At 43.0% G+C, this 72089-nt stretch overlaps 2 protein-coding genes and 3 long non-coding RNA genes across 9 annotated transcripts in view; 2 read left to right on the forward strand and 3 right to left on the reverse strand.

Annotated features, from left to right (window-relative positions):
* Nucleotides 1–26961: 26961 nt before the first annotated feature.
* LOC135372849 (uncharacterized) lies at nucleotides 26962–29210 on the reverse strand. Its single transcript, XR_010416133.1, has 3 exons — nucleotides 29195–29210; nucleotides 27203–27218; nucleotides 26962–27080 (listed from the first exon to the last, which is right to left on the reverse strand). It is a non-coding gene; the product is annotated as an uncharacterized LOC135372849 (long non-coding RNA).
* Nucleotides 29211–33360: 4150 nt separating this feature from the next.
* LOC135372802 (uncharacterized) lies at nucleotides 33361–44254 on the reverse strand. 5 transcript variants are annotated; one of them, XM_064606267.1, is made up of 10 exons: nucleotides 43211–44254; nucleotides 38476–38673; nucleotides 37888–37944; nucleotides 36457–36600; nucleotides 36242–36316; nucleotides 36049–36168; nucleotides 35892–35987; nucleotides 35037–35248; nucleotides 34088–34247; nucleotides 33361–33667 (listed from the first exon to the last, which is right to left on the reverse strand). In XM_064606267.1, the coding sequence occupies exons 1-10, from the start codon at nucleotides 43230–43232 to the stop codon at nucleotides 33525–33527; spliced, it is 1227 nt and encodes a 408-aa protein (XP_064462337.1). In that variant the 5' UTR covers nucleotides 43233–44254; the 3' UTR covers nucleotides 33361–33524. The 5 variants fall into 5 exon arrangements, with proteins under 5 accessions (XP_064462337.1, XP_064462336.1, XP_064462338.1 ...); XM_064606266.1 differs by lacking the exon at nucleotides 43211–44254 and adding an exon at nucleotides 38734–38840; XM_064606268.1 differs by lacking the exons at nucleotides 37888–37944; nucleotides 38476–38673.
* Nucleotides 44255–48679: 4425 nt separating this feature from the next.
* On the reverse strand, nucleotides 48680–52975 carry LOC135372810 (uncharacterized). Its single transcript, XM_064606275.1, has 2 exons — nucleotides 52720–52975; nucleotides 48680–52650 (listed from the first exon to the last, which is right to left on the reverse strand). The coding sequence occupies exon 2, from the start codon at nucleotides 52197–52199 to the stop codon at nucleotides 48717–48719; it is 3483 nt and encodes a 1160-aa protein (XP_064462345.1). The 5' UTR covers nucleotides 52200–52650; nucleotides 52720–52975; the 3' UTR covers nucleotides 48680–48716.
* Nucleotides 52976–59527: 6552 nt separating this feature from the next.
* LOC135372817 (uncharacterized) lies at nucleotides 59528–59870 on the forward strand. The gene is made up of 3 exons (XR_010416126.1): nucleotides 59528–59549; nucleotides 59637–59745; nucleotides 59828–59870. It is a non-coding gene; the product is annotated as an uncharacterized LOC135372817 (long non-coding RNA).
* An 11824-nt stretch (nucleotides 59871–71694) lies between these two features.
* The window catches only part of LOC135372789 (uncharacterized), a 626-nt gene continuing 231 nt past the window's right edge, over nucleotides 71695–72089 (forward strand). Inside the window, exons 1-2 of the long non-coding RNA XR_010416113.1 lie at nucleotides 71695–71817; nucleotides 71998–72089. The exon at nucleotides 71998–72089 is cut by the window's right edge and continues 7 nt beyond it. This is a non-coding gene — a long non-coding RNA (uncharacterized LOC135372789). The remainder of the gene's footprint in view (nucleotides 71818–71997) is intronic.

Genomic DNA, 72089 nt, shown 5'->3' on the forward strand with positions numbered 1-72089 from the left:
AAAGTACAAAGTGCCGATTTATACCTCCAACCATGCACAAGGGTATAAAAGAGGTATGAAGCAGGTTTAACGTGACATATTTATACCTCATTATCACGTGTTTATACCTCGTGTGTAACATACAACCGAGGCTATACTTCCTAAGGTATAACTTCAGGCTGTTTATACCTTCATACCTTTACTTGCACCACGTGTTGAATCACATAATTTTCTCTTGTTGAAGCGGCGTCATTTAAGATAAACAGTAATTTGTTTAAGAAACACAGACTTCGTTAGAGTACCATGTACAATCTATAAATTGAGTTTATGTCTGCGTTATATGTGTACCAGAAATAATTAAATCTTGCCGTTCTCACCCGTATGGTTGTCCGCCAGGCGAAGGATGCTCTCCAGTTTGCCAAGTCGCCAGACGTATAGCCATTGGTATAGCCACTTCGGAGCAGGCTGACCGCACCTTCCCCACATACCCCACCCCCCCACCCCCCGTATATCAGTATTCGTTGTCCTTTAGATGTCGATATCTGGGTTTGATCGATCCAAACTGCCAAACTCGCGGAACGGGTATTCCTGTTTGTACCATTTCTCTTTATATATTATTTTATTCTATATTTCTTTGTATATGGGGAACTTGTGTGGCGTACTCGAGAGTTACTCTAAAATAGTGTGCATGTGTGAGTGTGGTGAAAAAGAAAAACAAAAAAGCTTTTCTTCTCATCAAATGTTATTTCAACTCCCTCTCCTAAAATTTTGTCGCAAACTGGGTTAGAATATACCTCTGCAGAGGTACAGTTTATGTGAAGAAAATGTATAAATTCCTTTAGGTTCTGAAGAGGTTATGCAAGGGTTCTGAGATTGCAAATAGGCTGGCGTATAAGAGAACTAAAGTGACAGACGTTGTAACAAACGTTACAGGAAAGCAGTTTCCAAAGCCCGTGTGAATCCCTCCGCAGAGAAAAATTTTCGGTGATAATCGATTAGTCTACAGACACATCCATGCACAAGCACCTGTGCACTGTCACACGCGTTTGCGACAAAGATGAAATTAAAGACTCATTTTTCGCACTCGTAAGGATTGAGGGCTCCTCGGCTGCAGGAATATACAGGGTGTTTTTTTTTGTTTTTTTTATACAGATTTTTCATTAATCCATTCGTTGCCATACTTCCAAAATTGGAGCACTTTCTAATTAATTAATAACAGAGAGAAGCGCCAAAGTAATCATTCGGAATTTCGTCGTGATCCAAGTAGGGAGATTGCGGAACACGGCTGAACACTCAGAATTTGCGTATGAAAGCCAGGAAGTGCCATGCCATCGACACAAGCTGCGTGTTTTTCGTCGTCGTCACATGTGCGGACAAGGCAGTGTGGAAAGGAGCTACGAAACCAAATGTAAGTATTACTGCCAGTTATTCCTAAGGAACCATAGCGATGTCTCGGGGTAGCACAAATTCACTTCATTACTTTGCTCACAAGAAATTTAGCGGAAAACTACTGTGTTCCAAAAATGGAACAATGGCGCGGAATGCAATTACAATTTCCACTTTCTTCGCAGGGCATGGCTGAATTTTCTGCAAGTAATTTACGCGTGGTCGTCATCACGAACATATAAAAAGCTTGCACTAGCAGTAGAAGACGTGGCCGGTTCACATGTACCCCGGAACGACATTGTGATTCTGCCTCCTGATGATGTCGACATGAACACTGACAGTGAAGACGGTGACTCAGATGCAGAGAGTAGCGCCAAATGATGTTTATTTATTTTATTTTTTTATTAATACTGTAACCACGGTCCCTCAATACTCTTTCTGGTCAGGAAACTCCCGCGAAAAGTTCGCTTAGGGCGCCCCGACGACACGTGGCGGCGCATCGTCGCTCGGGAGGAGACTTTCGTGTCCGCCGCTGCCAGGGCGTATCGATTGCATGTGTTTCGGGGTGTTTGGAAGTGAGAAGTTTTTCTTTTTTGGTGCTTGCGTTTTACGTGCGTAAACAGAGGTTCATTTTTTTTTAATATCCTTGAAATTTACTGCAATCTTTGCACTCTGTTCGTGTGTAAGAATGATCTACACAGATGAAGGAGACTGATACGAGCACGCAGCATTTTGGAATGACTGTATTCCTCGGAGCCTTAACTTTAGGAGAAGTGAATGAAAGTATTTTTTTTTCTTTGTCTACAAAACAGCGATGACTTGGTATACGGGAATAAATACAAACCATTCGCTAATAGCCTTATTGGAGGTGTACTGCGATGAGCGTGATTTGTGGAGCATCAAACACTATAAGAACCGTAAAATTTTCAAAATGATAGGCTTTCAACATGATGTCAATACAATAACATTTCTTATGGTACAACTTGCGAGGAAAGATGCAGCAGTAAACGAAGTTAGCTAATACCCGTTTACGCACCCGTTTACATACCGGCTTATATATTCGTTTTTGCTGAATCGGAAGCGGGGACAGGGAGGGATGATGTTTTCACTTTTTACCTTTTCATTTTTCTTTTTCCTTTCCGATCTGCAATACGTGAAATTTTACTGCGGCCTATACACTACAGACTCCAGAGCTCGTTCATGGCCGTGTATAGTGCTACAAAATATCGTTTCCTTGGCTTCATCATTACTTTCAAGCGAAAGACTGACTCATTAAATTTCTGCATTTCTCCTTACTTATCCCTTTCCGGTTATTATATTTATTTGGCACCAGATACCGCAACGTTTTTCTTGTAAATGTAGTTCTTGGCCAGTCCTAAAATTTATTTCCGAGCTATGAGAACAGTGGCCGCTCCCACATAAAACTTCATTCTGTAGCAGTACACGCCGCTACAATTTTATCATTTTAAATAGTTTGTTCATTGGAACGTCCTGGAACTGATCTGACTGATACGCCGAGGCTATCTCCAACGCGATGAATTTGACACCTGAATCTCGTCAGCCAATTTCTATAGCTGAAAAGTGCTATTAGGGCCACACTTCAGTAAGCGGAAACTCTATCCTGTTAATTTAGTAACCCGGCTTAAAGCATGTTGGAATCTCCTTATTACAACTGGTTGGTCAGTCAGTCCAAGCCGCAAAAATAGTAGGAATACTTTAAGGGTTCTTCAGAAATATTATCATGGGATGATCATGTGCATTGTGTTTAAAGGGAACGCATGAGAGCCATTGCTATCTTAAGTCGATACATCTTCCCAAAGTGTGTAAAGATATCTACAATACGTTATTGTCAACCACATCGAAAAACAACATAAGTTTATTTCTTCACCGAAAACGATCGAGTCATGCGATTTATAGCATGTGTATCCCCCGTCTCTCATACCACCAGAGACGACTTTCAGATCATCATGATTACAACGCAGGATTTCTATAAGTACTTCTTCTGAAGTCTTATGCCTTCTCTGAAATAGAATCACCTCGTAATTTTATCTCTGCTCAGATTGCAACAAACTGCATGCTACGAGGAAACCACGCGTTTGGAAAGTTTCGCCCTCACGAAATAACTACCGAAAGCGGCATTACTTTATAACACACCACTATAGTGTGTGTGATTGTGTAACAGAACGAATTAATATGTTTCTCAACCTTCATTGAGAGATATGAGTGAGAGCAAAATCAACATTTTCCGTGCCAAAAAGACAGCAACGAAAGTTGCAATCTACGCGGAAAATCTGCAGATTTACGCTAACTGAACTAAAATGTGCGGGCTGAACTCATGAACCTATTCGAGAATTATTTCTGCTCTAAACCCGAAATGAACTTTAAAAAGTAGCTGATCAAATCTTCCCTAAAAACACGCAGCGCTATGGAAACGTCGTCTGCTCCACGAGGGTATCTCCTCCCAAACGACGCGATCGCCCCATGCGGGAGCAATTGTCCCTAAGTGACCTTGTCTATTGTATTCGAGCGGAGTTTCCAGACCAGAAAGAGTATTGAGGGACCGTGCTGTAACCCAATATGTGGGCCGAACAGGAGTGGCATACATGCTTGACACAATACTCAACAATGGACAACTAAACAGAGCTCAGTAAATTGACCCATCAAAACACGATCATACACTATCAACTTTTTATCAACACCGCAAGGTATTCTATTAAGAACAAAAATAGAATTGCTCCACGTTACTTATAAAATTACCTGACTCGAAAACACTTCCGGGCAATGAATTCCAATCTTCTATCGTTCGAGGAAAGAAACTATATTTAAATGCATTAGTTCTTGCAAAAATTGGTGCTAGCATTTGTTACCGCTGACTGTGACGTGCTCTTCTCAACAAGGACGGTTTCACAGAATTTGGTAAATTTAATGCGACATTTCCCATCAGACCCTTACGAAGAAATAATATTCGACTAATTTTTCGGCGCAGTTCAAGTGTCTGAATGTTGTTTAGCTGCATCAGCTTACTAGGTGAGCGACTTTCTTCTGTATTTCCCAAAAATGAATCTTATCGCTCTTCTCTGTACCCTCTCCAGCAGTGTAGTATCCCTTTTCTGATACGGGTCCCAAACTACTGCTGCATATTCAAGTTTTGATCTAACAAATGTGTTATATGCGAGTAGCTTTGTTTGTGCCGGTGCATATTTAAGTTTCCTTTGTATAAATCCTAATTTCTTCAGGGCTAATGCACAGATGTCAGAAATGTGATCAGACCACGTTAGTCTATTATTGATTGTCACCCCCAAGTATTTATACTTCTGTATTTGGGATATTTCTTGACTCCCGAGCAAATATGGGAACACACTCGGTAACTTTTTTCTTGTAAGTCGCATCAGTACTGTCTTATCCAAATTAATCTTCATTCCCCATTGGCTACACCATTCTAAAACTGCTACCATAGAATACTGTAATAATAAATTATCAGCATGGCTCGTAACCTCCTTAAAAATCACACAATCATCTGCAAATAGCCTTATTGAAACACCTTCTGGAATCACAATAACAATATCATTGATATAAATTAAGAACAACAACGCTTCCCTGAGGAACACCGGAACAAACAGCACACATGCCTGAAGGACAATTACTAATTTCTAGAAACTGTTGCCTATCATTGAGGTATGTTTGGATCCATCTCACAACAAATGCAGGGAGCCCTAAGCTTTCCAAACGATATAACAACTTTCCATGTGGGGCTTTGTCGAAGGCATTGCAAAAATCCAAGAACAACACATCTAATTGACCACATTTGTCTAATACACTGGAAAATTCATGTACAACATCCACAAGCTGAGTGACAGTCGACATATTTTTTTCTAAAGCCATGCTGATATTTGGACAAAACATTGTGGTCACTTAAGAACTTTTGTATGTAGACAACAAGAACGTGTTCAAGTAATTTGCAACTAGTACTAGTAATTGACACCGGCCGGTAATTGCTGACAAGTAACTGATCACGTTTTTTGGGAATAGGGACTACACGTGCCTTAAGCCAATCACCAGGTAAAACACCTGTATATAACGACAAGTTAAAAATGTGTGTTAAAAAAACAGATATCTGTTCTGCGTAGCGCCTCAGGAATACATTTCGGACCCCATCAGGCCCTGTTGATTTTTTGGGGTTCGCATTGAGCAGCCTCTCAAGGACAACTCTCTACTTAGAAAAAGGTCACAACCAGAATTAGCAAGTTGATTCCGTAATTGGCAGTAATCCTGTTCCAAGTAGACACTTTGAAAATAGTTGTTAAATTCGTCAGCAATTAAATCCGCTTCAGTTAGAGGTACATCATCTACGCTTATTTTTGTTACCTCTTTTTGTGGTTGTTTCAGATAACGCCAAAATCTCTGCGGGTCGTTCTTAATAAGTCCTTCAACCCTATGCTTAAAAGAGTTTGTTCTAGCTTGTTTAACTTTCGTCACCAAGGAACGTTTTAAGGATATGTATTCTGGCAAGTAAGTTCTAAATTTTTTACGTAGACGCTTAATTTTACGTTTCATGTGAATAATTTCACGGCTAATCCAAGGGTTTACTGCGCTTTAGGACACTTCTTATGGGAACAAAATTGTCAATACAATACCCGACAGTGACACGAAACTGTCTCCACAGGGTCTCAATGTCAGTTGAAAGAGTGTCAAGGTTAAATTCAAGGTAGTTAATTATCCCAATATCATCTGCTTTACTAAAATCCTTCGTCTTGGGAACATCAGAAGCACTCAAGGAATGCTCTTCGCGAAATGTATAGTTATAATTTATTAAGTCATGATCTGAAATATCCTCTTCCACCTTAACTGTACCCTGAACAATCCTTCACTGACAAAGAGACGATCCAAAATTGAATTTCCCCGTGTGGGTTCTCTTACCAACTGAGATAAATTCATCGAAAACATTATATCCAAGATCATATCAATAGCTGATGTTTTACCGTAAGTGCAGTTATTCCAGTTAACAGAGGGCAAATTAAAGTCTCCTGTTACAATGACATTTTTGTCACGTAGTTTTAGCAAGTAATCATAAAGTTTACAGAGGAATATATCATCCGCATCTGGTGGTCAATAAACCGCACAAACCGAAAAATATCTTACCCCATATAGACACTTTTAGTAACAAACTTTCATGGTCACTGATCTGTTCCATAACAATAACATCAACTGTACTTTTTGTAATAACCGCTACTCCACCACCACGTGAACCCCTATCACGTCTGTACAAATGATAACCTGGCGGGACAATCTCATCGACGCTAATATTTACATGCAACCATGTTTCTGTGATAACACAAATATGTGGGTCGCGCAACAACAAAAGTGCTTCAAGCTTATCTAATTTGTTGACAATGCTTCTCGCATTTAGCGAGAGTAACCGGAGTTGGTGCGATTTGACCGCTAGCTTTGAGTATTTGCCAATATCCCTCTTCCTGTTATCCGCTGATGTGACACATCGTCCCATACATACAGCTTATCATCTATGCGAAGTTTGCCGTGCACCAGTGTAAACTTTTTTCCATGCTCTCTATCCCACTTCGCACTTTCCCAAAGTAACTTACTCTTACGCAGGGTATCTGCACAGTAATCATTCTGAATATATATTCTAGTTCCCTTCAACTTCTTTGCATTCTGTAAAACTTCCTCTTTTCTCTGTAGTCTTGAAAGTAAACTATAACAGGCCTATTTGTAGCAGGTCTCTCTAGTCTATGTATCCTCGCAACAGATGAACAACGTACACCCAATTTATCTCGAAATACATCACCGATAACCCTGTCGCGTAAGACCTGTCCCGTTTCCTTATCATTGTCTAAAATACCGTATACAATCAAGTTTAACCCTCGACTGCGATTCTCTAAGTCAACAAGCTTGTCATGCTGTTTTTTCAGTTCATCTGGTTGAACTTAAAGAGTCTACTCCACTGGTCCTCACTTTGATTTCCCGTAAGTTGGTTTCAAGGACATTTAAGCGAGTATCAATGCCAGCCATTACAGCCTCAGTATTTTCCAATCGACATTTCAAGCTAGCAATATCAGCCCTAATATCCTGCTGGCCAGACAAAATGATCTGAAACATCTCCTCCACCGTTGGACCAGGGTTTGATTCAATATCGCCATACAGAAGCAACTGACATGAACAAAAACAGTCATAGGCAATTCTGAAGCACGTACTTGGGCACGGCAACACAACTATGAACCTATCATCGCTACGTACAGAGTAACTGTAACCAACCTGTGCGAAGAAGAAGAGGCGCACGTTAAGAGGGGATATCACCCGTCGCGGCCGCATGTATTTTCTATGGGACAAACTTTTCCATTTTTCTCGATAAATACTCGTCCGATCTTCACAATATCGGTCTCATTTGACAGCTTTTAACAATTATGAGAAAATGGAGTTTTCAAATTTTCAATTTTCGCTTGGATTTTTTGTTGAGACGTTGTAGAACGTGTGGAAAATAACCAAAAATTGACCTTGGACTTCTGAAGCGAATAGCAGAAAAAGAAATATCCTAGGCGACATTTGCTCAATCCATTTTCTTCTAAAATGTGTCCTGAACGTTTTGGTACCACTATCTCGCGTGTAAAGTCAGCCGTTCAAGAGATAAATGAAAATACCTGAGGGTATGTACAGCGCTTCCTCGGGACAACTTTTTCTGCCGCCCGGTGCTGCCACGACGTGGGCTTTACGTCCAGAAGGTATTTATCCGCCAAGTGTGACCCTTATTTCAGCATACCATCCGAGTTTCCCTTTCCCAGGAAAAAAAGGGGAAGGACGCTAAGCTCCACTACAGCGGGGCTATTATTTTTCCTGCTGTGTGGCTTACCGTGCCGGCCTCTGAGAAGCGGGCACAAGTGGGCATGTAATGACTCTGCATGCTATTCTCGGTATTGGGCTCGTCCTTGCAGTTCGGACAGTCCCGTCGATTCGCTTGGTTCCTGTGTGCGTGTTTCTTCCGAACATCTGGAAGCGTCGAAAGATACGTTCGGCGCAGGGACAAGCGGCGATGATAGCTGAGCAACTGAAAATTCGGCACCCGCCAAAATAATGTTGATAATAAATACTAATGAGATAAGCACAACATCCCATTGTCTTGCGGCCTCCCAATAGAACAAACGGCGTCTAGTCATAACGGTCTAGTCATAACGGTCTAGTCATAATTCTTTATTTATTTATTTATTTATTTATGCTGTTTTATGAGCCGTTCCAGTTGCGCTGGTTGCGTATTCTGTGTTCTGCGTCTTCAATTGATAAGCGAAGCTCTATGTTCTTAGTAATTTTGTTATAATGTGCTCCGTGTACAGTATCGTTATAGCCCTATTTATTAAAGTCAGTTAAATGGTTATCTGAAACCCAATCCATTCTCTTTCCCATAATATGCAGGTGAAAGTTCACCAGGTATTTATAAAGCAAATACCATTTCAATGCTATCACTGGGGGTGTGATAGATCAGATTCATATGTTATAGTGAAAAGAGTAGACAGAGCGACGAAAAAAAGTCGGACAGCTTGGTTTCGGCAAATAAGGCAGCGAAAAGCTACCGGTGAGTCAGTTGCATAAAGCTCATAACTGAGAAGCTAATAAAAATTAATGGCTTAATCTCTTCAAGTGAAGGCTCTCTATCCATTTATCACCCATGGTTGTCGATAGATAGTTTGGTCAGAATTAATTATCATCTATCACTCTCGTCACTTGGGTTATGTTATTGAGGGGAGCGGACAATTGCTCACCGGACATTTGCTCAATATTTTTTTTAATTTTTGAACTTTTGAGAAGCGAATGCGTCGTTCGACAGCTGCTAAAAAGCCAGCCTCAGTCTTCCCTTTGTGAGGGGGGGGGGATACGTTTATTACGAAAAAGAGAGGAAAGGTCAATCAGACGGAGGCCCGCTTGCTATTCCAAAAAAAAAAAAGGAGAAATGGGGAAGACAAGTAAAGGAAAAGAAAAAGAACGAAACTCGGGGCATAAGGTTTTCAGGAAACGACCACAGGGCTAATCCAGCATTATCACAGCCAGTCATCTCCCCCCAGCCACAAGAGCCACAAGAGCATGTTCTCCTGTAACAAACATTTTATACTGTGCCACCCAAAACGACACATAACTTGCGAAAACAATAGGCACGTAAAAAACTTGGTGAGCATTTGTCCCCCTTGAGCTTCCGGGCGGTGAGCAAATGTTCTGGATCCGTTATTGAGACCTCTCCTCCATTTCGGAAAAAGTTCTCCTCCATTTCGGAAAAGGGTTCCGGAAAAAGTTGTTTCTGGTTGCGTGGGCGGAAATATGGTCCCGCGGGGTACTCAAATTTGAGCTCCTCGACTTCTGCATGACTTCCTCTGTGCGCGCATCATTTAAGAACTGTTCGTACGAAGTAAAAGTTACGGTTTCACCAAGTGGAGAGGTACTCAATGCGACGTGCGAATGTCCCAAAGGCAACGGCAAATGCAGCCACATGGGAGCTACAATGTTGTACGCCGCAATCAGCGGCGTCTCGAAAACAGACTGCCTCAGCAATGGCTACGGCATCCTAAAAGCATGCCACATGGGATGTCAACCTCAAGTAAGCTTGTCGCATGTCCTATGACATAGTTACAATAGTATTCTTAAGCTGGTGTTGCGCAACGCGGTTATCATAAATTCATTACTCTAGGTGATGCATACCCCGAGACACACGGCGACTACAGAGCGACGGCCGGCGAAGTCACGCAAGCAGACTTGGACGATTTCAATCACGGTTTGGTGGAATGCGCGATGAAATGGATACTATCCAGGCCAGTCTCTGACGACGGGATCGAGAAATTTGCGATCCGCAACATGCTGCTTGATGGTAAATTATCGGTTATGCTATTGTTTACAAAACATTTTCACTATTCGTTTGTCGTCTTCAGGGCGAGATACCATTGATATCAGCCATGACACAAAAGATTTAATCCATGCCGCAACAGTTGGTCAACGGGAGAACCCAAACTGGGGTTTGCTGAGGTCCTACAGGCTGACAGCAAGCAACTTTGGTTTAGTGCTCAAATGCTGCAGGAGAGGGTCCTTTCCTCCTTCACTTTCCAAGCAATTGCTGGGTAATGCAAAGTTCGTCTTGTGTTCTTAGTTGAAGGTGAATGAGATATATTGTAAAGCAAGTTTCCGAATTTAGGGTAGTTAATTATGGAAATTTATGTCCTGAAGCTGGAACACAGAGAAAGAACAACACAAGTCTCATGTGCCTAAGAAGAATGAAAGAAGGAAGTCACTGAAAAGGTTAGCCAGCTGGCTAACCTTTTCAGCGACTTCCTTCTTTCATTTTAGGGTTGTTACATAATTTCAATCGTATCTGTACATATTCTCTTTGTGACGTCTGCTGCACAAACGAAAAAAAGGAAGTTATTAGCATGTAAGAAAAATTCATTGTAACGCTGAAAAGGAGTAAGAATGAACTGGTGGTCTCTAATAACATAAACGAACGTCCAACATTTTGACGTAAGCATCGTCGTTTCTACCTCAAAGTTTGTTCAAGGGTAGTTCGATTGCCCAAAAGGTTAATTTCTCTGTGCTCCCTAGTTTTATGCCTGGTGTTGTACCATAGCTTTTAATAAACCACGCTCAACGTCATTGCATCAGAAGTGCTGTAATTTCATGCTCAGACTTGTGCTGTTATGTTTGAGTTGTATGCTTTATTTCCTAGGAGAATATAACCTCACCACTCAATCCGCCATTATATGGGGACAAAGCAATGAGGCTATCGCCATAGAAGAATACAAGAAAAAAAGTGGCAATAGTGTAATACCATCTGAACTGTGGCTACATCAAAGTGGATTGCTCGGTGGTAGCCCTGATGGCCTCGTGAACAATGATGGGCTGCTTGAAGTAAAATGCCCATGGTCCATCCGGTTTCAGAAGGTGGAAACCATATTTGGTGTGGAACAGGGTTGCTTAACAGAACAGGGGCTTTTAAACCAGGACCACGTCTACTATCACCAAGTTCAGGGCTGCCTTGCTTTTTCGGGACGCCAGTACTGCGACTTCTGTGTGTGGACCTCAGTGGACTTTTACTGCACACGGGTGTACCCAGAACAAGAATGGCAAGACCTGAAAATCCCGGAACTGTTGGACTTCTACAAAAACAGAATGATGCCATTGGTGAAACAAAAGCTGAACATTTAATTACAATTCCACTGCTGCAACAAAATGAGAAAACCAATGTACAGAACACATGGCTTGAAGTAAATTGATGATATCTACATAGATATACACAAATGCAAATGTACACTGTAGTCACAAGTACAAAGAAGGTAAAAGCAGGTGGACAGCATCTTAAATTATAAGTCATTTATAGGTCGCTGCAGGTTTGCAAGACAGCTGCACACTCTTACGATCTTCGGCACCAGTCGCGGTGTACCCTGTTACCCACTCTTAATAATAAAACTTTTGAAATCCACGCTAAGAAATCCACCCTTCAAATTCCAATCCTTTCAAATTCAAACTGTCAAAATAAATCACAATGGGTCTATGCAGTCCAGTGTTAAGCATGGTTTTACGTGAGAAAATCAGTATTTAAGAAGGTCACACTCCAGAATAACGAGTCTTTATGCAATTCTGTGTGGTATTCAGCATGTATCTCTCAATTATTCATTAATTTAATTAAGTTAGAGGCGTAAATAACTACGCGTATGAATACTAGGAAAACAACGCTTCAGAGGTTCGGCCGTTCGGCTACTATTGGGGACGAGGCTATTAGAGAAAATGGAGTAACGACGGAGCTGTATGGTGTTGCGTGATGTGCTGCATGAAAAGGATAATCACTGCAAGCTCTAATAAAGCATATGTTTCTTCTGCCGATTTCGTCAGGTATTTTTCAGACGTGTAACGACTTGGTGTGCTAACACGCGCGTGTAACTTATGAAGGAATTCATTGGTGAAGTGACATTGATGCAGTCGTAGCTGTTTTGGACAGGCAATCTGGTAGCGAAAAATGCCACGATAGGCAACATATAAAACGTACCGCAAAACTGCTGTGTCGACCATTTGTCACGACGGTAATCACGTACATCACGGTAAACATCATGGAAACGTCTCTTGCTTTCCTCGGCCTCGGCCTACGAAGAACCGCTAATGTTATGTTTGATAAGCGCCGCGAAAAGTGGTTTAGCAAGGTAAAACTGTGCCGGGAACGCCGTCACATGAGGGATGTGTTTAATTAAATCACAGTGAAGATAGCAAAGGAATGTTACTGGTCATATCGAAAGCAGATCTCGTTCACCAACATATCAATGGATTGTTTAAATAGTGTTCCTGTCAATGGACAACTGACGTTTTCGTCCCGTCTATACTGAGAAATGTTGGCCCAGAGCTTGGTTTCTGGATGCCACAAAACACTTCTCGCCAATGTGGTGCACTGTGACTCAATGGGGCATTTACAGCTCAGTGTCATTACCACATGAGGCAAGTTGGCTCTCTCAGGTGCTGTCACTGCAGTGCTGTAGAAGATCCAGAGTATATTCTTTGTCATTGCCCACACTACTGAGCTTTCCAAACTGCCATTTTGAATCTCAATAATCTGAACTCCTGCCCCTCTCTCTAAAATTTCTTGGCCTATAGCTAAATCGAGCCCACGAATGCCTGCTCTCGAAGCTCTTTTGGCAATTTTGGACTCCATGGGACATTATTTCCTTCCTCACACCACAAGCAGCTATGGGGTAGAGTACCGCCCCAGGCAATGAAACTCTCTGTCCATCTCAAAATAAAGTTGATGAACAGCATCTGCAACTTCTGTGAGGTGGTTTAAACCACTCTTATAACTACATGATACAGACAAAATACAGAAACCGACACTTCCTCAGGTAGGACCTAAGGAAGCGTGGACCTCCATGCGAAACCTTGTACAAATTAAACTTAAACAAAAATCTTCAGTGTCGGTTTCTGTATTTTGTTTATGCGATCTACAGGACTTGACTCCCCTCTTCGTATATCAACCACATGGTATGTGTAACCTAGGAATGCTGGTATGTGGGTGGAGTGACTAGTTTGCCACAGTACCACAATAGGAACACAAATGGCTGATAAATCTGCTACAGAATCTGGGCCAAGACGATGAGCACTTGGAATCATCACAGTTTTCAATACCATGCAGAGGAAGAGAGTAGAGTACCCTCAAATTTTGTACTACTTTTTCTGAATTACTTGTAATTATGCAGCAGCTACATAGGCAGCAGTTAAAATGCTACTCAGAATTGCCAAAACTTCATGCTAGCACTCAATTCTTTTTCAAACTTTGGTTTGTGATGTGATGAATGTTTCGGTGACTTCCATAGGCCCGGTTTCACCAACTCTGGTTAACTGAACCAATATCAAGGGTTGCCAATCCTCGAACAGACACTTAACAGACACTTCTTTTTTTCCATCGGTGATGTGGTGAAGCAGATAGTTTAATGACCGTTCATCTTAGTTCAGATGCTGAAAAGGTGGTGAAACTGGGTCATTAATGAGCATTTTGTGTTCGGGGCTGTGCTATGGGTTTTTCGAGGGATTCAAACTACAAAAAAAGGGTAGTAATAAAAATAATTCTTGCATACCTACCTATCCTACATATATGTCCTGGACAGCATGTAAGAAGATTCAACAGAATATAAATGTCATCATGACATTGGTAGACAGACTGATGCCCGAAACAAATCGGAAGGGGGAGGCTGGTTCCACGAAGGCCACTTGTTCACTGCCTCCGTCTTGGAGAAGAAAAGGAGGACCGAAAGGTCGCGAGTGCTCTTAAAGACCACCATAATTCCCTCAAGACCGTGCCTTTTTGATGCGAACTCGGCCCCCCTAGCGGTTGAGCATAGCTCAACTGTAACCAAATTGGTGGCAGTGTTGAACAGTATGATGTCATTTGTTTTATGATGGACAGTGTGATGTCATTTGTACCGTTTCTAAGGCACTTTGTACAAGGGTTTTGTATGCCAGCAGTGTACTGTCTGCGAAAGGTAGTTTCCGTGTCCACTTCAAGAAGAAATATTTTTTAAGAGGCCTTAGAGGATGGTCGTAACTAATGTGTGATTCCCACTAAATATCAGAAGAGAGGTGCACACTTAAATACCTGGAACCCTCAACTGAATTAATTGTAGGGTCAAAATTACGTGGGGGAATATATTGAGGTTTGTCTCGTTCACAAAAAGACATCATTGCACACTCTGGCAAAGTGCATCGGTAGTTGCCATGGCTACATCAATCATAGGATACTGCAGACCCACTTATTGAGCATAGTCAGTCCGGCGGTGCACAAAGGTGGAAAAGCGTCATTGTCCATGTGTGAACATGGCCATGCAACAGTGCTTGCGGCTTCGCATTTCTCACTAGTTTCTTTCATCACTTTGTTAGGAGATGACTAACGGCTTTGCCAATTCAAGCACTTGGAACTTTGGAAACAACTTTGCAAGCATATGTACTCGTATGCACTTTCTTTAATCGCTTCAGGAGTATTTTCTTCCGTAACATATCTCAGCAAAGCATTATGTCATGTAGGTAAACACAATTTTGGCACAGTATTTGCTTGATATGTCCAACAAGCAGAGATATCAATCTTTGTGCAAAATGGTGTGCCACGTGTCCGTGTACAGACGAGTCGCTTAGATGGAATAGGTACAGCATCTTGATGTTGAATGCAAGAAGTTAATGTTTGACAACATATATGTCATGGGTTAAATAGAGCAGTATACTTATCATACACATCAGAAGAATGCCAACACTTCAGTGCTTATTACCTTTACCTGTATCCTAATATTTACTCTCCCTTCTATTGGAATTATGTATTTCAGATCATTTTTGTATTACTGAATTTTAATTTTGGCAAATCCTTTCACATGTCTTGTGATAGACAGTTAGCAAATGTAAGCAGATGTTTTATTTTCCTCTCACAACCCTGCATCTGTATGCAAAAAGTACTCCAAAAGCCGGGAGACGACATAACTAGACAAAAAAGTAGAGAACTCCATCTTAACATAACAAAATTACAAGGTTACTCGAGACGTTTCATCCGTGATGCGACGGAGATCCATCAGTGGCCTAACTGAATGAGGCGATTGCAGCAACCTTCATTATTTAAGGAGATGGGAGTATTGTTCGGGGAAGGGCCACGGTTTTTCTTAAACAACCGAGGGGTCACTGCGTATGTTTCGAGACTCTAGGAAGCTTCCAGTGTCCCCATCTTTGTTTCTCCTTCTTGTTATGTTAAGTTGGAGTTCTCTACTTTTTTGTCTGCATTTTATGTCTGAGGGGTGCTTTTGTGACAAGAGGCAAGGGTGGCCGGCAACATGGCCACATGTTCAAAAAAAGCAGAACCAAGAGGAGAGACACACACACAAAAAAAAAAGTATAGCATAACACAGTCCCAATCATTTTGTCGTGTCCGTTTTGAGTGTGTCGTCTGTTCTTTGTTCTATTGTTTCTTTGTTCTTTCTTCGGTCTACAGTTTTTTTTTGTTTTGTTTTTGGTGGTAGTTTCTGGATTTTAAGCCCAGAGCATTTGCTGGCAGAGGATGCTGAGAACATGTGAAGCGTACATTTTCTCAGTCTCACATATGCTGTAAGCAGTGTGAAGATACAACCCAAAAGGAATTTAATGAGAGACAACTTGTCATCAAGATCAGTGTGGGAACTTGCAAAGGAAAAATAATTCTGAACCATAATGAAGTTCTATCCTATTTAATGGTACAGTATCAGATGAAAGTAATCCAAATAATATTAAAGAAGGTAACCGTGCAAATTATGAGTCAAACAGTGAAGCTGGCTGCAGTACAACTACAAATGTGTCACATGTTACAATATCAAGTGTTTTCCAAAACTGGACACATAAACCTTAGGGAGGCCGCAATAGTCAGAAGCAGGGTTACACCATTGGTGAAAAGAAAAAGCAGATGAAATGAACGCAATATGCGACAAAACCAAGGAAACTATCACGCTACAACTGCAATATATTGAAGTTGTTTTTTAAAAATAGAAGTTAGTTCAGCGCACAGATATCTGCTGTCGAACACACAGCCATCCCGAAAACTATGCCCATCTTCGTTGATGCACCCACGAATCCACAGGAAGACCGCCGAGGCTTTCCCACTCGGATTAAGTATCTGTACCTTGAACTGTGAACAGTTTGGTGTACACTCCAGAAAACGAGAACAGCTGATTGCCGATTTCATGGGCGCGGCCATGCGAGCCGACAAGGACAGTTCAACAGAGGAGCAATTTGAACGCGAATGTGGCGCTAGTGGTAGGCGCAACAATTTGCACTTCAAACGACGTAAAGTGACCAAAAATTAAGCAGCGAGGATGCGTGCTTGCTCATTTTGATTATTTGGGCCTGTAATCCACATCACGGTTCAGAAAAGCTGCTAAAAATGCCGATGACTGGCACAAGAAAAACGAGTTTGCAATGTTTTTTGACCCGTTGCGGTTCAAGCGAATATATCTTTTTTGTGCTTCCTTCCTCTTTTTTTTCTTTCTTGTTTTTCTTTTTCTTTTATTGTTTTTTACTGTGTAGGTTCGTTCCGAGCCCTAGCTTGGAAAGCTGCTCCCTGTTTAGTTTCGATATAAATCGGAATGTGGGGCAGGGGGAACAGTCCACCGCTCCTCGAGTTTTCACAGTGCTGCTCTGCCCCCCACCGACCACCCTCGAATTTCTCCTCCGAGGACCCTCTTTGAAAATGCCGTACTTCTCAATCTCTAACTCCATAGTCCAGCAGTGCTCTCCTTCAGGTTAGGTTAGGTTGGGTTAGTTTAGGGCTCGCGTCCCCCTTGCCGACTTCCCTGTTAGTGCGAGCGAAGTATCTCGATAATGGAAAATCTGAACGGTGCACTAAAAACAAATGTCACCTCTGGGGATAATAATTTGAAGCATATTCGATGAAGGATTCATCTCATATCTAAACCGATTGCCAGCAATTCTGCTCTTTCTGTTTCTCGAAGAAAGAAAAAGAGCTTCACACACACACACACACACACCAAAATACATCTTAGTGAATTATACAAATTAGAATGCCAAAATACCTTGCAGACCTCCACTCGCGTACGCGTACGTGCGAAACTAATGTACACATAGTCCTAGTTGTTTTATTTTAAAAAAATCTCCATTAAAAATATGCTACGACCCACGAAGTATGCGTTGTGGCACCCCCGTTTATTTTGTGTGTGTGTGTGTGTTCAGCTTGGGGGGGGACAAACTTTTATAAAAAAGTAACGAGAGCACGGTCATTTTCACAGTTGAGTTCTACGGCGCGTAATCTTTTCCAAGAGAGGACTGTAATGACTAATAAGGATGACTAAACAATTAAATTCATTATTGTAACTCTAATAAGAACGTCTTGAACAAAAGCCAGATACCGATATGAGAGAGTGTCCTAGTTAAAATCCACGTTTTAAAATTTTGAAACCGTTACGTGTATTTAAAAATATCAATCCCTGCATTTTTGACATGCAAATGGCCCAAAACCGAAACCGTGCAACCACGTTTGGGGTGGTGGTGGTCATCACGGTACGGGATCTGTATGGGATACTTCTGTAAGTCAACTGCGCTCGCAACTATATTGTCTTGGCTCAGAAACCGTATGTTTCTGGAACGTAGAGAGGGAAAAAAGGAATCACACAACAGGAATATACTTCAAGTACTCTTCTCCTTAGGGAAGCGAGGAAAGCGAAAGATTTATTGACTCTACGTTACGTTGCACTAGTGTCAGCGCGCTGAGCGGTTGAGCTGGAATTGGAATTAGAATTGGAAATGAATCAAAAAATGATAAATATTACTAGAAAGAAAAAGAATGAAAAAAGCGTTATCTGAGCTGATCGAACTCGGTTCACTCTGGAAATTGTTGCACCGACGACTGGCGCCACGTTCGAACTTACCTAAAATTGCTCCTCTGTTGAACGGTCCTTCTCGGCTCGCATGGCCGCTCGCATGGCCGCGCCCATGAAAGCAGCAATCAGCTGTTCTCGTTTTGTGGAGTGTGCACTAAACTGTTTGTAGTTCAAGCTACAGGTACTTAATACGAGTGGGAGAGCTTCGGCAGTCTTCCTGTGATTCGTGGGTGCATCAACAAAGATGGGCATAGCCTTCGGGATGTCTGTGTGTGTCAGCCGGTGTCTTTCTCCGTCTGTTACGTCGCGAGACAACTGAGATCACCGTCTGTGCGCGCTCAGGAAGCTTGAAATCTGCCCTGATACATATACAGTAATATACACCTTCAATATACGCTGATACATATACGGTCAATAAATTGGGACTTGCTCCACGGCAATCTTTCCAGGAGTTCACAAGAGACACTGTTTGTGGATTTATGCCTTACATTTAATCTATCGCATGTCGTTCCACATCCTACCGAATAACTCATGCCACGCAGTCAACCCTTGACTTGGTTTTAACCTCCCATCCTGAGCACATCACTTCTTTGCATGTCACTGATGGTCTCAGTGACCACAAGGCCATTTTCTAAGATATCTCTTCAAGTAGTCCAAATGTTCATAAATTCAACGATAAAACCATATACGACTATGCTCGAGCTCACTTCAAAGCCATCAACGAGGTCATGAAGCTCAGTAAGAAAATTCATTTCAATGGCACCTGCCCCTCACTCCATTGAGGATACTGGTCCCTCTTTCGGACCAACATAAACTACCTTACCGAGTACAATGTTCCCAAGTTAAGTAGTGAAATCTTATGATCACAAAATCCTTTGTTCACGAAAAGAAGACTTAAAATCTTTCTAACCAAGAAAAAGCGACTTAATCAGTAGAAAGCAAAGCGTCTTGGCGACAACGTATCATGGGCTAAATTTCACTACCTGTGAACGGGAATACAGGTCTCGATCAAGGAAGTGAAACATAAGTTCTTAACCATCGACCTCCCGTCTCTCTTGGACGAATAAACCAAATCAATTTTGGAAAATCTATCTCCACCAAAATCCCACCGTATCAGTCTGACACCCGCCGACAGCGACTGCGCCAACGCTTTCGCTTCCTTGTTTTCATCCGTTTTCAACACCGATAACGGGTACACCCAAACTCCATTATCAGTAATCGCCTTGTCACCTATGGTCCCCATCATATCAGCACTCATGGCATTTGTAAAATCATTGAGTCACTTAAGCTGTCGTCGAGTGCTGGTCCGGACTCTATTAACCCGAAGGTTCTATACAACACGAGATCTATTTCCAGCAAGATTCTATGTTGCATATTTACTCAGTCACTCCAAGATTCTGCCATACCGCAGGACTGGAAGATGGCGAAGATTGTCCCTATTCACAAATCAGGCAGCTGCCACATCGTTAATAACTACCGCCCCATTTCACTCACATCTATAGTATGTTAAAATTCTCGAACACATACTCCAACGTAGTTAAGTACCTTGAAGAAAAATGCTTCTTCTATCACTTGCAGCACGGGTTTCGAAACCTCTTTTCATGTGAAACTCAAGTAGTCAGTTTTTGTTCACGACATCTTTCTCCACGCGGACAATAATCATCAGACTGACGCCGCTTCCTTAGACTTTCGCAAGGCCTTCGATATGGTGCCGCACTCTAAGCTTCTATACAAACTCTATCTGCTTAACCTCGACCCGTATGTCGTCCATTGGATAGCTCAATTTCTGACTAATCGTACGTTATTTGTTACTTGCAACAACCACCAATCCCCAGATGTACCTGTGCTTTCTGGTGTCCCTCAGGGTTCAGTCCTCGGCCCTCTCCTTTTCCTTATCTATATAAATGACCTTCCTTCAGGCATATCTTCCACGATTTGTCTCTTTGCTGACGACTGTGTAGTGTACAGGCAGATCCTCTCTCCTCCTGACCAACTAACCTTACAAAGCGACCTTTAACTAATCCGGCATTGGTGCAATGAGTGGCAAATGCCTCTGAACATTGCACAGTGTCGCATTTTGTCGTTTCTCGAAGACGGGTCTCCTGCCTTCCTCCTTTCCCCTACACTCTAAGTGATATCACATTACCCGAGCAGATTCTTACAAATATCTTGGAATCCACCTTTCCTCCAACCTAACTTGGAACGAGCACATCAACCACATAATAACTAACGCTTCTCGCTCCCTAGCTTTGTTAGACGCACCCTCAGTTGGCGGGCTCCATCTTAAGCTCCTAACCTTCACGGTTCTTGTACGAAGCAAGCTGGAATATGCATCACCTATTTGGACCCTCCTCAAAAGTATCTCTGCGACGCCCTAGAAGCCATCCAGAATCGGGCTGGCCCGTTTCATTTCCAACGACTACAAATTCGATCCCTTGTAACCGCGTTAAATCAAACCTTAATCTCGACTCACTCGAACATCGTCGCCGTATTGCCAAGTTAGCCCTCTTCCATTGGTTCTTTTTCATCTTGCCACCGCACCAATCGCCCCATCCCGCCCGAGTGTCAGTTTTCCTCGCATCCACCGCACTAATAAGGTCACATGCTTTCATTGTAATACCAATGCGTTATCCAGATCATTCTTTTGTTCAACTGCCATCGATGGAACAACCTCCCATCACCTCTCGCAACTATTATCTACCATACACTATTTTGTAAAAACCCTCTCCTCGTTCACTCCCACCCACAAGACCACCACGCTTGTATGTCAGTTGCCTATGAATTTTTTCACCTCCCCCTTATCATATTTGTTAATTATCTGTACTTACGTGAACGAACTCCCTGTTTCACGCTTTAATACTGTTTTCATATAAGATTGTACTGTCGTCGTTTCTTTATTTTCCTGTTTACTTACTGCTATTGTGTTGTTCTTTTCTGCTTGCTTGTTTGTTTCTATCAAGTTGCCGTAAATGTATCTTACGCTCGAGTTCCCACCCCCCATTGTAATGTCCTCCGGACCCTTGGGGTTCTCGAAATAAATAAAGAAATATGAATGTTATACTAGTGCGTGCAAGTAGCGTCTGATGTAGGTCCACGGTCTCGTCATGATACAGTGAGGAATACTGCTGCACACTTGATTCAAAGCATTGCTGCGAGTTAGCTTGTTTCCCGACTGATTGTGTGCTGAACTGAACTTGCATTTTTGTAAAACAACTTCAATATAATGCAGTCGTAGAGAGACAGTTTCCTTGGTTTTGTGGCATATTGCCCTCACTTCATCTGCTTTCTCTTGGGCCCCGTTTGGGCTATCGCGGCCTCAATGGGGTCCTGACACACTGTTTGGGAAACACTGAGGCATACTGTATATTGTTACATGTTGTAGTGTACTGAAGCCAGCTTCACTGTTGTATTGTTTCTTCGCATGATTACTTCTTCAACATTACTTGAATGAGGAATGCGGAGAATGAGGAAATGTATGCCTTGCATGTTCTGGATGTTCTCTAATTGCTGACCCCTGCTGTTGGGCTAAAATCCAGCAACTACACAAAAAGATTAACAAATGCAGAACAGGAGACAGAAACACGGACACAATGACACAATTGAGACCATGATATGCTGTCAATTTTTTTCTGTGTCTCTGGTTCTACATCTTGTGAACATGCGCCACATTGCCAGCACCCTGCTACTCCACTGCCAGCACTCTTGCTACGAAGAGAGCCTCTCAGCAATAAAAATGCGGGTTGTCAAATGCACGTAAACAGTGGTTACATTTTTTGGGGGTTCACTCATCTAATGTTTATGCCAGAAAATGCTCCCCTAGTTCACATGGCATACTGAATATGAGTGTGCTCCACAGCCACAAACTACATTGTAAATTTGCACTGCAGTATGTTTATTGGCACACATGAAATTACCCTCATAAGTGCATCATGCAAGCTGATTGATTCTGATGCCAACTGCTCATGAAATAACGTGGGGTGGGGTGAAAGACACTGGAATCACATGTTGCGTCACTAGCAGTGCCGTACTCACTCAGCAGTGACATCACAAGCAGTGATTTTTCACTGAAGCCTGCAACTCAACGATGTAATTTACATCTTGATTGCAGAAAAAGTAAGCACATGTTTGTTATTACTTGGTATACAGTTGAAACTTGTTAATGTGATGACGGTCATTCTCGTTGGTTTTGGCAATGAAACCATTTTAGGATAAAAAACACCTGTGAAGGTGTAAGCTATGAAAAGTAGTAAATTGAGTGAGGCATTTTAAATTGCCTTTTTTCCTTATATTTTCAGTGCTGACATACATCAGCTTGTGTAAACTGTCAACCTGGGCTATTCCAGCAAAACCAGCCAGAGATGTAGCTTGACTCTGTTAAATATCACTGAAAAAAATTGTGTGCATTTTTTAGATGATGCATATATCGAATGTAACTCATCATTTTGTTTTCTTGAACAATGGGGGCACATTAAACTGTGCCGAAATATGAAGTTGTCCCTTACAAGCTTATTTCTGACATCTACATATGCATCATTTGTGCGCTTTCCTTGCCTGGTGTTAGAGGGGAACCACGGCTCTGCCATCCCAAAGGGTATGTAGAACGAGAATAAATCTGGTGACGTGGTGAGAACTCGAGAAAGGAACACATTGGAGTCAAGTTACAATAAATTTCTGACACATTAGCATTATTATTGCCCCAGATTATTTATGCTTGTAACAGATTGCTTGTGATTAGCTTCACATAAAAATATCAAGCTGATCTATATTCATTGTTTAACCACGTGTTCGAGAATAACAAGCACTTGCAAAAAATTACTTTTTTTTTCAGATAGTATATTCACATATAGGTCGTCTAAAAGAAATCTTCCCTTATTTGTATAACTAGTCCTCTCCTGCAACATATTGAAAATCTAGAGGTTTATTTTTCTTTAAGAAAAATCTTAAAAAATTGTCACCATAATGTGCTGCAGCTTGTTCGTCAGTTGAGGCCATCTAGGAAGCAAAAAAAAATATTTTGAGAAACTAGCAGTTGTATTTGCTCTTACGCAAGAAAAATGTTTCGTCAGCTCATTCATATCCCATCTGTATGACGCTATAGCACACTTTGAACAAATTCTGCATTCAACCGTTCTGCCCAGTTCTACAGATTAATTGCAGTCGCTGCTTCATAACAGCTTTGTCAACATTTATGATTGTTTTCACATACCTGAAGTCATCTGGAAAGTGAACAAATCTCATCATTTCAAGGGCATATACCCTCTCCTATAGCATGTTCAGAATCTGCTGGCATGTGTTTTCTGTAGGTCTTATAGCATCAGCTGACCATATTGGCTCAGATCATGTCAGAATGCGACGTAACAACTTTTGGAACAATTTATTATGATCTCGTGTGCCCTTCAACCACAACAGAAAAAAAAACAGTCTTTCTTTGAGTGGAAATAGGTGTTTTTGCTGCATTAACAGAAGGTGGCTCAAATTAATTGTGTACCTCCTTGTGGCCTGGGTGGAGCATGCCTCACTGTGCTTTATGTCCAGTAATTTCTTCTCCAACCGCATCTCTTTGGCAGTGAGCCACAACGTATGCAGTCTTCAAGCTTTCTTTCACCCGGAAGAACAGCTTACAGCTCTGCAGGCATCAGAATATTTGCACGCAATAAGGGGCTACAGTCTAGCCCTATAGGTGCTAACGTTTTAAATGGTACTGCGAACACAGTCATAGTACCCTATATCACGGCACAAAGCAATTATGTCAAAGCTATGCTTGTAGAGGCAAAGTCACGCTTGCCAAAGCCAAAGAGGCAAAGTGATGCTTATGGAGGGTTTTATTATGCCCTGCTGCTCAGTGTAGGGCTTCTGTTTTTAGCTGGAACAAACCAATAAAAAAAAAATCTCAGGAAAGAAATATGCCACCTTCAGTTGTCATCGACCAAGCAAACTAAGTCAATAATGGTGGTTGTTATTCACTCTGCTATGTGATTGTCTTCATGTAAATTCACCTCTTTGGTACTGTGGTATAAGGTAGCTTCCTTGTAGCGTAACATATATGTGACCACATAGAGGACAAAGAGGAGGAATTAGCTAGTCTGGCGTAGGAGCTCTCACACTGGCATAGCTGGTCAAAAAGAAAATGTGGGCCATACATCACATAAGACACAAATACCAGTATATTTTCAGCAAGCACTGGTTAATTTCTAGTAGGTGCAGTGCATATAGCATGTCCATGGACTGATTTTTTATTCTTAGAGAAATAATATTTTTGCAGTTATAAAGGATGAACACATGTTCTACATCCGAAGCGAATGTACTAATTAGGTCTCGTTTAATTATTAGAAATAGAAGGTCGGTGCAAATGCAATGTCAGTTTCCCTATGTGCCGCTATAGTTTTCCAAAGTATGCTCGTGACCATTTAGTGCGAGGACATGGCCCCGAAATAATGGCTGTGTGAGAGTAAGTCCCGGAGCGTTCCTTTTGCCTTTTCACTTGCACGTGAGGAAGAAACAACGCTGCAGAACTGCAAGCAGCACATTTAATGTAATGTCGTACAGGATGCAACTTTTACAGCGATTTCATATTCAGCACAATATTTATAAGCTGTAAAAATGGGTGCAAGGGTACCATACAGTGAAGTAGCTGGTACCGTAAATTTTAGACCTCTTCTTGGCGTGGGTGCTTGGCATAAGGAGTGACTGCTAATAAACGTACTTGGGGATTTCTGAATGCGAAGATCATAGGAGAGAAAGGAAGGCAAACAAAGACAACAGAGGGTGCCATTCATTTCTCACACTTCTGATTTCAGTTACTTCATTGCTCGTAGTTTTCTTCAGTTCCGACATCTGATAACCAGAATTTACAACTGTTTGAAGTTTGTTTATTGAAGTATGTCCACGTCTGTCCATGTCTGTATGTCCACGCGAATAAAAAAAGATGCAAAAATTCCTGTGAGAAAATTCATGGTTTTTAATACCTTGAAAATGGCATTCTTCGGTTCCAGTGTATTCAAAGACCAGTGAAAACAAAGTGCTTGAAGTATTATGTCTAGATACATCTTTTGCAGCTTTTGCATGGCAAATCGTTGTCTAGGAAGGTGCGCGAATCAATGTGGATGTTCCTGAAATTAGAATCTTATTTCGTTACACTTTGAGATTACCGTATGCTGGTTACCAAAAAAATTAGGACTTCTGCTGACTCAAGTTATTCATTCGAGAGAAAATAGTTTTTTTCTTGCAAACAAACACACAATTTCTTCACATTCATATGCAGCTTATTTGCAGAAATGCATTTCGAGAGTCTGTCCAGTACCTGTTCCGTGCGTTAATCAGAACGTAGGCTCACAAGGAAAACCACAGGCAGGTTCCGATTTCACGATTCTAACGGTTCTGAGGCTGGAACACACACAAACACATACAGACGGATAAACACAACACATCCACACGGTATCGGAATCAGGCTTTTTCGTCGATCGTCACTTTTCAACTCTACGACTTCACAACCAAGGCAGCTGCAGGAGAACGGCGATGTTCGCGACAATGTTCATAATATAGCAGGTGTCCACCATAGGTGGGGACCAACACCGGGAACTCATTCGGTGACACCACACGAATTCAGAGTTCGACATACTCAAATTTGACAGGCGAGCAGCAGAGCAAATCATTAACTGCAGTGTCAACAGAATCCTGATAGCCGGCGGAGAATACAGTAAAACGATTCGTCCAGACTCGGTACTCTCGTTCCCAGCCCACCGCAAAAAGCCTCACCCTGCGGGGAACTATTTTGAGACGCGGGAGCCAGAAGCCTTCGCTGCTCTGAGGCTGCCGTGCCTGTCGACCAATCAGAGACGATTTATTTTGAAAGTTTGAATCTGAAGCGTTTGTATCGCAAAAGTTGATTTTTACGGCTTTATCTTTACAACCGTGGATTTTTTTCGTGGTTTATTTTGAGGAGTTTATTCTGGAAGTTTATTTTGCGAAGTGGAAACCAGAGTGATCCCGTGGTCGCTTATGCGCCTTCAGTTTAGATAGGATCTTAAACACCTTAACCCTTTGAAGAGCTCGCTCAACCTGAATACGGCAAGATGCTATTCGTTTTGTTAGCTCAACTTCCCCACTTGTAAATTGGCGTGCACGCAAAAATGGAGGAACATTCAATGATACACCTGAAGGCATTAGATCATAGATTAGGAAGCCTTATCAGCTAACACAAGATCTCTTCATGAAGCATGTTAACAACACCACAAGAGCGCACAATGTCTGTGTCACTCACTGATCCCAAGTAACACTCACTAACATGCAAAATAGCACCATTTGGGGCGACACCGACCAAGAACTTTACAGTATACCGTGACTTATAATTTGAATATGAAGCACCCTGGGCCTGCAGGTTCTGTCTAGGTGCCTCAATCTCAATTTCAGAGCAATCAATAATTAAAGCACAATTGGGATACTGTACAAACTGAGGTGGCATTTCATGCAACTGAAAAGGCGCCTTGACCTTTTTTGTCACCATAATGCCTTGATAGAGGACTTCATAAAGAACATGTAAAAATGTCACAAAGACGTTTTGAACAGTTGTATGACTGACTGAAAATCTAAATGCCAAGTCACCATCAGGGGTACCTAGCTTCAACTTTGTAAGGCACAACAGAAGCTGGTCTTCAAGACTAATTCTTGCAACACGAGTGTTACTGTAGTATCTGATTTCAAGCTTGCAAATTAGTTGTGCAAGGGCATGAAAGTTAGTTGCAGGAATGCCAGTGTAGAGACATAGCTGTTCATCACTCAAGGAGGCCGTCGTAAATACCTTACACTGCAGTGACTCAATTTCCCTTTTCAGGCGCTGATTCTCTTGTCTCAGCCCCTCTGCAGTAAATAAGTGTCAGAGTTATGCTGTGTCACTTATTCAAGCAACAATGCACATAGCTGACCTAAAGAGGTCAGAGCAAGGAAAATGACATGCCACATATGCAGAGCAATATACTTACAAAATTACGAGAGATGCTAGACAAGGGCAAATTATAATGCTTGTCATCTAATTTTCAAGCTTGCACATTTCGTGTCTTACCAATACCTCAAATTTGCAACATACTAAAAATTACATTGCACCTGAATGTGTGGTCTAAGACATACCAAGCTGTGCTTCGAAATTGTGCACAGGACCTCCTGGTGTGCAATTGTCCAGGTCGTACGTGTTATCAGTTGTGCCTACGTAAAGCTGAAGTTTTCATATGTCAGTGAAAAAATGGCTAGGAAGCAAGCGAGCTGGTGAAGATGATGCATAATGTAAAACCCCGAAACTAGGGAACACGAAAGGACAAACACAACCCAGTAAACCACAAACGTCTATTAGACATACCAGAAAGATCCAAACATCTAAGACATCCGGATATATCCAGCTAACGTGGAATGGATGTACTATGGATCGTCGGAAGCTCATCCATAACTGAATAAATGGATATCCTTGGGATGTAACAGCTAGACATTTGTCACATCTGGTGGACGTGCCTGTGAGGCATTGCGACGTCTAATATACGTCCAGTCGATGTTCCTACCGGATTAACATACGATAATATAGACGTATGTTTACGAAACGTTGTTTCGACTATCAATTGAATAGTAATTTCTACGTATAAGCGCTAGAAGAAAGCGAATCTATCTTGCGAAAACGTGAGAAATTGGAGAACGAGTAAAAGCAAGGTTTTCCATTTGTTCACGTCCTGCTCTCTGCAAAGTATCTACGCAGCACTCTTCCACCAACACAGGAAACCTCTCAGTTTGACAGCGCCACTCAATAGGTAACCTCATCATAGACAATAGCCTGAATTCCAAACATAATATTTGTTAGCAAGGAATATCAGAAATGTTAGCGGGCAGTTTGACTCATTGCAGACGTACGAATTAATTGCAGAGACACATCCTCTCACCGTTACAAACGTTTTCGGCCCCACTACACTTAACAAACATCCCGCTACTATTGGTATTTTAGTATATGTTCCATCCAGTACGCCAATAGAGGCTACTGAGAAATGCCAAAGCCGTGTCGTGTGGGGTACGGCCAGGGCTACGGCATTTGCGCTATCATGCACACAAAATAGCTGAAAAAGTAGATTGCAATCTCGTCTATATGTTGTTGTATGTTATAATCCGGTAGGAACATCGATAGGACGTATATTAGACGTCGCAATGCCTCACAAGCACGTCACTGGATGTGCAAATGTCCAGCTGTTACATCCAGAAGATATCCATCTATACAGTTATGGATGAGCTTCCGACGATCCATAGTACATCCATTCCACGTTAGCTGGACATATCCGGATGTCTACTAGATATCCAAAATATCCACGGTGTACCATCCTTAGACGTCCATTAGACGTTCGTGGTTTACTGGGAACACGAAGTCAAATTGAGACTTCATGTTGTGTCTGTCCTTTCGTGTTCCCTAATCTCGGGGTTTTACATTATGCATTTTCATATGTATTTCACATTTCTAGCATTTTTCCTATACCTTACAAATTTGTTAGTGATGGAGCATGGAGTGTTAGGCTAGTAGGTGAGGAAATATAATAAGCAAAATGCAATAAACAGACAGAAAAAAACAAGACAGAGAATCAAAAGGTTATATCTCTTGTGTTGTCTCTTTGCGCACTTTTCTTATTAGTATAAGGGCAAGATTCTTACAAGGTGGAATTAACAGTGGCACGCAGACTTGCCTTACCCAGCAAAGCGTGTGTGACCGCTCACCGATAGACAGCTGTACACGAGATTGGGATGATCCACTATCCCCTTGAAGGGAGGGTCGGTACGCTCAGTGGATACGGTCGCATTTCAACTTCTGCATTGTGCGTACCAACTCTCCCTTCTACGGGATAGTGGATCATCTCAATCTCATTTTGCAGCCGTTTATCACCACCCGACGACACGTGCTTCGCTGGTTATGGGAAGTCTGCGCGCCACAGTACGTAATATTGATTTCTTACCAGATCTTTCATGGCACTCGTGTGTTTCTGTGGTTTGGACAAGGCTTTCATTGGAGATCGGTTCAACCTGCTCCTGTTCATACATGTTGGCTGTAGTTCCCGTGCTCATCTGCTTCTCATATTCGTTATGCGTGTCTGTGCAATGGAGTGCTGCATGAGAATTGCTTTACACACCTCCCTGTACTGTGGACTAGCAATGTCCCTACCTATGCCATAAAATGCATACGGAGCTCTCCTTCACAGCCATGTCTGCAGCATTCTTGATCCGATGTGGGCGAGAGGAAATCCTTGATGGTACCATCCTCACCTCCAGACTGCCCTAGTGGTTGCTGTACTGCATCGTGAATTCCTGCAGGTCAATTAAACACAATGTAAAGACAGAAATCGTGGAGGGGGTCAGGACATCCTGACCCCCCCTTTACTAGTCTGCCCCGGGAAGGAACTCACCGCACTCAGCTGCAGACAGGTCCACATCCTGATCCACTTCATAGTGTGGTGTGAACTGGTTCACGTAGTGCTCCACACCGTGCGCAGGGCTCTGATACTGCGATGCTAGATGTCCACATAATAGGCAAAATGACTTACACTTAAGCTTTGGATTATTTACCTGTACATGGCGAGGACGTTTCCGTTCCCGGACATTCGCATGCAGGTTGGACTATTTGATGGTGAGAGATTGGCGTGCGTCCGTTCTCCGGAGCCTGACGTTCTGCGAGTGGCATCCGAATCTTGGTAGAAGATGTGCTGCATCTTCTATCTGTTCATGTGCGATATATCACTGCTATCACGCTATCTCACTCACAGCAACGTTGGAAGCACGCAAAAACAAGTCATCAAACCTACCACTGGAGCTGTCAGGCCCAGACAACACGGTGATGTCCACTGGATATCCGGCGGATATCCTTGTGGATAAGTGGGATTCGCATGGACATCCTGTGATGTCCGCTGGATGTCCAGTGGACGTCCCGGTGTCCACCGAATGATGTCCTATTTTTCTCCGGGGATATCTTGAGGGACAAGACAGGGATTTGACTGGGCTTTTCTAGGATATTGCTCAGGGCATCCAGTTCGCTGCTAGATAGGGTTGCTAAGGCTCAATATTTGACCAACCTGATATCTACAGTGATGACAGCACACATTACGTAATCAGAACATGTTGTATTTCTGCCTCAACAATGGTAATATCACAGTAAGAGAACAGAATACAGGTATGCGGGTCAGAAGAGCATTGCCTGCATAATTTATTCAACTAACAAGGTTATCCCACTTAAATTGACTAGATCCAATAGAGATTATGTTGAAATTAAAGGACACACTTTCTCTGCATCTTGCAGTACAGGTAAAATTCACATTGTGGGTCGCAAACTAAGATGTGCCACTATAGGATATACTCTCAATACCTCAGAAATGCTTGAGAGCAAAGCATAACCATCTGGACGCAAAATAGGACTCTACCAAAATGTTTTCCAGAAAGTACACCAAGAATACGACAATGTATACTTTGAATAAGGCTTGAGATATAAGATAAAATACTTGCATGTGCACGTAAAAAGCCATACACACAATGGATGTGCACAGGTAAACCTAGCTGGCATTTGCAAATGTAACCCGTCTGTTTAAATGACGAACTTCCAGTGGCACACGATGGTGTATTTATGCGTGCGAAAGCTACAAAAAATCCTGGAAGCCATACTTGACACTAAAAAATAAGCACTTCAAAAACATCTTCCATGAATTAGAATAGGGCAACATGGTGGTCTCAGGTGAGTTGTATGCTAGTACCACTAGGGGCATTGGTGATGAGCATCCATGTGGGACATCATTTCGGTTTCTGCATTGGTAGCTCCCATAGCGGTACCTGAATACAACTCTCCTGAGGCCGCCACGTTGCTTTATTCTAATGCGTGGAAGCCGGGGTTTCCGCACTGTTTATTTTTTACGCCGGGTATGGCTTCTAGGATTTTTTGTAGGTTTCGCACACATAGATACGCCATCGTGCGCCACCGGAAGTTCTTTGGGTAAATGGAGAACGAGCTACAAGTGCAAATATCAGTTAGGTATACCTGCACGCACCCTGTGTAATAACTAGGAATGGCGGCTGACTGCAATGTATAGAAGCACATTTGCTTTCTCGAGCAGATACAAAAGTGCTATAATTCCACATTGTCTAGATATGGCAGTGGACTAGAAATTCACGTGAGCTTTTCAGACTAAAATGTTGATAAAAAATATAGTGTAAAAGTATACTATAATGCAACACTGGTTTCTATTAAAAACACTACAAAGACGTTACACGACAAAAAATGTAATGTTAGTGTTCAAAGTGACACTGTACTCATGGATGAGAGGCACCAATATGTCGGAGCAAAAAAAAGGCACAACTCGATATATCACAGAAAGGAGGTGCATGAAAATAGAGGGATTACCAGTACAGGTATTGTACTGCCAATACGGCACAAACGCTCGCACTGTGTCCAACTAACCTGCACTGAGTGTTGAATGGAGAAAAAGGGAGAGAAATGCGAGTAGGTTAGAAAACTCAGGACGACCTGTGCTTCCTGTTGCACATAGTTCTCCACCTATGCATATATGGCAAACATTGTTCAGTTTTGTTGGTACACAGTGCATGTAGTCCTTCATCAAACCTGTTACAGAAAAATTACTGTTGTTGGCACACTCTGATCAAGTATGACACTGCTCACATTTTAGCCCAAGTTACAGAGAAATTAGAGTGTTACAGAATTGTGGTCGACTTATGAGATATACCTCATGCACCCTGTGCATGTGCATTTTGGAGCCATGCAGAGAGCATGAGACATATTTTGTGACTACAGGGTCTTATCCTGTAAAAGTCCACCCGCGCTGGCATGCCGTGCTAGGCAATTACTGAATGCACGTTGCACATTGTGTTGTCTATGTATAAAGCTCAGAAGTACATTCAATCATGGTAAATATCGAAGTGACTGAGCCCAGCAATGCGAAGTTAAACGCAAAACCTGAGATTCCCGTAGTCAAAACAACCAAGATGGCGGTGTTGCAAAGCGCAGTTCACACGCCGCTCCCCAGATGGTGATGTGTCGATTTGGTAGGCAGAGACGTCTCCGATTCACATTATTTCACTACCTTTCAGTATAAGCAGACGATATCCCTTTTGGTTGTTATCTGCCAAGTATCTCGGCAATTACCTTCCGCACGTTGCTTACTTCGGGAGCAAAATGCAATGCTTGCACGAAAGCTAATGAAGACTGCAATTCCACCCAGCTGGCGGGACATGCGACACGCCGTCGTCTGGGGAGCGGCATGTCAACTGCTCTTCGCGAAACCGACATCTTGATTGTTTTGAGTACAGGAATTGCACGTTTTCTGTTATAACTTCGCACTGCAAAGCTCGTTCACTTTGAAATTTACCATGACTGAGTGTCCTTATGAGCTTAACACGTAGACGATGCAATGTGCCACCTGCATTGAGTAATTAGCGAGCACGGCATGCCGGCGCGGGTGGACTTTTATAGGGTAAGACCCTGTAGTTTAGCTAGCTGATTAGGATTCACCAATCAAGGTGTTAATTAGCGCTTTTCTGGAAAAGCTACAACAGAAGGACTGCGCGCTACCCATGTTTAAGAATACCTTGTCTCAAAAAGCATGAAAGCAAGCATACACAATGTTGCCGTCACACAAATTACGCTGAATAAGTTGACACTGAGGCAAAACTGCACATACTGCGCACGGAAGTACAACAGCCGCCATCTGTTAATTACGCGCTATGACACAAGTGACATGTTAAACAGCGCACACCCTAATGTTGTCTGGATAGCACAGTACTCGCCGCTGTCAGCTCCGCGGGGCGACAGCTTCAAAAGTCTCTGCGGCTTGTGTGAATGTTCGTCTGACAGTGGCTGCAACCCTTTCTGCACTCAATACGTGAGTTTCACCTTGGTTTCTGCGTCATTTCAGAGTAATTTGCGAAACGGCCGACTCACTGATAAGCCTGTGTCAAAATTAAAAACAAGATGTCAATGAACGAGGGTTCCCTCAAATTCTTCTATGCAAGCTTTTCTGGAAAAGCATTGATTAGAGAGTTAATTAGTGAACCGGAATTAGTTAGCCAAACTGCAGTCACAAAACATGTCACACACGTTGTCCACCAGGCAATAGAATGTACAGGCAAAACTTGCATGCAGGTAACCTCATAGTTTGAATACATGAATTTTGTAACACTTAAAGATGTACAAAGATGTACAGGACTGCACAGGCATTACTGATAATGAAGCGTGATGGAAAAATATGTAACATAAACCAGAAATGTCAGAGTCCTTGTGTGTGGCACATGTCAAACCTGAGATGCTGATGGCCTTTCCTTGTTAGCGGCCTTTCTGTCTATGCGTTCTTTGGCGTGTCGAAGCCATGATTTTATGTGACACTCGATCTCCGAATCTGTCGTGTTCTTGAGTAGCCGATTTGACTTGATGCACCCTGAAGAAATACATTTGGAAGGCAATAAGTGACACATTAGCACACAGGATCGACAACTAAACATGCTTCATTTACTGAAGTTCTTGCGAGGCACACACATAACAAAATGGCAGCTTTAGAGTGAGATGGGCCATTGGAAAAAAGAACACCTTGCTCGACTTTAATTTCTACAGGATCACAATTGTCACAAAAAAAACCAGCAAAACTCCGGATAAATGCCTACTAATCTGCAAGGTTTGGAGTTGGCTAAACTCACGCCTTCTAGAAGAACCCTGTTGATATAATTATTACTGCATTACTTTCAAAAAGAAGAAAACCGCCATGTCCGAGATAATTTAAATCTAGATCGAATGCATCTGTGTTTTTTTATATATATTTCTGCCTGATGTGCATTGAAACGTACAGATGTGAGATACTCACGGAAGACGGCATCACAGCAGAGGAGATCACAAAACTTTATCTTCCCCTTTCCACCTTTCCAGCTAAAAGCAGTGGCCACATCATCAGTCATTAGTGCACGCAGGAGTCTCAGTGTAGCATCCTTGGTGTTCGTTCCCCCATACTGTTGCAGCATGGTCAGCTATAGTAAAAGTAGTAGTTGTGTAGAAGTGGAGTGAACAGCAGTACTACACAGTTTGTGGAAGATGAGACTGTGGTTTAATTTTCAATATAGGGTTGCGGGATAAAATTTCACAAGTTCTTTGTGATTCAATGAATGCCTTTGCCACACATCATATTATCCTGTAATCGTGTAATACGCACACAAAATGTTTCGCTAATTGAACAAAACGCTATGTTACACAACAGGCCTCAACATTTTTCAATTTCAGAAGAAATGTGTCGGGGCATTCCCGATCCAGATGAATCTAAAAATTTGCACATGTGTTACGTGTCAAAGTGTGCTTGTAGAAATAGAGATCTGTGCCAGCATTTACTATGCCTGATTGAATTGCAGTACAGTAAAACATGTTTCTCTCATAAATTGGCTCATGAATTACGGGTTATATGTATGAGTGTGTGAATCCCAATATTTGAAGTGGAATCGAATCGAATGATAGAAACAATGCCCAATACTGAATGGAGTATTGAATATCCATACAAATTTTAGATGACAGTGTTTCCGGCTTTTCAGCTCAGTCTACACTTACTGAGTAATTATTGTATTTTCTCGAATTTAAGACGACTAATCTAATTAGTTGGGGCGAACGTTCACACCAAGGGGAGTTGGAAATTTATTTTTAAATGTTATCTGTGTATTGAATAACAGTGTCCCAAACACATTCCAATGTAACAGTTGTCCATCTCAGATTTTAACAGAGGTGATTCCAGAACGTCACCATCGAAGTCAGCACAATCATTATCAGCTTACCAACTTTTTCATTTCCTTCTCATCCTTAAGAGAGCGATCGATTGCCAGAAACTGATCTAGTTCTTCATATGGCTCCAGAGCATTGTACTCGTCAAGGGCAGCCTGCACAGTTTGACGCTCCAGGGCAGACGTGACAGTGTTCAATTGAGATGTCTGGTCCTCTTGGGCGATTTTTATCGCATGCAATAGCCGGAGAACCTCGTTTTCAAATCCTGCAATAATGTGATTAACACATTACAGTTGCTGAGCTGTGCATGACTGACTATAACGCAGCTCTGGCAGGTACAGTAGAGGGAGAGCTACCCTGGTTAACGAAGAGGCTTAACCAAAACATAGGAGGCAGATGAAAGAAGGAAGTCACAGAAAAGGTTAGCAGCTGTAGGACTCGAACCCACTCCTTCTTCAGTCCTAGAGCTGGCTAACCTTTTCATGGACTTCTTCTTTCATCGTTCTTAGGCACTCGAGGCTGCGTGTGTTTGTCCCTTATTCGGTTCCGGCCACGAAACATTCATTTCCATCATCGGAAGCAGGTGTTTGGACATTCTCATTCCAGTTGAAGGCATCGAAGTTAGAAATTCAGAACTGTGAAGGTTCTGAAAGAGGGAAGCTGTCTTCAGCTCGATACCGCCTACATCCCTCTAGAGTGTCTGGTAGCATAGGTTCTACAGAATTGTCAAACCCGAAGTAAGAAAACAAGCCCTGTATTGATGGCACCAACTGAAGGAGCTATCACTCTTTTATCAGCTTTGCGCAGTTCGTAGCTACTACTGGGCATCCCTTCAACTGGAACAGGAATGCCCAAACACGGTGCCCCGGCTAGAGCCAACTTCAATTCAACTATGCTTGCTGTCGTACCTGTCTGCAATGTAGTACCACGAGCAGTGGAAGTGCTGTAGCTATGCTGGATCAGTGCCCTGGGCTGCAACCTGGGCTGCGACTTGCGCATTTCTTCTGAAATATTTCCCAGTGCCGCTGTGTTAAGCGAATAACAATACAATCTGCTCGGCCATACCTCTGTGGACCATAGGCGTGATGTTACTGACCGGACAAAAGCGCCTTGCATTACTAGTATCAGATGTTGGAGATTGGTATCCCGAGAAGGGGGCACCATATACAACACGGCTGTCACGAGCTGGAGTAGAGAACAGAATAAATGAATCTATTTTTTTTTGTAAAGTTACATTTTGGTGCAGGGTTTACATTACCATGCATATCCGCAGTGGTATCCCTGCTGTACAGTTGGCTCTGCGGTCCAATAGAGTTGTTTTCGCCGACATATCCTACACAGATTCAGTTATATTGCTCTGATGTGCTGTTCACATATGAATAAAATAGCGTCAGTAACAAGTGCACACAGGCTCTTGTACACTACAGTCCCGACAGCGTTATGCATGTAGTGCTGCCAGCACAACTGTCCTACCTCTGCCTTCTCCAAGAAAGGGACTCCAAGGTGATGATGCAGCTCCTTGTTGAAAGCCACCTGCGTGCTGGCCGAGTTGCTGGGACGACGCATGTTCTTGAAGTACTAAACCGTGCCTTGCATAGTTGCCGGAAGCTTGATATCCTAAGACATGCCCGCCTAGTGGTTTAACTGACACCAGCACCATCCACAACTGCAACATGTCAGCTATAAAATGTGCTAGTGCAATGGGGATTCTATTTAACCTGTAAAGCAGGAGTACTTGGCAATATAGGCCTTGAATGGCCCCTGAGCAGGGTGACATAATATAGATCAGAACAATCCTAATAGTTTTTTTTAATACCAGTTTTAAATGGCTGATGTCCAGCTATCTAAATTAGTGTCCATAGAATTTTTCTGAAACACAAGAATTCCGCGGGAAAATGAGGACAATGTAACCGACAGCATGTCAGTGTTAAGCAATTTTTATGAAAACACTACACTGAAAGAGAGTTACTGGTATGGCTTTTTGGTACATTTGACAAGTCAATGCTCTGCATGCTCTGAACATCTTGCTGGCTAGCTGGAGTCGATTCAGATTCAAGGTGTGTGCTTTACTCATGTATTTCATGTAGAACTTTTGACGTAATTAGAAACCAAGCCATGCGAGAGGGACACCTTAACAATGAAACCGCCATGATAAATATGCTGTCGTTGTGGGGTTAGGGCTGTGGTCCCATCATGTAACTCTTAACTGTGTTCTCAGTTTTCGCACAACAATATTTATGTGAGTGATAAGCTTTCTTAGGTCAAGCAGGTACTGTTGATGGCATACAGCTTGTCCAGCTCTCAATTAATGACAAAGACCTCTTATCGAGATGCACAGCTTGGGACAAAACTTTATGGAACGTAGTGCTTATATACTTCTTTATTGCAGCATGGTATTGACAGGGTACCGGAGCGCACAAAATTGAAAAAGCCTGTTTGGACAACCCAGTCACCTGTTTGTAACTCCGTACTACAAGTGCGAAGATATCTGGAACTGCCATTTTCCGTGAACTTTTGCCTCAACCTATATTATTATTTACTTCCGCATATACATGTGAAGAGGAATGAAAAAAAGGGTCACTGGCGAATTGACGAGTTCACAACCCCACAACAGAGAGAAAAAACAAGCTTTCTTAGTATGAAAACTGGTTGTGCATTTTTATGTATATACTGCTCTGTTTCCAGTACTCTTTTTGGCAGCTTTTTAAGCCTAAAAATAGAACCTCTACATATGATAACACCCGCATCACATTTTTTCGTTTCATTGCTAGAATATACTGAACTGAATACAACATACTGAAGAATTTCTGCTCCTGAAATCCCTGGAAAACGTTCATTAGGGACCAATAGGCCAACCTTATATACATATAGCTGCAAGAGCATCCCCTGAAGAGAATTCCCTACCATGACTTATATCCTGTGACAGAACTGTGCATTCCTCAGAGTAATCTTCAGAGGGACCTGTAAATGATTTTAGTTAATATCGTTCACTTTATGCTGCACATACTCTGTAGAGATCACACAGGGTATTTTTTGCCCTTACAGAATTCTTACAAAGAAAGCTATGAGAGCGGTATAGATGTCGTTTTTTGCAGTTAAGTTCGTTGGCCAGGCAAGTTAAACATGCAGGTAGCCCTAGCGCAATTCGAACAAAATGTTCGCAACAAATGAGGCTGTTCAAACACACTGCTGGCTTGTGAGAGTAACTGAGATATACTGCAGTCAACTGTAATGCATTGTCATCCTGTAACAGACATTCATGCAATGTATGTACTCATTAGGAGGTAGCATAAAACTGTCCCTATGACGGCATGACCATGCTTACAGATTGACTGCAATGGTGTTGCTATGGTGCAACATTGTGTGCTGCCATACATAGTGCATAGGCACAGGATAGTACATAGGCATATCAAGAATGTAGCCCACAGCAACTTTACAGAACATTATGGCACCCCTGAGGCACTCTTAAACACTCATTGACAGCATACTTACAGAATCTTTCAATTACAGAACATTCGACTTTGTTCCAGCTCTGCAATGGGGCGTGTCCCCTAACAATCATAGATCGCAGTTTGTTGGAATTCCTCTCTGGTGGCCACCAACAGTGTCCATCTTCAACCCAAGTTGAGTGCACCACATCAACGTCGTTGTCTTCTCCAGGGAATTTGACAATAAAAAAATGTCGTTGATCTGCACAAAAATATTGTAATAAGAGCACAACGAACGTCTACAACTTTCAGTCAAGCACACCTTGAAAAGCATCCTTTCTGTAATAGAATAAATACTCAAGCAACCTCAACATCACAGCCACTGTTCCTTAACAGCTGAGAGTGCAGCAACGGAAAGATTGCCCACTGTCCTTGAAACGGGAGCTTCATACATTTTGATGATACAATTTCCAATGGCCAGGCGCTAGTGTCTGAGAGTCCTGATGCCGCATAAATTCCAAATGACGACGATGGGCACGGAAAGGTGTACAGGTCATTTTTCTGGAGGAACCGTCTTCCAATAATACACGGCTTTCTTGTTGTTGAGAAAAGGGCAATGTTCTGTACTTCAATGACACTGCCATCCAACAGAACACAACAGTTGTCACCACAGGTATTCCTCAGCACATACTTATTCCCAATGGCAACTTTCTTGTATTGAGGTCCTTCACAGAAAATAGGCAAGGGCCCTGAATCATGTTCAAGGCTTAACGTCACTTCACAGTTGCCGGCTTTACGTGTGGAGTAGGGAAGCTTCATCTCTTCCGTAACACGTTTAAATAACTGTTCCAGTGGCCGTTCTGGCTTTCTGATCCACCGCTTTACTTGTTGCATGTAATTCTCGAATGGGAAAGCACTCCACAGGTCAACAGGACCATGGTTCTCTACGTCATCTGCCAAGTGTAGCAACCCGTGAATATTATAGGAGACACGGCCCTCACCGTAGATCGATGCAAAAGTATTAACAAAGTAAAGCAGCAGTTCCCTTGCGTATCTCAAGTGCTCTTCAACATGTGCTGCACTGGCAAGAATAGTAAGGGCACAGTGGAGAACCATGAAGTTACAATACATTGTGCTTGGGATAGAAGATTTGAGAACAACTGGACCAGTATACAGCAGTACCAGCCTCAGCTCAGTTGCTTTCCATGTATCTAATTCGAGAAGGCTTCTTGGTTTCCTGCTAAACTCAGAGCAGACATGCTTCCGGAGAGAGGTATGTTTTTGTGACACCTCGAAGCAAGTCCTTGAGCTTTGTCTGAATGAAGATCTAGGGCCAGAGAACCAGAGCTGGAGCAATTTACGGACAACACCAAGGCAGGCAAGATGCATGAAGTCCAATGGTATTGCAGTGATGATGTCTATAGGAAGCTCAGTCAAAATGGTTTCTCCAGTGTGGTGTTCATTTTGGGCAAAATTCCTGAAATTTTCATTTGTCCTCTGCTGAGATTGCGTAACAGGAAAACAAACCCGTCCATTCTTGTAGTCTCCTCTGATGGTACACTTGGTACAGCTGTGGAATCCGCTGTGACTTTTCACTGACAAAACAAATGCCCTTGCAGGGGCATCACACACAATTACTGTGATCTTTATTCCAACCAGCTTGTGTTGTATCGCAATGCCAGACTCGAGAACTTCCTGAACTTCTGTTACAAACGGTCGGAGGAAGATGTTTACATCTGACGGCTTTGATTTTCCATAATAGACACCAACAAAAAATGGCTGTCCATCACCACAATTCGCAGTCCTGCAAAGTATGGGCCAGAACTGGTCCCTTGTGCTTCTTGAAAGCGGAAGTCCATCAATATTGAAATGAAGGGAAAGTACATCTGGAAGATGCAAGGCATTCTGCAGGACATGCTGTAGCCCGGATGACAGGCCGAAATGGCAATACTTTCCTGACCCCATTTGAACTACCTTTGTGCTGGTCCGAGGTGTCCGTAAGAGTGTTCTCGCACAACCTGGCACTGATTCGTGTGAAGGGCAGGACTGGAGAAGCTTAAGAAGAGCCGTTAAGGCATCATGTGGGATGTGATACATTATACTCCACTGACGCAGCTTGTCACAAAAAGCATCCTTGTACGTTCGTTCATCTGCTTCTGGGAAATGCTCAGATGCAGGAGACGGGATAGCCCGTAAGTTTTCTGGTTCGGTGTCCGTGTTCCCAATGCCTGCCATGGTTGAGGTGCCTGAACACATGTGAACACCTGCACCTCCGAGGTATTCTTGCCGGCTGTCCTCTGCATCCTTGTTCGATTCTGGCACTGACACTGGGATGTGACCCTGTGGTGTCAACACGTCATGGGTTGGCGGTTGGGTCTCCCTCCTTGGTACTGCAATGTGTGTCGTGCTTGATATTTTCTGAATGCTTCGAGCGAATTCTCTATCAAGGTGACGAAGGAACGTCTTGTGTGTATGCTTTGGCATCTTGTAAAATAAAATATCCAGATTAAGTGAAATAATCAGCTTTTTTTACGACAACACAAAGCTGCTATGTTGCATCGTACCTCTTGTACACAGTGTGTCTCCAAGCACCGAGAATGGTTGTACGAGTTCAAAGCAGAGGCTTAAAAGGCAGAGCCAGGGGAATGAACGTGTAGTATAATTCTATTGTTGGGAAAAACTCACGTGACCTCAAGCGTTGGGCCAATCGTTGGACGTCGGTTGAGTAGCTTTTTGCTTTGCTTTTTTTTGTCTCCCTGGGTGACCTGTGACGCTGGCGAGGCTTTCCCTTTCCCATCGGTTCTCTCCCTCTCCCCCGCTTTGGCGGTTCGGGGCAGTTCTGGGTGGTTGTGGATCTCCGTTCGCGTCGAGTGAAATAAATAACAATGTGGAAGCGTTGGCTGTCTCTGTTACACAAAGTGCTTTATTTTCCGGGATAGGTATTTCCAAAGCACAAATATGAAGTCTGCTGTAGCTGTGCACAACACGAACATGATATGAACATTGTTTCTGAAGTTCGAATGAAATGCCGAAGCAACTTTGCGTTCACTGATAGCTGATGTCTCACGTGGAAGATTTCACAGTAGAACAACAGTATATTGGCTGCACAGGCACACACATTCAGAGGTCCGGCATGACAGAGAACGTGTCCATATTGCTGCTCGTGTAGGCGCCTGGTTGATCCGTCACAAAGGAAATTGTGAAGCTGCTACGCCGAAAGATGATGATCCAACCACTCTGAGTGTCATCGTGTCATATCCATTCTACTGTATCCATGCAGATGCTATTCTGAAGCAGATATGAGTTGAGCGCTTATACCTGACCAGGAAAGATAGGGATCAGAAGTGTGAAAACCAAAAATTCTACCTGTCACAGGTGCGGCGCTATGTTATGCTAAGCGGCAAAATAGAATAGGAACTGACTTACCTGTCATCGAGTGAGTAGCGGAAAAACACATTATTCGTCCTCCTTGAATCGTTGTCGCACCAAGCAAGCGAAGCACACCTGCCTTCCACTTATCTACCACTCAATTGACTTGCAGAAGTATCCATGAGGCACCGAGTTTTTCAGAGTCGGTATCGACAACATGTTAGGGAAGGACACTAAAAACCATCCAAAGCGGTACCGGCGTAGATGCTTTGCTTGCGTCCCTGCTGCACCCAACACATTTCGAAACTTTGCGGCGAGTTGCTGGAGTTGCTCCGGCACCGCCGACACGGTCGCCGGCTTGAGCGCGCCAAGGAAAGTTCATATTTTCAAACCAACCAATGAGCGCTCGCATACCGGGGGAGCGGCCTCAGGAGCCAATGGGCTCGTGACGGTTGAGAACTCGCGCTTCGACGTAAAAATTCTGACGTTTCATGACATTTGATGACGCGAAACGCTCGCAGCGCCTCACTTTAGTCCGCAAGTGAACTCGCGAGTTTCATCCCCTTGGCAGAGCTCTACGTGGAGATTGCGAGGCTATGTAAGAAATGCAAGAGGTTCACTAACCAAAGTGAGCTGCAATACCTTCATGCAAATCTCTGAACTGAATTGAATTCGTCTTTCATATTCCCAAATCAAGGATTTTTTTTTGTTTTTTTTCACGTGCTTCCACCTCCCCAATCATGGCTTCATTCAAGTGACACAGCCCGCAAAATTATTAGCAATGCACGCAACATTCGAACACTATAGGACAGATTAGCACACTCAATGAATAGTACACAACAGTACACAGCGTTACACTAACTGTGCAAGCACTTTGTGTCACACTGACCTCCACAAAGAAGTGCTATGGGGCAAGCTACCTTTTCCGCTAATCGCTTACACTAACTACGCACAGATTACGTTCATCGTAACGACGTAGTAACTAGTAGTAACGGCATCCGCGAACAGGACGCACTCAAGAACACGGAACACTAGCAGTAGCAACTGGAAGTGACACTTTCACGCTAGGAATACCACATTTCCATGTATAATAACAACGAAACTCTGCGCCACACTATAAACTCTTTGATAAATAACATTGCCCTGGCACTCTAGTAACAAAAAACAAAAGTAATCGAGGTGTACTCGCGCGTAAGCGACCATACTTTTCAGTGCTTGCGTTCGCTTATAAACAAAGTATCAGCAACAGCAAATACTCGGAAAGTCTAGTACGAACACGATTACTAGTCTGAAAAGCACAGAACGTAAAAGCAAGAGCTCCCTCGTTCCCTTCAGATGCCCATCAGCGAACAGAATCCTTTGAAAGTTGCGTTCATTGTTCGTTGCAAGGGGCTGCAACAACAGAATGGAACTCGTACTTCGTGACTCACCCATTGTTGAAAAGCTATCCATATAGTTCTTCACAGACGATCAGCACGACTCCCACGTCTCTGTGTACACATGCACTCACACGCTTGTCACATAAAGCAGGAAATTTCCCGGTGCACACACAGAGACAAGAAACACCGCCACAACGCGTTCGACAGAGCTGAAGCAGCTGAAGGCGGGAAAGCACATGGGCCTGGATTGGATTGGCTGCTCAACAGACAGCTGGCCGCGAGTGCAGCGCCGGCAGCGCGTCGAGTGGCGAGTGCATGGGGCGAGTTGCTGGCTGCTGTGCTGCGCAGCGGTTGCGTGGGTTTGGTAGGATGGGGTTGCGGCGTAGCATTCGCGTCATTCGGGGAGCGTTATCGGGGTATTAGTATTAGTGCGCGGGTAAAATTTTACATGATGATAGATGGATTTTTCTAAGCGTACTTCAAGGCTGTGTGCGCCTTCAAAAAAGGCTATAAGCTGGCACATAATGAAAGTTGACTGACCAAGTGTTCGCAGCAAGCGTTTCCACAAAAACTTGCGTGCTTGCCGACTAAAAATTCCATAAACACATGACGGATAAGCAAAGACGTGCACGTACAAGCCTATTTTCGCTGCTTTAATCCCAAACAAGACTTGATTGGGATATTCCAAATGTCATCCCGGTGAAATATCACCAGGACATCCAGAAAAAGTTTCAAAAGGACATTTCCCTTTCCCGGACATTCCGGGACCGCAGGGACATCCCGAGGTTTTTGTGTGTTGTCTGGGGTAGCTGTTCTTTGATGGCACCACGGAGGTGAAGTGTCGGCACAGCACTAGGTTTCAAGCGTTTCCGTTTTCCTTGGTGCACGATGGCGTCAGGATTGAAGTGGCGGCTACAGACAGCTTGCGTATCTGTCGCCCGCCAGCATCGACGGTTAATTGCCTTTTCCCATCGTCGGCGCAGTCTTGTCTCTTTCGGGAATGTGAAAAGCGATACTCCGTCCAAATGTGAACAAGTGCACCCGTAAACACAGCACGTATTCACCATATTCGAGCGAACAAGACACAAAACGCAGCCAAATGCATGGGGTATTCCGCACTGTTTACCTTTCTAAGCTGCGCACGTGGTGCAGTCGGCTCCTCAGCCAATAGGAGCACGACATGCCTGCGCCCACGTCATTGTACTCTCTCGCCCTCTTCCCATGCGCAGAAACCAACTTGCAGAGCGTATACCTACTGACCCTTTGCCACAACAACGTACGTGGTTAGCCAGTGAAAGTAGTGGATAGTAGTCAATAGATTAACCCTACGGCCAGGAAATGACGTCAAACAGGAAATGACGTCATCAAGGACGTATGACGTCACTCCAGGCCGCAGCCGCTCCGCCCTCATATCAGTGAGGTCAGTGGATAAGATAGTTAATCAGTGACGTCACATAGTTAATCTTAGTGATATGATATCAATGATAAGATTAAGTAACAATAATGACGTCATGGTGAAACACACTAGGAATCGAACTTGGGTCCTTTAGGTTGTCAGACGAGCGTCTTAAGCCACTGGGCCACGGGCTCTACATGTTTACTTGCGTCGCTAATCAGGATAGAATTGTGTGGGGTGGAGAGGTTGTTTGATTTCTTTTACGCCAGGTGGCGTCATGGGGGGAGTTGAGTTCGTTCATCTACAGATGGCAGCACTTCCAGCAAATTTACCGCCGTTCAACAGATGGCGCTACCTGCGCCCCCAAATTTTAAATTTCGCGCCCATTTGACTTCGCTCTTGGTTTAAAAGAACTCCCACGATCATGTTGTTTTCATTTTAGAAAAAGAAAAACAATGGCGAGCCAGTTCTATGTCAACTTACTGTCAAACGCCTCGAGTGATGTATTTCCTAGTAACACAATGAGCAAGTTCAGAGTTAAACTAGCTCAGCCAGTGCAATTGGATGGAAAGTGGGAGGTTGCTCTGGCGGAGGTGAATATCCCATTTGCAATTAATAATGTCACAGATATCGTTAATGGTATATCGGAGACTAGCCTCTTCGGTGGCGTAACCACGACAGAGCAAGTTAAGTTTCTTGCGGGAGAAAGCATTATTGTACCTTTTCGTCAACTTCTAACGAAACACTTCAAAAACCAAGCCAAAATAATACGAGTCAGTGGTCATTATGAAATACAACTTCCACTAAATACTGGTCTGGAATTAAGTTCAACTCTCTCTGCTAAGCTTGGCCTTCCTGAAAAGATTATCGGTTCTTCGGAATTGGATGAAGGCCAGCCAGTAAAAGTATTGAAATATCAGGTGGACACTGAAGAGAAAGTCACCCTAATCACGTATCGTTCACGCACAACCAAATACGAAGTTCCAGAAGGGTATTATGAGTCAGGGAAGGACCTCGCCGATGCGATAAATCACGCATATCGAGCAAACTTACACCTACCAGAAGATGCTCGTCTCATATTTTACAATCCCTATAATGGAGTTTGTCAACTGGAACGTCGCAATGAGGGTTACGTTACATTTCACCCATATTTAGCTCTGATGCTTGGATTTGGAAAACGAACAACCTTCTCCAGTTTCACAGTTGCTCAGCGTGATGTCTGCCTCTTCCCAGCGCAAAATTACATTTTCGTTTACAGCGATATCATCGAAAGTGAAGCTGTAGGTGATATAACCGCACCCCTTCTTCGACTTCTCCCATTTAGACTGCAGAGTCGGAATGAGGTTATGTCCTACTCTTTCACAAATCTTTACTATAAATATGTGACTGTCAAGGAGCTGACTAGCATTCAAATCGAACTGGCAAACGAGATAGGTGATTTCATTCCCTTCATTGCTGGTTCTGGTCGTGTGGGAGTAACATTACATTTTCGAAAATGCATATAACTCAGACACCCTGTTGTATATCGCATTTCGGCAGCGGTAAACGAGATCAACCATTGCCACATTACTCAGCTCCTCTTTATCAAGTTGGATCTGGCTTTTTTTCTGAGTTGGTGCAGCGGTTTATACCTATACTGACTAAACAAGTAGCGCCCTATGTAGGTCGGAAACTTCTTGACACAGGACGTCACATAGCGGAGGAAGTGAAACAGGGAACAACGTTTGGAGAGGCACTAAGGAAAGGGGTTGGTCGCACCATCCATTCAACTCGTGACGAGTTGCTGCATAGACTCAGAGGGAAGGGTAGGAAACGTAATAAAAGCAAGGGCAACAGAATTGATCGATCAGTAAAACCAACGAAGAAACGAAGAAAGGTTGACTTTTTCACCTGAGGAAAAAAAGATGTCTACCATCGCCTTAGTACATAAAAATTCTTGCTTCTGCACAACGAATCAGTTGGACCTGTTTTCTGTTCCACCGACAAACTTTTCTCTGGAGAAGTCAGAATATGTGGAGTTTTTCCCCATTTCTGCACCTACCTCGAGCGGTGTGATTGAATATAATGTTCCAGGTCTCGGTGGCGGCTTCTTTGATCTCCAGTCGAGTTTCTTACACATTCAATGTAGAGTTGTGCGTAAAAATGGAGACGCAGCATTGACTACAACTGGCAGTACAGTGACAAATGACAACGTTATTCCTGTACAAGCATTTGCATCTTCTCTCTTTCATCATGTCCACATTTATCTTAATTCGACTCTGGTATCTAATTTCGAACATTATGCCTATCGTTCTTACTTGGACATTGTTACAAATGCAAACAATGTTACTCAAACTCACACCTTGTCCGCAATGCTTTACGAACCAGATCCAGTGGGAGAATCTGAAAATTTTGCTATCCCCAACGAAGCAAAAGGACTTTTCGCACGCTATAAACGCACCAAAGGATCAACTCTCTGTGATCTTTATTCTCCTATCTTTAGCGACATCTGTCAGCAAGAAAAATTTGTCCTTAATAACACCGATATTCGAGTGGTGCTAAGACAATGTACTGACGAATTTAGACTCCTCTCTGGTCCCAGCGAGACTGAAAAGCATACAATAGAGTTTTCTCGAATTGTGCTCTACCTCCGACGTGTGCAGGTTTCTCCAAGCGTACTCGTTGGCATTGAAAGAAGACTTCAAACGACACCCGCCACATACCTTCTTCGAGGTTTAGAGATTAAGTATAGGACAATCGCTCCAAACCAATCTCAGGTGATATTTGATGATCTCTATAGTGAACGAGTTCCTTCTAAGTTGACCGTATTGATGGTCAAGAGTGAAGCATATCAGGGTCATAGAGAACGGAACCCTTTTAAGCTTGAAAATTTTAAACTCAAAAGAGCAGTGCTCGACGTTGGCGGTCAACACTACACCGACGACTTCGACTTTCAACGAGACATCTATGCAAAGGGATACATGAATTTGCTTCACAAACTTAAGAGCAAGGATATACCTCTAGCTCCGGCTGCATATGCAAAAGAGACATTTATGCTTTATTATCACCTCACACCGGATGTGGAACTGCAGTCACTAAGTCCAGTGCTTCAAGCTAATGTTCGTCTCACATTGACATTTGCTGCTAACCTTACAGAAGCTGTCACGGTGCTCTTTGTTTCCGAGACACCTCGTGTTCTGGAAATAAACAAAGACAGACGCGTTAAATTCGTATAAACGAATCAAAATGGAAGAATGGGAATTTTATGCAGCTTTTGCTCGGAACCATTGCACAAGGACATGCTTTCGTGGAACTTTCGCTCGCGATGAAATTGCATTGCAAAAAGCTGGACCGGGTCTTTATGTGGTGAATACAGCTCCAAGATCTTCCCCGGGAGAACACTGGACTCTATTCCATATCTCTAACGATAGGAGCATTTCTTATTTCGATAGCTACGGAATGCGACCACTATACAAGGAGTTCTACAAATTCATACACCCAGCATCTTCATTTCACTACAACAGGAAACGACTGCAGGGATACGGCTCAGCCACATGTGGACTTTATTGTCTCTATGTAGGTAGTCTTCTCTGCTGTGGGTTTCTACTTGAAGAGTGTACTCGGAGGTTCTCACACACCAACTTTAAACTCAATGATAGGTTGATAGCAATACTTGTGCGTAAACAGATACCACGAAAAACAGATAACATGTCATGTTGTAGTGTACTCTAAAAGTGAATAAATTTGTTTTTGAAAAGAAAAGAGCCTTTATTTAGTCATCTTAGCAAGAAAAGTAGGATACATTACATCAGACAGCTCACAAAAATGGCGAAAAGTATTATACAGTCACAATTTCATCATCACTTTGAAAACAAGAGAACTGAAACAAGCTGTTTTGCAAAGTACATACTCCACTTTTTTTTGCAAACACTTTGAAAAAGTTTCTTTATTTAAGGAAGTGACAACTCTCTCATTCACATAAAAAAACTTAGAAAAAAGGTGCACTGAATAAGTCAAATGAAGATATGTACAATCAACACTCCTTTAGTGTTAAACACTTGTTAGAAAAAAACACAAGAATAAAGAAAGGGTAACATCTATATTGATGGTAATTGGCTTTTCCATCATTTACCATCCTGTTGCTTCCATCTTTGTTTACACTTGTCCGATGCATACATATGATTAGGTGTGAAAACCAAAAGGGAACGTTTCAATTCCATCTGCACAAATGTAACGCTTTGTATCCAAAGGGTTGAGAGCAATCTTTGTCACTGAGACACTTTTGTTTACATTGTCTTTGCGCACGATCAGGTTCTGTTTAATAGAGTGTATTCTGCCATACTCAAGAGCGTCGGTGTACAGGGAATAAAGAAGCTTCTGTGCTTCAGAATGTTTCACACCTTTCGCACGGTTGTACTGCTTTTTGCTACTCAGTTCGAGAGCGTACAGTTTTGGTTTTAGACAACAGAAACCGAGAATGTGATCACGAGGCATCTCGTTTTTAAACATTCCCAGTACCATCTTATTTTTCGCGGAATATAACGGATGATCGGGGTCATAGCTAGAGTTATCCAGATGCTTGTCAGCTAGTTCGAGAAGCGCTTTCTCTTCACTCAACTTTATGATGAAGGAATCTGTGTCCATATACAACAGTCTAGTATCTGGAGCTACACGAAGAAGGTGGTTGTGGTAAAAATCAAACATCTTCAGCTTGGACAGTTCCAGTATCGCGAATCCTAGGTACAGTGGCTGTCTCATGCGGAGCACAGATTGAGAGAATTGGAAGAGGATAACATGAGAGCTCAGCGGTCGGAACTCCTTTAGGTTTGGTTTGCGTAGGAGTCTGAGCACTTGTTCGTCGGTTACTGTGAGACGACAGTTTACAAACTTTCTAACCTGCATACACGAACGTCCGTACACGCTATTAATTGCAATCTTAGCTTGGGAGCTTTCGAAGGCATTCGTAGCTCGTTTTCGAAGATCGTGATTGAAGTCCACATAGGATCGGAGAAAGGGCTTTTGATTGAACTTTAGAACCCTGTGAACTTTGGTGAGACGCAAGCCCAAATGCATATACAACTGCAGATTGCGATAGTGTAGAAAATATCTCTCTTTGTCGAATAATGTCAACAGTAATTTTGCATCGGTAGCTTTCTCAGGAAGGTGAAACTTCTTCATCAATTCCTTTTGATACTCTGACAGCAGATCATAGGGAACTGACATTTTCTCGGGGGCAACTGGCAGATCTCTGTGACGTTGGTGGATTTCTTTGTCATATGCTAGATCTACCTCGAGGAAGTAACCCATAGGTGCGTCATCTGGGAGGTGTGTTATATCCAAGTTCGTGATTTCATCCTCTGTGAGCCACTCGAAACCTCCGTAAGGTAGTGGTTCTCTCATTACTGAACCGTAAAGCCCATTAACGTCTATGTAGTGGATCAAGCTACTTGGGCTTTTGGGGTCAAACTGCTCTGTTCCTGGTACATTTGCAGTCGCTTTCCTCAGCGAACACTGTGTAATACCTCCTCGTATGCCATTTTCAATCAGCAGGTACGCGTCAGGGTCGTGAATCAACTCTAGCTCTACCTTACTCATTTTTAGAGCGCAAGACATGCTTAATCCGGGCAGAGACACAAAGTGAAAAGGTTCGATCTTGTGAAAGTCAAGTGTCCACTTACGAAAGCCCTGAAACACGTCTGCTAAAAGCAGTGCGTCTGTGAGTAAATATAGGTCTGAATACTCTCCCAGATTACGGAGTTGAAATTTTTCAAAGACCCTCTGTGCATGACAATAATCTTCTTCACTTACTTCTGTCCCATTCAAAGTGTTGAAGAATTGATCCCGAGGAGGTAGAGAAAGCTCATTGTAGGCTTCGAAAGTGGTGACAAAATTGTAACAAAACACTCCTTTGCGAACAACTAGTTGAAAGTGTTCTTCGTTTGGAAAAAATTGACGAAGACAACGAAAGTTGTCTTCACCTTTCTCACGTAGATTTTTCACTAATGTTTCGAGACTTGCATTCAAGAAGTTTAAACTATCTAGGAATCGATAAGAGCCAACGTCTATAGCCTTGAATTTTTGGGAGCTACTGGCAATCACCTTTATGTCTACTTTCTTAAGCAAATGCAAGTGAGACAAAAGAAAACTCAAGTCATAGTTGGCATTGTGTGCAATGATTGGAATCTTAGGAGGCACTCTCAGTTTCAAGTTACAGGTGTTACACAAAGTTTGTCGAAATTTTCCACTTACATGGTCATGGTCACGAACTTTTTGCTTCTTTGCAAAAGATTCCTGGCAAACGTTGCAGTGACTTGCTGTGGCATGCTGCTGCTCGTTTTCTGCGGTCATTTCTAGAGGGGCAATTGTACGTATCCATTCCAAAATGTCGTCATGGAGTCTGTGCAGTAGCTCCATAAAGACAGTGACACAATTAGGTCCACGATACAGATGCTTTTGGAGGACATATGAGTCGGATGCGCGTATCACTAACAGACAAAATGAAGAGGGGATGTGATCTTCATACACATTTCCTGAATCCAGACACGGTGACAGCACACTTTCAAAGTCATACACACAGTAGAAGGGAACTTCTGACATGAGATGTTCCCCTGCAAATGCTAATGTCTCTCCCTTCTTTGGGTAAATGGTCTTGGCTACTTTCTGTTGCTTACACATACTTAAATGACACTTCAGACTTCCCTCTGAGCAGAAGCCCATTGTACATCTTTTACAATGAAATTGTCCACGTGGAACAAACAATCCATTAAAATTTGCGATGAGCACAAAATGAGAGTCAACTAGTAACAAGTCCACATGTTTCTGACGCTCCTCATCAACAACTTTGATGGGGTAAATGTAGTTTTCTTCCTTTTCGTACGCGTACACATTAATGCTAATTTCATTACGTTTCTCAAATATCTCTACATCTTTTGGGAAAGCTACGGGAAATGTATCAGGAAATACATACTGTGTTATGTATGGTCTGTAGGAAGATGCCCTCCGCCTGTGATGCGAGGCAGGATGTAGTCCAGCAATCACGGAGAAGACAAAACACATGTTCTCTTCATCTTCATGTAGTCCGTAATCCACATTCAACAGGGAACGATACTTTCGTTTCAATTCACTCGGTAACTCAAATTGGGAACATCCAATTAGTTGAGGAGCCAAACGTCCAATGTTTAGAATACAAGCAAGAATGCGAAAGAGAAAAAAACCGGAGCCTTGAATTTCTAAGTTTTCTAATGTTTGTGCTATCTCACTACTCGTCTGTGCAATCGAAGGCAGTACATCTCCCTCTGACCAAACAGTTCTCACTTTAGAAGGTACAAAATGAATCTCAAGTCGTAACTCCTCATCGGGCGTATGTCGCCCAAGTTCTACTTTAAGAAATGTGAAGTAGCGCAGTGGGAATCCAAAGTGTCGCAATACATTAGCAAGATAGTGTTCATACTCATGAAAAAACGTTGTCACTTCATGCCCCGCCTCGTCTCTGTCATGTAGATGCAACTCGAAGCGTTTCGTGTAGTTCCGTAGTGTGCAGAGAGTCTCACAAAATGGTATGCAGGGTGTCTGGAGTTCGTGAACGTTTGCCAGATGAATTTGGAGTCCCTCTATTGATGCATAGTACTGACGTTCGTGTTGAGGACATAAGTGACAGGTCACCATGATGTGGAGAGAAGTGTCTCAGGATGGGAGCTGCCGATATGTCGATGTATCATCACTTTTTCTTCCCATGAGTGAATAGAATGTCGGGCGAAGCAACTCTCTTGCCATCTTTGAATCTCTCCTTTTTCTCAATTTTAAGATTTGGCAGTTGTCTCATCTCCTCTAGATCATCCTCTGTCAAACGCTTAAAGCGACTAGGAAGGTAGAACTTTACACGTTTGTCATTCTCCATCAACACTTCTACATAGACCGCTTCGCCGTACACCGTGTCAATCTTTCGCAAATCCAAGACCTCCAGCTTTTCATTCTTCGGTAGGGTACTCATTTTCTGAATATCTCCATCTCCAGGTTTCTTGAGTTTATCGAGCTTATCCAAAATAGATGTCATACCTTTCTCTTGTGGTGACTTCTCACTCTGGCTCACTTATTCTTTTCTACACACAGAGTGAAGCTGAAAATAAGAATAAATATAAGCACACTTTCCCACATATCGGAGCGAAAGGAAAAAAGTGTAACGTACCCTTCCTCCTGTGAGGATCTGTGCGAAGAATCGTCATGGAGGGCAGTCTTATATAGCGCTTTGCGAACAGTGCATGCATAGACATGTTTGACTTTGTTGGTTACCTTCTCTGACGTAACCAATCACGTGCTCATCACATGTCTAGACAAGTTTGAACAGGAAAAAGTAAGAAAAAAAACCGTCTAGAACAGACTTGTTCCGAAAAAAAGATACAGTCACAGACTCATATTGCATGTTTGCACAAACTGAAAGTGCTAGAACTTGAGAATTCTACACTGACTTGCTGCACAAGATATACAGATATGAGTTTCTCAGCTCCCATATCCAACATTGACAAACTAAAGGAGTGCATAAAGGTTAAGTGTTGTTTGCCATTTATCGTTTTCATAAAAAAACACACATGCTTGAAGAAAAAAAGAGTAAAAGTCTTATGTAATGTGCTATTTATACCAGTCTTCATTTACTTGGAAGAGATGACTGAGGTTAGACCTTATAGGTTTATCACTCCTGTCTCAATGACTATATCTGGACAAAGTCAAAGTGGAAAGACGACACTCGTTACACGTTTGATCAAGCATAGAGCCACTGTCTTCGATAAACCTTTCGATCGTATACTATACATATACTTGTACAAGCAACCTATTTTTGACGATTTTCCCGAGGTAACTTTCAGTCAAGATATTCCCACTAACCTGGAGGATGTTAGAAATTCTTTAATCATATTTGACGATTGCTTGGCTGACAAGAAAAGGCTAAAAGAAATCTGTAACTTCTATGTAGCTGGATGCCACCATCTCAACTGTTCGGCCATCTTCATTACTCAATATTTATTTGTTAATGATCCTCTGTATAGATGTATTCAGTTCAATAGCAGTGCTCTAATTCTATGTCGTTCTGCTCGAACTGTGGATCAATTACAAATACTTTCACGACAATTGTTTGGACGGAACAAAAGCGACTTATTGACAAGCATATATAAGGATGCTTGTAAGAAACCGTATTCATACATCGTAATTGACTTGTCTCAAAATTGTTCAGACCACTATCGAGTGTGGACGAACATATTTCCCGACGATCATCGCCAAATAGTATATAAAACATGAAACGTGTAAAGAAGAATATTCATTTTCTTCACTTGCTCGCAGAAACTACGTCACCCGAGCAACGTTATTATCTTTTGGAGCATGCTACAAAGGATCAGTTGAATACGGTCAGAGAAATTTGTATGAACCTTTGTGAAGGAAACGTCACAGTAACTCCGAGAGTAAGAAAGCAATTAAAACCTTACGCAGCATCAATTCGCATTTTGGCAAAACGAGACGCAACGGGGGTCAAGAAAGCTAAAAAGGTCTTGCAACAATCAGGTGGTTTTCTGCAGTTTCTATTGCCACCTTTGTTGGGTCTCATCTCCTCATTGGGTGGAAGAGCGATTGCAAAAGCAATCGGAGTATAATCGATGCAGAAATACGAACTTGTACCTTACCGAGAAGATCACATCCCAAATATATTGAAGAAAGATGAACCGGATGACATCAAGGCAAAAGAGATAATTCAGTATCTTCACTCTTTGCTACATTCAAGTAGAGCTGCAAAACAACATACAAGCGAAACACTTCCTGGATCGCGAGAAGAAGGAACACAGACCGAGGAGGGGGAGAAAAGTGACACAATTGTTGGTTTTATGAGTAGTGGTTATAAGGTCAGAGCAAACCAACTTCTGCAACTTCTACAACCAACAATCTCCTGGAATGCGCAAACCTTCGAAGTAATCGTTGACGGTCAAACGTTGGAGAATAGTAATATAATCGATCTCGTTTATTATCTTGTCTCAAGAGCGAGAAATGTTCCAACTCCTCCTTACTTCGATCGCATCTTGCCGCTATTGGTCAAACTGAATCTACCAACACTTATTGTGCATCCAAATCGTTTAAAAAAACACAGAGTAACGGGAGCATCGAGCAGTCGAGCATCGCCTGTTACAAGTGAAGCAAGCACACCTGAAGGTGCCTCGCCAGCAATCACACGTGCTGCAAAGCGTGCCCGCCGAAACCTAACATGGACCCCATATTGAAGCCTGTGCAGGAGGAACAGAAAGACTATTTTCAAGATGAAACCATATTGTCGCACTTCCCTCCAAGGCATCATAAAAAGGTATTAGCAATACTCAAACTGATAACAACTGTTCTAGCTTACGACGAGTACGGAAGAGTTATATGTCACGGGAAGGTAGTGCCACACTCGTCCATTGTCGAATTGCTGAAGTATGAACTTCACAACAGACAACCTTCCTGGATGAGAGGAGACGTGTCAGCTACAATAAATGCCTATCTATCCCTTGACGCTCTTCGAGTTCGCAGCAGAAGAAAGCACTAATGGCCGCCTATTACGACCCAGAACATGCCGGCAGTTTTGGTGGAGTGCAGAGACTCGCTCAAGCCATCGGTGAAAAGAAGGGCAGAGTTGCTAAATATCTGGAGACAAGTGATGTTTACAGCTTACATAAGGAGTACAAGCGACCCAAGACCTTTCGGAAAATAATTGCACTCGGAAAGCAGGAAATGTTCCAAATCGACCTAAAGGACATGCAGTCTCTAAAAGGGCAAAATGATGGTTTTCGCTATTTGTTCTTCTGTATAGATGCTTTTTCCCGGCTCCTCGCTGTTGTACCCATTCGCAATAAAAAATCTCCTGAGATTCTTCGAGCATTTAAAGTTGCATTTAAGAGGATCGGCACTCCACGGCTGATACATAGTGATCGAGGAACAGAGTTTACGAACAAGGTAGTGCGAGAGTTCTTGAAAAGAAAAGGCATAACGTTATATCATTCTATGTCTATTTATAAATGTGCGATAGTTGAGAGATGTCAGCGAAGTATTGTGTCTACACTTTACCGTATCTTTACCTATCAGGGTCATAAACGTTATGTGAAGATTCTACCTCAAGTAATCAAAGCGTACAACAATCGAGTGCACAGGACTCTCTCTGCGAGACCTGTGGATGTAACCAAAGAAAACGAGCACATTTTCCGAGAAAGACTTTATCCCACCCCAACTGAACCCCCAAAGAAGCCAGTTACAATCTTGGTAATCTCGTTAGAATTGCCAAATATAGACACCAGTTAACAAAGAGATATTTACAGTCATTTACGAAAGAGATTTTTTCGGTGAGAGCAATCAAAATAGGTTATCCTAATACATACCTACTGCGTGACCTTAACAATGAAGATATCATTGGTAGTTTCTACGAGAGTGAAATGGTAAGAGTGAGAGAAGTACCGAAAGTAGAAAAGATTATAAAAAGACGAGTTAGAAATGGAAAGCTCCAGTATTTAGTTAGATTCAGTGGAAGTGCGGACAAGCAGTGGATAGCAGAAAATTACCTCGGTTGAAAAAAAAAATGACCAGTACAGCATGGTCCGACGTTGAAACCCAGCCTGGCGATTCATGGTCCACAGACGACGAAACAGAGCAATCGGAAAAAGGAGAAGATGAATGCGGTAAATGGAATAGGAGGTCCCACATATTTCAACTCCATCTGCCATGTAATGAGAAACATACCTCTTGGAAGCAGCTATCAAATTGTGGGTTAACAACGGTCAGAGGACGCCATTAGCGGAAGCTTTTCAAATTGTGACGAACATTGTGCTGTTTCGAGCTCTACCGAATAATCCTCCAAATCAAGTCATTTGGGAAACTGCAAAGGAAATGTATTCCATGCTTCATACAGACGATTCGTTTTTAACAAGTTCATCATTCGTTTTACTAACCGAATGGTCACGGCAAATGAGTGAGCTATTTGACTATTCGACTCGTTTCGATGCCATGCAACTTGCTACAAAGAGTCTGTGTTTTATCGACACTGCCATAAAGCATGGATTCCATTCAACTGCCAAGTACATAACTTTATTTACTCTGGACCTTTTGAAAAATCGACTTGTTTGTGAATAAGAAAAATGTATCGTCAATAAGAAATAAATTCATCCTCAATACTAAGACCTTCTCACTTCATCATAAAAGAGCGAAATGGATAGGGTGTGTTTTCTATTTTGTCTTCTGTGTCACATATTCTTTCTCGTCATAGTAACTTTTGAGTTAACGAAGTCATCATCTTCACTTCGACAAGGTAACTGTAGCAAAGAAGTTGAGCTGGAAGAATACGTTTATGCCCATACGTGTCCTCCTAATGCATCACTGCTGGCGTTACGACTTTGGGACAAGACTGGTCTTCCAACACGCTATGGAGTTACTCTCACACACAATGAAACACAACAGCTACAGATGTGCTTGAGATTGGTGAATGTCAGTCATAGCTTTTACGATCAGGAATGTGTAGAAGTATGTTGTTTGTGTGAGGATCGGGAGCTAAAAGTTCATCGCTGCCCACAAAATGTATACACACTCGGTCGAACACATGGCCAACATCATTCTGGATATGGAATTACGCTGTCGAAGAGGGCTGTTATATTGTTGTTAAAGTATCTCAATAAAAAGATTTAATCGGAGAATCACTAGTTTATTTTATTTTGTTTTTAAGTGAGTAGAAATATGTACATAATAATCAAGCACTCTTTGAAGACATTACTATTTCGTTTCAACTTGTTTTTTTTGTTTTAGTTCTTAACATGTGTCGCTATCATTCCATGCTCGCCTCTCTTCGGAAAAGTGATGAAAAGCAGACGACACTGGATCTCTTCCTTTGCGAAAGCAGATTTCGAAAGTGCTACCCACGCTCTACTTTGCAAAGGAAAAAAGAAAAAAAGGTTAACGAAGAGTTTGCGGACCGTGAGTAACGAGGATGTTGACTGCAACGATGTAACACGAAGACATATGCATGGAGCGATCACGTGGAAGGAAAAGATGTAACACGATGTCGAATGCGCAAAAGTTGTCAAGCGGAACGAAGTGAGATTAGGCTAGCGATGAGTTTGCGGAAAGAGGTGATTAGTGTCTATGACGTCTACAAGGCACGCTGTTGTCACGTGGAGGTTGTCAATAAAAGTATGGGAAAGAAAACCTTGACATAAAGATGGCTGAAACATTCAACAGAACTCCTAGCACAGCGTCGAATCCAGAGAGGGGGGGCAGTCATGTGGCCTGCCTGTCAAATCCTGATGTTCTCGCCGTCACTGCGAGCCCCTCTCTGGTGAGACTGAGCTGGTGAGACTGAGCGAGTCAGACTGTTGATGTACGAGTGGACTCTTCGAGCGTAATCATCTGAGACTGCTGTATGCGAGTTCATTGTAGCATTCACGGAAATGCAGTACGAACGGTTCATGATTGTCTCCGTCACTTCCCCATACCGTCTGGCTCACTGTAGAAACTTCAGCGGCTCGTCGGCATCATGTGTAGAGCGACTTTGCTCCTCATCGGAGCGAGACAGCCTTTCTAAGACTCTCTCATGCAACGGGAAAGTTGTCCTACAACTTCATCAGTCAAGACTTGAGTGTGATGACCTCCTTTTGTCGGAAAATCTCCGCAAAGAGACCAGTGATCTGTTGGACTTTCTGTTCGCTTTGGATATCACCAACACAAAATCAACATTGCCTCATCGTCGTCCTCACACGGTATGTGGATCGACTTAATTTAAATGTCGATTCGATGCTGTGTTAGGTTGACTGTGTCATGTAACGTCAATAGAAGGAATATTTATCCCTATAGCGAGACATGTGTGTAATTGTCTTACAATATGCCCGTTACTTACTTTGCATAACACAGTGAATTAGAGTATGAAAATCCAAATGTCAACGAAGCTCAACTGTTTTGTAAACTAGAGTAGCACTATGCTTTGCTCATTCTTTGAAATGACTATAGACTTGAAAGATAACTGTGATCTAACTGTTATAATAAAAATAAGTCATGAAAAAGCGAATGAATTTGTTCTTTTTTATACTCGTTATTTTTTACTGTTTCGTTAGGGATGGAGAAAAAATTTACAATAATGTTTTCTCCCACATTTTGCTTGCTCTCTCACGCTTACAGTAACGAGGAGGGGCTCTCCTCGTGTTATTGTTAATTGCAAATGGAATATTCATCTCAGTCAGAGCAACCTGCCACTTTCGATCTAATTGCACTGGGTGAGCGAGTTTCATTCTAAACTTGCTCCTTGTGTTACTAAGAAATACATCACTCGAGCCGTTTGACAGGAAACTGACGTAGAAGTGCTTCGTAATTTTTTTTGAACGAAATCGCTCATTGTGTTACTAGGAAATACATCACTCGAGGCGTTTGACAGTAAGTTGACATAGAACTGGCTCGCCATTGTTTTTCTTTTTCTAAAATGAAAACAACATGATCGTGGGGAGTTCTTTTAAACCAAGAGCGAAGTCAAATGGGCGCGAAATTTAAAATTTGGGGGCGCAGGTAGCGCCATCTGTTGAACGGCGGTAAATTTGCTGGAAGTGCTGCCATCTGTAGATGAACGAACTCAACTCCCCCCATGACGCCACCTGGCGTAAAAGAAATCAAACAACCTCTCCACCCCACACAATTCTATCCTGATTAGCGACGCAAGTAAACATGTAGAGCCCGTGGCCCAGTGGCTTAAGACGCTCGTCTGACAACCTAAAGGACCCAAGTTCGATTCCTAGTGTGTTTCACCATGACGTCATTATTGTTACTTAATCTTATCATTGATATCATATCACTAAGATTAACTATGTGACGTCACTGATTAACTATCTTATCCACTGACCTCACTGATATGAGGGCGGAGCGGCTGCGGCCTGGAGTGACGTCATACGTCCTTGATGACGTCATTTCCTGTTTGACGTCATTTCCTGGCCGTAGGGTTAATCTATTGACTACTGTGGATGATCCGGAATCGATTGACGGGTAAGATTCATCCATAAAAGCGCACTTTTTTGCGTATATATGTTCCGCCTGATCGTGACACCATTCTAAATTGTACATACATTGCAGGTGTGTGTGTAGCCACTGCTCGCCAATACCAGGATGTGTTGTGCGCACAATCCGGAACCTGTTTCGATCCGTCACGTACACATGGTGTTGTATTCTCCAGAAAGATGTTGTAAGGTTTGTTTTTGTTGCGCAGCTTTCTATTTGCATATAAAAATGTGTGTTTCATCATGGTACGTTATGCAAAATTTCAGACTTGGGCATTTCGTCATATGTATCACAACTTGGGTAGTCTGCTGAAGGAAGCTGCTCTCTCAATCCATTCCCGCAAGCGGCAGGAGGTTGTCAACGTGATAAGTGAAGGCTTTCCATTCATGTCATTACACCTGGAGCAAATGACAAAATCAAGGATAAGCTGATCTACGTCAACGTCTTCAATTACCCCTGGCCTATCTGCACATCCCACATATCTGCATTAAAGATCATGCTTCTGCATCGAATAAGCCCTTATCATCATTGATGATTATAATATTTCATATCAAAAATACCTAGACGTGCATTACGAACGTGCAAGATGGAACAGCCTTATTTTTGCTAATGTTATGGCAGTGTGTTCATGACTGTTCAACTGTTTAAATATCAAAATTACCTAGACGTCCATGACAAATTTGTAAAACGGAACAGCGGTTTGCAACTTCATGTTGTCTGCCTTATTGTTGCTCATGTTACACTGGTGTGTTCATGAGCCCATATATTGGCTCAGATTTTGATTCGATATCAGGGGTTGCACGCTAACATGTCCAGCACGTTGAATATGAAAGATGTGGAAATGGTTCAAAAATATGAAAAATACCTAGACGTGCACGACAAATTTGTAAGATGGAACAGCGGTTTGCAACTTGTCGACATCTCGTTAGTCTTATTTTTGCTCATATTACACCGGTGTGTTCATGAGCCCATGCTGACTCAGATTTTGATTCGATATCAGGGGTTGCACGCTAACATGTCCAGCACGTTGAATATGAAAGATGTGGAAATGTTTAAAAAATATGAAAAATACCTAGACGTGCACCACAAATTTGTAAGATGGAACAGCGGTTTGCAACTTGTCGACATCTCATCAGTCTTATTTTTGCTCATATTACACCGGTGTGTTCATGAGCCCATGCTCACTCAGATTTTGATTCGATATCAGGGGTTGCACGCTAACATGTCCAGGAGTTGAATATGAAAGATGTGGAAATGTTTCAAAAGTATGAAAAATACCTAGACGTGCACGACAAATTTGTAAGATGGAACAGCGGTTTGCAACTTGTCGACATCTCGTCAGTCTTATTTTTGCTCATATTACACCGGTGTGTTCATGAGCCCATGCTGACTCAGATTTTGATTCGATATCAGGGTTGCACGCTAACATGTCCAGCACGTTGAATATGAAAGATGTGGAAATTTTTAAAAATATATGAAAATACCTAGACGTGCACGACAAATTTGTAAGATGGAACAGCGGTTTGCAACTTATCGACATCTCGTCAGTCTTATTTTTGCTCATATTACACCGGTGTGTTCATGAGCCCATGCTGACTCAGATTTTGATTCGATATCAGGGGTTGCACGCTAACATGTCCAGAAGTTGAATATGAAAGATGTGGAAATGTTTAAAAAGTATGAAAAATACCTAGACGTGCACGACAAATTTGTAAGATGGAACAGCGGTTTGCAACTTGGCGACATCTCGTCAGTCTTATTTTTGCTCATATTACACCGGTGTGTTCATGAGCCCATGCTGACTCAGATTTTGATTCGATATCAGGGGTTGCACGCTAACATGTCCAGCACGTTGAATATGAAAGATGTGGAAATGTTTAAAAAATATGAAAAATACCTAGACGTGCACGACAAATTTGTAAGATGGAACAGCGGTTTGCAACTTGTCGACATCTCATCAATCTTATTTTTGCTCATATTACACCGGTGTGTGCATGAGCCCATGCTGACTCAGATGTTGATTCGCTGTCAGCAGTTGCAAGCTAACATATTCCAGCACGTTGATTATAAAGGTTGCGGAAGTTGAGTGTTTTTGTAGTCATCTGTTATTGTCCCTTATTGTAATGTACGTCCGCAGCACTGACCAATTGTGTTAAAATTGGGCTGTTGGTATCGGGTAGTCATAATGATGTTCAGCAGCAAGCTCTGAGCAACCTGTCATCCTGTCCTGTCAAGAAGGTTGCCTTGTCTTTTGCTGCTTGAACATCATATAATCACAACACTGATTTGTGGATCTTACATATTTATATTATGCAATACTTTTCTCACATCAGCAATATGTGCAGGGAAAAATTAAATAGAGCTGTGAAGCTTGCGAATTTGATTTGTTATATTTGTGACCTGTTAATAGGTGTTGATTCTGGCACAGGAAGGAGTACCCCCCCCCCCCCACACACACACACTCTCATCAGTTAGTGTCAGTTACTGAAGGGGTACTAGACAACATTATTGAGCATAGTTTGGCGATATAGTGCTCCGGTAGGGATACTACTTTAGAGAGGCTATATGCAAAGCAAACTGATGTAGCCTGCTGGATCAAGCACTTCCTAGCTTCTCGCAATACTACCGGGGTACGCGGGACTGCCGTTTCGTACAGTGCCGACAATTTCTGTACACATCACTTTTGGATATTATCAACAAAGTAATACCTACCTTTCAATACTGCGTATCCAGTTCTTTGGACACCGTTGCCGCTAACAGTTCGCTGCATGACGGCCGGTCGACAACTTTTAGTTTGAGCTGCGTCCGGCGCCGTCTCATACATATCGTGCTCGCAGAATGTCTCTTACCTCATATGCATCGTGAACGAAACATGCGGGGTACATGCACGCGTGTGACAATCAGACGTTTTGTTGAACATGCTTCGAGTATGTGACTCCCAACAGGTGCTTTTCTATATACACTTTCGTCTACATATTGTCGTCGACAAAATAGTTGTTATACACCCGGGTTACGTTTCCACCATTTCCATACGGAATATTCTTTTCGCAGGTAAGACGAAGTAGAAGTGCTCAAAATACTGAACGATACGAGACAAGTTAGTAAATAAGCGTCAACTGCCTTAGGTGGAGTCATCCACGTAAACTCCCGCTCGATATGAAGATGCGAGACGTATTGACATTGTTGTTCGGCCACATTTTACAACACGCGTCTTTCGTTTGACCAGACCAAATGCAGCAAATTTATTGCCGTCGCCGTGATCCTCGCGCATCTTTTGGAAGTCGTCTGCTCTCACCGCTGCAAAAAGGCGCGAGAGCAGACGATTTATTCATCCAATAAGCGGTCTGCTATCGTAGCGGATATCGCTGTTGCCAACAGAAATCGCGATGTGCTGGCGCTGTTCTTATCAACTTAATTCGTTTATTTAATAACCGTGACGATTCTGGACGAGCGAATTCACAGTATTACGTTTTCAGCAACGAGGAATCGAATGGTACGCTTTGTGGATGGCCAGGGTGTACGAGACCGTCCCTTTAAGATTTTTTTCTGAACCAGTAAGAGTTTGGAGAGTGAGTGTTTCGAGGATGTGTCCCAAACAAGAAGACAGCAGTTGAAATGCGGTTCAATTAGCGTACGATATAACAATGTCAAAATGTTGGCTGGTAAGATGAATTTGTACTTCAATATTAGTCCAAGACTGGAGCACGCCTTTGCATGCAACATGTTGAATGTGAGCATCCCAAGTTAAAAAGGCGGTAAAATACACTCCTATAGGAGTTAAACCTTTTCAACTACTTCAACTTTTTCGCCACATAAAATGTAATTCCTTACATAAATGTAAACAATTCCTTTCGAGAGCCCTGTTACTCCTCTTTCATAAAATTGCGGTCGTTCCATGAACAGCGTCACTGTGCTGACCTTATTGGTATATCGTGTGTTATTTTAATTGAATGTTCCACACCAGAGACAATGCCAATTTTCGTAGTTCAAGCGGTAGGTGGGAAACATATGCAAGAGTTGCAACTTCGGTAATGTCGGCAGGACAAGTGTCGTAGGTTACAATACCTACAACGGGCGGTCCATCCAGAGTCGGTATATTTTCGGTTTTCGGAGTGCTGATTCCTCCCAGAGTTCGAGGTAACTCGTTACAAGTAACTTGTTCCTGTAACTAAGTTCCTTTTTTGGTAACTTGTAACTTAACTCGGTACTTTTGCGCCGTGGTAACTTTCAGAGGAACTCGTTCCTTTTTCAGGTAACTTTGCCAAAGTAATTTAGGTTCCAAGTTACTTTTAACTCGCTTTTGACTCACGTTCACATATTTTCTTGCTTTCTCTCCGGTTCCTTCATGGCATTTTTTGCCATAAAACGTGATATTCAATAAATGACAGTATTTTATTCAGGAAGTAGGCACCGCTGCCATTGAAATGAAGATTAACCATTGTGCGCCCACAGGGGTAAGATGCAAAGCGTTCGAATAGACTTCTACCAGAGAAACGTCATCATGACAATGGTAGACAGACTGAAACCAAAACAAATCGGAAGGATGGCTGGGTTCCACGAACGGGCACTTGTTCGCTGTCTCTCATTGAAAGAAAAGTAGGACCGAGGGTCGCGTCCCTTTAAGGAACCATATCGTAATCCCCTCAAGACCATGGCTTTCGGGCGCGACCTTGTTCACCTCTAGCTTCGAGCGTAGTTCAATTCTACCAACTTTTGGCGCTGTCGAACACTATGACGTTTGTTTACAACCAGGGAGGGGTCTATTGTTGGACATAAACGAACACGATCTAAGCGTGTTGCATTCCTCCGCAGGCAACTCAAGGTCTAACTCAACTGCTCACGCGCGCTGCACCTGCGTAATGCTATTTAGTGTCCGAAGTAACTTGGAAGTAACTCGTTCTTTTTTTTAAGTAACTCAGTAACTGCGAGTTACATTTCATGCTGAAGAACTTCGTTATTAACTTAGTTACATATTGCACACGGTAACTTAACTTGCAACGAGTTCTTTTTGACGGGTAACTTCTCAATCTATGATTCCTACTGCGCGCGATGAGGGGAAGTACTACTCAGCATTCGATTTACTCTTTTCATTTTCACATAGTGTTGTTTGAATACTCTGTAGCACAACATGGTTGTCTTCGAATACGGTAGTCATTATTTCGGCCGCGCATCGCCAGTCATTGCCTATGATGACATCTTTCGTAAAGTCGTTAAGCACGGCGATTTTGGAGAGCAATGCCACGCGTCCATGGACTGATATTTTTGCTGTTTTTCTGGCTGTTGGTGCGACAGTTGTCGTGTTCGGCTCATATCGGCAGATAAACGACCGCACCTGGCAACTGTGGGATATTCCGTAAAACAGTGTAACACGCGCTCAACGCGTCAGTTGCGCACAGACTCCCGTAATGGAAACTATGCTTCTATGTACTCTGATGTCAATTAAACAGTTGGAAAATACAACAAATGGCGACGAGGATGGGATCTCTCACACCGATGGGATCTCCCACATCGATAGAATAATCGATCTGCCAACTGTGAATTCGCTACTAAAATGAGTGCACCCCTTGTCGGAAGACTTGATGCCTTCGATGAAAACGTCGAGAGCTGGACCTCGTACGTTGAACGTGTAGAGGAGTATTTTGTCCTCAACAATCTTCAAGAAGACAAGAAAGTGGCAGCGCTTGTAACCAGCATTGGAGCGAAAACATATAACACTCTCCGCAAACTCACATGCCCAAAGAAGCCTTTGGAGTTAAAGTTCAACGAGATCAAAAAGTACCTCACGAACTATTTCTCTCCGACGCCGTTGGAAATGTCAGAGCGGCATCGTTCCTACAATCGTGTTCAAGGACAGTCCGAATCAGCAAGTGAGTTTTTGGCTGAGTTACGTAAACTCTCCGAACACTGCAATTTTAGCAGATTCCTTGATGAAGCCCTTAGAGACAAATTTGTCTGTGGCTTGCGAAACACCTCTGTTCAACAGCGCATGCTCACCATGAAGGTTTGACAAAGGCGCTTCAAGAAGTGACGTCCGGCTCCAAAAGCTCCCTATACAGCCCATAGTTTGAGATAATGCACACAGCACTGGGCACGCGACCAATGAGAGCACAACGTTGTAGAAATTATGCAATGCCAGTCGGCCAATCAGGAGCCTTAACTTTGGCTGACCTTTCGGCCGGTTCTGACTACCATCGACTTCTACCGGATTTCACGCCTACCGCTGTTACCCGATATTCAAAATAACTCAAGCTTCTTTTAGCTAAAAGAAATATTTATTTGACACGAGGCACTTATTCAAAGATCTGACACATGAGTGCACTGTAAATACGAAGTCCACTGCGTTGTTGACACACTAAGTCTGTAACCAAGTTCGAACCATTTTATGATGAGTATCTTCTTTCGCTGCTTGCAGAGCGGAAAGCGCTTGGGCGGCATGTAATCCTGTCTTCGTTGTCAGCCCTCGAAATCTAACGGCGCCTGAGCGTGTTCTTCACTCACCAACCTCTCCAACTCACGAAACATTCCAGTTCCTGAGTTGATAGACTGTTCGCGGGATAATAGTTGTGTCCGGGAACAGTACAACACGCGTAGAATCACATCGCCGCATGAATATACCAGCGAACACAATTCTACAAACTGTTCTGCCGACTGACACCACCGAAACACGGAACACAAGAGAACGTCCTGCCGGCCGATTTTATCATGGGTTTTATGATGAGCATCTTCTTTCGTTGCCTGCAGAGCGGAAGGCGCGTGGCACGTAATCGTAATCCTGACTTTGTTGTCAGCCCTCTGAATCCGACGACGCCCGAACGCGTTCTTCACTCTCCAAACGCTCCAACTCACGAAGCAGTCCAGTTCCGTAGTTGATAGACTGTTCGTGGGATAATAGCCATGACCAGGAACAGCGTAACATGCGTAGAATCACAAACTGTTCTGCCGATTGGCACCACCGAAACACGGAACACAGGAGGACGGACGCCGTGCCGGCCGATGCGTGCTATTTGGAAACAATGCTGAAACAGCCGCCCGGACGGTGCACGCACTTGCGCGCGTACAATATGCGGTTTCAAAACATGGTCGACCAATCGGAGCGCGCACACAGTCTGGGCCAATGAGCTTGCAACGTTGTAGGTTGGCGCAGTGGTACATACTCTACAGCCGCATGCTCGGTTACCTGAGGAGGACTGGTGATGTCATGTAAGCTCGCCGCCAAAGTTGTAGAGGAACTACATACCAGAAGAGAAAGCATAAACGGAGCCACGTCTAGTGTTTCGAAAGTTGGAGACGAGGAAAAGAAGTGCTTCCGCTGCAACAAGAAGGGTCATGTTCCTTCGAAATGCCGATACCTCGACGCTGTATGCCTCCGCTGCAACAAGAAAGGTCATATACGTCCCGCCTGCAGAAATCTTGCAGCAATCAAGTCGTCCACTGAAGTTAAAACGAAGAAAACTAAAAAGAAGGACACTACAAATGCTTCAAAGGCTGAAAATGTTGGAACCATTCGCCATGATGTTGACTCAGAGCATACCTGCGCACGTCACCCGTGGTGGATGCGAGCCCATTTGGTTAAAGCCAGAAATTGAGGGTGAATGTAATTCCAATGGAAATGAACACAGGGCCAAAGTATTCTATTGTACTCCAAGTTGTCTACTCGAAGCATTTCAGCTACATTCCACTGGAACCTACCTCCATGAAATTTCGAACTGTGACAAGTGAATGCTTCTTACCTGATGGCGTAGCCAAATGTTCAAGTAAAATTTCGAGAGAGATGTTCAAGGCTCCAACTCTATGTTGCAAGAAACCCAGGACCAGCACTGTTTGGCCGAGAATGGTTTCAAGAATTCAAGTTGCTTGTGGAAACAAATGGAATCTTCAAGACGTCGACTGAAACGAAAGCTTCTCAAGAAGAAGTCAAAAACAAGCTGGACCAGATTATAGAAACTCACAGGGTCGTATTTGAAGGCTCCATCGGGAAGTTGAATGGAATCAAGGCAACCTTAAACCTGAAGGAAAATGTTCAGCCCAAGTTCCTTCGTGTTCGTCAAGTTCCATACGCACTCAAAGAAAATATATTTGCCGAATTGGACCGACCATATTGGGAAGGTATTCTGACCGAAGTAAATGTCAGTGAATGGGCTACTCCCATAGTTCCTGTAGTAAAGCCCAATGGGAGAGTCAGGATATGTGGAGATTTCAAGAGCACCATCAATCAACACTGAGTCGTGGATCAGTATCCTCTACCACTGGTTGAGGACATTTTCGCGAAATTATCTGGTGGTCAGAAATACACAAAAATTGACCTCCGGCAAGTATTCCTTTAAATGGAAGTGGATGAGAATTCCAAGCATTTGCTAACTATCAATACAGAAAAGGGACCCTTCCTGTATAACAGGATGGTGTTTGGTATTGCTCCCGCACCCGCGATCTGGCAACGCACCACCGAACAAGTTCTACAGTGTGTTCCTATGACACATGCAACGCAATACGACGTATTAGTGAGCCGTACTGCTGAAGAGGATCATCTCGAAAATCTTTCGAAAGTCATCAAGCGCCAGGAATCGTTTGGACTAAAAGCAAACCTGCAGAAGTGCTCCTTCTTCCAGGACAGCATTGTGTACTGCGGATACAAGATCAGCAGCGAAGGTTTACACAATACAAGATTCATGCTGTACTTGAAGCTCCAGCACCGCAAAACGTCAGCCAGCTGCGTTCCTTCCCAGGCAAAAATCTGAAGTGGGACCACTTCAAGGTGGTTTATTGGACAGGTCCCACTTTGAGTGTGGGACCACTTAGTGACTGGGACCAGTTGAAAGTGGAACCAGCTTCACGATGGTCCCACTTGAAGTGGAACCAGCCCTCCACAACTCCCCATAGAGCCCATAGTATAGCTAAATTCACACAACACTGGGCACACGACCAATGAGAGTGCAGCGATTGCTTCCTCAATCCTCCAATCAGAAGTCTTTCCGTCCGGCTCGCAGCCCGACCGGTTCTGGCTGTTGCTTTCCATACTGGCTTGTACCGGCTACCCCTCACCTCTAAGTCTACTAGCTTTCATGCACGTCGTAAAGTTATTCCGTGATTCACAAACAGCTGTGAAAAGTGTCGTAATGAACAAATTTATTTATACTGACACAATCGGCAGGTTGACACATATACATGCACTGAGCGTACTGAGTCCATTGCGTAGCGCTTCCTAGCACACTGGAACAGAGTTCTAACTTGCAAAATACGCATATCGACACAGCTTATTCCCAGCAACGAACAACTGTCACATACTTGCGCACATTTGCTAGATCACCATGTCCTTGCCTGCTACACGTCAAACATAAAATGCTGCTTCATGAATCGGATTTTCTTGTCACCGCTATGCAGATCTGACGGCGCTCGAACATATTCATCGAGCCAGAATTCACGACAACACTTCAGTTTGAAATCCGATTGGCTCTTCGTAGACCGATGCTTGTGGCGAGAAACAGTACAACACGATCAAAGGCACCATAATACACGGATAAAACGGCGATCGGCGAACGCACTTGCCTCCCAACGAAAGACACTGCCAACGGGGCGCCCACCGTTCAGATTTCAAATGAAACCGCCGAAGGAGAACGCAGCACGCAGGCGAGGAAGCGCGAAGTGCCGCTTTCAAATTCTGGCAACCAATCCGGACACGCTTGTGGCGTCCGACCAATGGAGAGGCACGGATTGCTTCGTGCGGAGTAATACGCATTTTGATACAGATTTTGCGAGAGCTGTGGGGGGCTGGTGGAACCAGTGGAATTGACCCAGTGGTCCCCTTTGCTAAGTGGTCCGGGATCCGGCCACTTAGCAGCTGGGACCACTGAATGCATGCCCGAAAATAATGCGTAGAAATGCACATATTGCTCAAGTAATTACCGTTTATTCCGCTAAAAGCATACACTGAGCAGAAAGAAATAATCAATACATCTCTACATTTACATACCACGTAGTATAAGTCTGATCACTCACTGTGTCTAGACAAAGCATATGCCTGACTGTGCGATGCACTCACGGACCACAGGGAGCTTTCGTTCGTTGGCCACCTCACATCTTGTATTTTCTTAGAGAAGATGACACGACACTCCTGTTTTCCATGCAGGTCGCGACATACACCCCATTCCTCTTCACCGTACGTTCGGAATCTTCTTATCCTGTTTCTCTTCAAGTTCCTCCGAAGTTTCTAAAATGAAACATCTAATTAATAGTAATCAAAACATCACGGTCATCACTCATACCTGCAAACATTCGCGACGTGCAGTCCGATTGGCGTTTCACAGTGCGTTCTTGCCTCTACGCCGTTTACGTCTTCTTGGCGTCAAAACTCTTCCGGGAAATCGACAATGTGTTGCACAGGAGCCATTGTCATCGCATTGTCTTACAAAGCGCACTGAAACACACGTAAATACTGCACAGGAGATGCACCATCACCATCCTTGCGACGGTTACTGAAGACAAAACCAACTTGCTGCGACGCGTCGAAGTTCTGAGTTCTAACCAAGGGGATGAAACTCGCGAGTTCACTTGCGGACTAAAGTGAGGCGCTGCGAGCTTTTCGCGTCATCAAACGTCATGAAACGTCACAATTTTTACGTCGAAGCGCGAGTTCTCAACCGTCAACAGGCCATTGGCTCCTGTGGCCACACCCCCGGTATGCGATCTGTGATTGGTCGTTTTGAATTTGCGCAGGTTGAGCGGCTTGAGAGTTTGAGTTGACCATCGCGAGCAAGCCGGCGACCTTGCGTAGGCCGTGTCGGTGTCGGGTGTCGCCGTCGCTTTGGGTGGTTTATGACAGCCACCAATTAGTATATTTCCGGGTCTGATGCTGATTTAAAAGCATGGACCGCACTGTGCCAGAGACTTCCGAAAGTTGTGATGACCAAAGATGCGCGGGTGGCTCGTCTGCTCCGCTTCTTGGTGTCGAAACAGCTCAAAAAAGACCGACATCTCGTTCTTCCGATTTCCAGTTGACGACAGGTAAGTCATTTGTTATTAATTGTTGCTGTAATGCCCTCTGTACCTGATAGCGTAGTTCGATCCGTGCGTATGCATTAAAATAGTTTCGTTTTTGAAGTCAAGTAAACGAGAGATAGTCATCGTCAATCTGAGTACCAACCGCTTTTCATTTCAGTATCTTTTAAATTTTATAGTGTAGTTCACTGTGTGCAGGTCCAAAGTTATGCTATTATTGACACTTTGCGGCTCTAGATACCAGTGATATATGTGATTATGATTATGCATGAACTTCCTGCGCTGCAGCTAAAACAGTCCTGTCTGATTATACATCCGCGCGCCTCATCTATGGCAATGGCAACTAAAATGTTTTTCATTCTGATGCGAGCAAAGTGAAATTAATGAAGATGAACCTTAGCCCTACTCCTTGTTTTCGCAACCCTTGTTTCTGATTTAGCAGATCAGACGCATTTATTTCTAGTTTCCTTGTGCACGCAAGCAGGGTTGTTAAAGTATATTCTTGGAGCTGCCTTACGTGAAACTGCTTTGAAAAGTAAATTACACCTACAGCACACGCTATGTGGTTGCTTCCAGAGAGCTTTACTACTTTTGCTGATCATCCTCAGGAGCAAAATAAATATGGAAGTGCATCTTGTCAACTGGACAAGTAAAATATGCAAATAATATGGAGAGACTCAATCAGTCACCTGTCCAATTCTGCAAGAGTCAGCCATGATGTACATTAAAATCATTCATATTGTGCATGTTATTGCCCAAGGAAAAGCTAGGCAACTAACACAAAACTAGATAACCGGTTCGACAGCCAACATGTACTCAAATTATACTCATGCATGTGTCCCAATTTGTTCAGTTACCGATATGCAGAAAAGTTCCTGAGGAGGGAGTACAAGTTAATAAGGGACGTTTCAGAGCTAATAATACAAGTGTTTATAAAAAAGAATCGGATGTTTCACTCATATGGTTCACAAAAAGCATAGATAAAGATATCCTGAGGTCGCTTGTTGTCGGTCGATATGTTACACATATCACATTCTGAAAGGCAAACCTAACCATTTATGATCCTTACACTTTAGAGCATCAGCATGGATCACGTATTCAGAGAGGCCGGAGTATGTGGGGCTTCCACCTCATCAGCTACGCAACAGGCGCCTGTGCGCTCAACACTTTGAAGTGAAGCAGTTCGCAAATAGGCAGAGGACGCGACTCAGGCAATCTGCGTGCCCCACCGTCCCAAGGCCATGCCGTAGAGCACTGGATTCAGGTACTTCATAAATTATTGTACTTCTACAGGTGCTCCCATGACATTCCATTCCAAGGGGTATCTCATTAACAATCATTTATATTTTGTGAAAGCATTTCATGCTTTCATCGTGCGAATCTCACCATAACAGTCCAACCTCTGGCTCTCAATTCTGCCTCATGCCCACGTTTTTCCCCACAGATTCCCATCTATGGCCGAGTAGCCCCACAACACCTGCCCCACGGAGTCCGACGCCCTCTGGCTCCTCCGTGGGAGCACCACATGCTGGCCCC

Source organism: Ornithodoros turicata, unplaced genomic scaffold, assembly GCF_037126465.1.
Source record: "Ornithodoros turicata isolate Travis unplaced genomic scaffold, ASM3712646v1 Chromosome17, whole genome shotgun sequence".
Classification (NCBI taxonomy): Eukaryota; Metazoa; Arthropoda; class Arachnida; order Ixodida; family Argasidae; genus Ornithodoros; species Ornithodoros turicata.

What these genes read in the sequence shown, in the direction of transcription:
- LOC135372802 (XM_064606264.1), bottom strand. Translation starts at nt 40,895, where the DNA reads ATGCCAAAGCATACACACAAGACGTTCCTTCGTCACCTTGATAGAGAA.
- LOC135372810 (XM_064606275.1), bottom strand. Translation starts at nt 52,199, where the DNA reads ATGGTGACCTGTCACTTATGTCCTCAACACGAACGTCAGTACTATGCA.